The sequence below is a fragment of the Haliotis rufescens genome, unplaced genomic scaffold (genome assembly GCF_023055435.1).
Source record: "Haliotis rufescens isolate VD_foot unplaced genomic scaffold, xgHalRufe1.0.p SCAF_28, whole genome shotgun sequence".
In the NCBI taxonomy this organism is placed as follows: Eukaryota; Metazoa; Mollusca; class Gastropoda; order Lepetellida; family Haliotidae; genus Haliotis; species Haliotis rufescens.
Window position 1 is genome coordinate 3,404,683 of NW_025963979.1, and position 60,117 is coordinate 3,464,799.

Genomic DNA, 60,117 nt, shown 5'->3' on the forward strand with positions numbered 1-60,117 from the left:
TGCCACATGGGTTTGTTACAAATGGTTGTATATAATTACGTAACACAAACGAGCTTGGAATTTTCGAAAGTTCCCCGGTTATTTCGTAACCCTAAAAATTAGAAACTTCGTAATTAACCCTGTTTTCTACTTCTAACAATTCGTTTATAAGACTTAATCATAAACATCTGGGGAGAGAGAGAGCTTATATTAGTACGTGTTCTTAGTGCATGCTAGCCCACTGAGATACCAGGCCGCAATTTAACCCGGAGAGCCCACTCAGACACAGTATACTCTATATTTGATTCTGACTCGACCATGCCTTGTGTTGTCCCCGTAATGCCGAGCACCAGGCAGTGGAGTAACAACTTAACTATTAGTGCCATCTTTTAAAATCAAGAATATTATCTGATAAATTATGACGGTGACTTTTCTATGGTAACCTCCCAGTATGGCCACCGACCTGTCTACCCCTCACAGTGTCCACACAGGGACAACTGATCGCAATTAATTAAGTTGTTGAGTAAAGAGGGATTAGCAACTAATTCTGTACTGATCAACAAAAATGACCTGACCAGAGATGTCTGATGCTAGACTTTTGAAGTTAGGACTGGAGTATGTGATGTGTGATCCTTTTTGTCAGCATGCAGAACCGTTATCAAATTGAAGGCATTTGACAATTTAAGTGACCAGTGAGCAGTTACACAAGTGAAGTGAATAGTGACAATGTACAATAGAAGCACAAAACTTTTTCAATGCAAACGGTTAATAAATGTATAATATGAATACTTTGTTTTGTTTTATTTTTTTAGTTAAAGATCCCAATTAACGATGAGTGGTCACAGTGAGAATAGTAAAACGAAGAGTGGTCACAGTGGGAATTTTCACAGTAACCAATTAAAACACTGTGGTCACACTGGGAATAAACCAACGATATATGGTGCTGTTTTGTGTTTTCGCCAGTCAATCATGTTACAAACATATGGAATCGAACATGGTCTGCATGGATCAGACCGGTTATCTCGTCCGGTCGGAAAAAAAGTAACTTTTAGTCTCGTACCTGGTCATGCGTTTCCTCATTTTCAGTTTAAATCAATATATACGCACAAAGGCATTCACCGATTACTTTAGAATTTAGAATTGATGGTCTGCGTAGATAATCAAAATAGTCTGCACTCCTTCTTTACAAATTTGATGTTTATTCGTGAAACACACAGACTTCCGGGCACAGAGAGTAGTAATGTGTCGATGTTATGATTGTAAGATTTTTGTATATAAAATATGAATTTAGGTCCTTCAAACTCCTACGGCAACGGGCTTTTATATGCAGGATGGAACCAAGACCAGGGTATGGATTTCATTTATCAATAGGCTTGTGTGTTTATATCAATAACAGCACTAATATTTGGTAGGAGGAATAACAGCGAAGCGAGGGTTAACGCCAACAGCTGAACAAATGAAGACCCCTCCCCTTTTCTAAATGCGCTCGTCTTAACCATTCCAGTCATTAGTCTATTTCTGTTTTAACTGCTACTGCAAAAATAAAAGGACTCATCAGTAACCGTTTTGTTATCTTCGTGTTAACTGTCAACATTCTGAATTCTTATAGATTAATCTACGGAGAATCTAGACTCTCAGACAAACTGTCAAAAAAGTTGGAGATAGCTGTCGGTGTGACTATTGGAACACTCTTAATCAACTTCTAGCAAAACATTCTAGCTGTAGTTTAGTGAATTGCCGATTGTCATCAATCCACTGACAGTGACATGATGCTGCTTATTCAGTAGATTAGCATGTGGGTTATTATTATTATTATTATTTACAGATTAAAATAAAAAATGCAGCAAAGAGGGTTTGGGTGATCCTGGCACAGTCAGGCTGGTTAGGCTCATCATTAGCTCAGGGCCCTTGCCCCCCTCTACACGCAACCCAGACAGCGAATGGGACTTCTCCCAGGAAGCACTGCCTAGTCAAACCCATGCAGAACTTTTCGCAGAATGTGAAGACTCCCCAACACTGCAGCCTTCTGCATTACCCAGATTGTCAGAAGGGCTGTTTTCCTGGTAGCAAACCCGGGTACTCTCCCAATGTCAGTCAACAGATTGTGAGGTACCAAACCTAAGGCACCAAGAACAATGGGGAGTCGGACAGCTTGGTACTTGGGATGCAAGCGTGACATTTCGAAAGTGAGGTCTGCATATTTGCCATGTTTTTCGTCAATCTTGTCAATCACATTAGTGTCAAAGGGGACAGAAAATTCAATGTTATAAATGATTTCATTGGATTTATCAAAAAGTACAAGATCAGGTTTGCTGGCCTGGATATGTCTGAGGCTGTAAATGGGCCTATTCCAAAGAATTTTGTATTTATCATTTTCCATGACACACTCTACATATTCTGGGTCATACCAAGGGTGGACCTCTGTGTCAAAACCACAAGCATGGCGAAGACGGTAATAAAATGATCGAAGTACACCATCATGTTTTTTAAGATACTGTGTTTGTGCCAAAGTTTGGCATCCACTGACAATGTGTTGGACAGTCTCATTAAATTCATTACATAATCTACATTTCATATTTACATTTTGAAGCAAAATCACACATTGACGGTTTTGAGTGGGAAGTGACTGGTCCTGAGCAGCAAACAGAAAGCCTTCTGTTTCACTTTTCAGGCCAGACAACTTCATCCAAGCGAAGGACTCTGCAGGATTGCTGATCTTCTCAACACACTGCACATAAACTTGATGCAGTGGTCGTTCAGATAGCCTCTCCTTTAAAAACTGAGCCTGGGCCGACTTGATACGGCACTTCGCTTGGTTGACACTCATTTCTGTACCGCCCAGCAGTACAGAACCATCAACAAAATCAACACCGACATTGAGATTATGTCCCACATCCTTGGCTGATTTTAGAAAACTGTGGAATGCCTTGTTTTCATCATGAGTCTTGACATGCTTCACAAGAGGATCATCAGACAAATAAATGTGTGCAAAAGTGCACAAAACAATTCTATCATGAAGAGCCTCCACATTTATCAAACCACGTCTCCCATAATGATTGTTAAATATGAGCAATTGAGGGAAGAGCGAGGGTGGTGGGATCTATTGTCTGACATGATTCTTCATGTGAGGGTCTCAATACCCTGAATATCTTGTTTCGTCCAATCAACACCACCAAAAGAATATGAAAGGACGGGTACAGCATAAGTATTTGTGGCTTTTACTTTATGGCGAGCATTCAGATTATTATTATTATTATTATTTACAGATTAAAATAAAAAATGCAGCAAAGAGGGTTTGTGTGATCCTGGCACAGTGGGGCTGGTAAGGCTCATCATCAGCTAAGGGCCCTTGCCCCCCCCCCCTACACGCAACCCAGACAGCGAATGGGACTAAATGATTTCATTGAATTTATCAAACAGTACAAGATCAGGTTTGTTGGCCTAGATATGTTTGAAGCTTTATTATTATTATTACCCGGTATTATTATTATTATTATTATTATTATTATTATTATTATTCCTTGCTCAGGTTAAACCGTATGCAAAAGTACATCCGGATACATCCTATATTGTGATATATGTATGCATACAAATTGAAAATGGATGTAAAAAGTTTACATATGGATTCTGGGGGATGTAAAGTGTGGCTGTTTGGATGAACAACATTGCATACTAGTGGTGGGACGATACACTGATGCAAGTATTGATCACAGTCGCACACTTAGTAATAAATATTGATTCTGACCTTAAATGTTTGCTTTAATAACTGTTCCACTAAACACTAATCAGTAGTGTTGTTAATAGTGAAAACATAAATATTTTCATCCATTGTGTTGGGTTCTCAGGGAGGAACGACAAATGCGGGAGCAGGGAGACGAGCCTGCCACTTGACCGGCTGTTTATTCCGACTGTCGCATGTTACATAACAGCACGTGATTGCGCTTACCTGCAACTAATCGCATTACAAGAGCGGACATCTGTTGGCCTGTCATAATATTATACACTAGCTTGTTTAAAACTACTGCGTTTCAATTACAGATATAACATCCGCCCCTCCTAAATTTAAGTTACTTTGAAACCAAAATAATAATCTTTGATAAACAACATAGTCCACGGAACTTCATAAAGTATAAGTAACTTAACAATGTACACTGACTCTTGTAAAGTACTAATAACCCTGTGACTTGACAAGTCAGTCATAATGAAAACATTGTTAAAGTAGAAAGTGAAATTTAACTAAACTGAGCTTTTTTTCGACACATAATAATACTGATAACCTGCTGAAGTATTATAGTCCTGATACAAGTAACTGTAATTCACAGCTAAATCAAATGCCACCTTGACACATAGTTCACTGCAAATGACAGTCACAGTTCACTCAAATGTCACTTTGACACAAAGTCCCTCAGATAAGACGGTTGCTGCTTCACTCTGGTTGAACGACGAAGTATGGGTGCTACAGGCGATGTCACTACCGGCGTTTCCTCCCCCGGTTCAGACATATCTGGTACACTTGAAACATCCCCTTGGATACTTTCCTCATGGGAATCTACCTGTGATGTGTCAGGTAAGTCTGATTCATACTCCTTCCTTCGTGAAGACTGTGATTCTAGCGGAGTGTCTGAACGTTCAATCACGTCCCTTCGGGGTGAAGATGAAGACATCCTGCGTCTGACATGATCCACATGCCTTCTGACCAATCTTCCATCCGTTAACTTGATGATGTACGACAATGGACCAGTTACACTATCAACTTGTCCACTAATCCACTTTGGACCTGAAGCAAAGTTCTTAACCCACACCGAGTCATTCACTTGGAATGCCCTACATTTCGTCAGAGCTGACTGATCCACAAGTTTTCTCTGGTTCTTTTTCACCTTTGAGGCAAGGTTTGGAAACATCAAGTCCAATCGCGAACGCAATCTGCGTCCAAGAAACAACATTGAAGGTGATACACCAGTTGTAGACTGTGGTGTAATTATATAAGAAAATAGTAACCTATGTAGTTGAGTTGCAACTGTGTCACCAGTTGTCTTCTTTAATCCATCTTTTATTATTTGAACCGCCCTTTCTGCTAAGCCATTCCCAGCCGGGTGATGAGGGGATGTTGTCACATGTTCAACTCCATTTCTGGACATAAATGTAGCAAATTCTTCCCCAACAAAAGCTGTAGCATTATCAGTTACAATAATTTCTGGTATGCCATAAGCTGCAAACATCCGACGCAGCTGGTTTATGGTAGCCTTTGCATTTGACGACGACATAGGTGCACATTCGATCCATTTGGAGTAGGCGTCAATCACTATAAGAAACATGCTACCCATGAATGGACCAGCATAATCCATATGCAGTCTTTGCCAAGGTTGAGAAGGATACTCCCAAGGGTGTAGGGGAGCTACACTCGGACAATTCCTGTCTTCCTGGCAGGAATCACAACTGTTTACTGTTGTTTCTATGTCAGCATCTAGATGCGGCCACCAAACATAGCTTCGGGCCAAGCCCTTCATCCTGGGGTTTCCTGGGTGGGACTGATGCAACTCTGACAATATGACAGATCTGAGTTTCAATGGAATGATGACCCTCGAACCTCTCAATAAGCATCCATCCATCACACTGAGTTCAGAATGAACTCTGTAGTACGGCTCATAGTGGTCATCCAACTTATCACGCTGCGGCCAACCTCGGATCACAAATTCTCGAACAATAGACAATGTTCGGTCCTTGCCAGTCTGGATACTTATGTCTTTAGACTTCAGAGGGCATGTGTCCAATTCCTGAAGCATTAAGACTGTCATGTCTTCCATAGGCTTCCCTGAGTCAGGCGCTGGCAACCTGCTCAATGCGTCTGCATTGGTATGCTGTGTACCTTTCCTGTGTACAATTTTATAGTCATATGCAGTCAACAACACTGACCATCTCTGAACTCTTGGAGACACCATCTGTGGCACTGGATTATTCTCATTGAATAATGACACCAACGGCTTGTGATCTGTCACGATCTGGAAATGACGTCCATAAACATACTTATGAAACTTTCGCAGTCCAAAGATCACACTCAGTCCTTCACGATCAAGTTGAGAATAATTCTGCTCTGCCTTAGTCAGTGTCCTTGAAGCAAAACTTATAGGTCTCTCCGAACCATCAGGCAGTTGGTGAGCCAACACAACACCTACTCCGTAGGGGGATGCATCACACTGCAGTAAAAGTGGTTTGGAGCTGTCAAAATGAATCAAGACATCCGAAGACTGAAGCAAGTTCTTCGACTTCTCAAACGCTTTTTGTTGAGATGTACTCCATGACCATTTCACTTCTTTTTGTAGCAACTTGTACAAGGGGGAGAGAGTGTCAGGCAGATTTGGTAGAAACCTATGGTAGTAGTTCAGAATACCAAGATAAGCTCTCAATTCTTTCACATTTTCAAGGACCTTAGCTTCCTGAATTGCAGCAATCTTTTTCTCCACTGGATGCAAACCTTCACTGTCAAGTCTATAACCAAGATATTCAACTTCATCAGCCATAAAGACACACTTGTTTCTTCTCAAACGTAATCCTGCTTCTGACAATCGATGAAGTACTTCATCCAGAATACGAAGATGCTCACTGTCGTTGATTCCAGAGTTTATGATATCGTCGAGATAACCCGCTGAGTAATCGAGTCCCTGTAGAATACTTTCAATCATCCGTTGAAAGATAGCGGGTGCCGAAGATACTCCAAATGGCAATCTTGTGTACCTAAAGAGTCCTTTGTGGGTGTTAATCACGACATATTTTCGCGATTCTTCATCCAAGACTAACTGTTGATACGCATGACTCATGTCAAGTTTGGTGAACTTTACACCCCCAGATAGCTTCGTGCACAAATCTTCCAACGTCGGTATTGGATATTGCTCCAATTTTGAAAACTGATTCACTGTCAGTTTAAAATCTCCACAAATCCTGACAGAAGAATCAGGTTTAATGACTGGCACAATGGGACACGCCCACTCAGAATGCTTGATTGGCTCAATAATGCCTTCACTCAGCAAGCGATCAAGTTCAACTTCTATCTTCTGACGTAATGCATACGGCACAGATCTAGGTTTGAAAAACTTCGGAGTTGCATCTTTATCCACGTAGATGTGAGCTTGGAATCCCTTAAGTGTTCCAAGACCTTCCTCAAAAACAGCTGAGTGTCGTTCAAGAACATCATTAAGTGTCAAATCTGTAGATTTCATAAGGTTCACCGAAACATCCCTCAGGTCAAAGTTCAAAGGCTGTACCCATGTACGACCTAGAAGATTGGAACCATTACCCTTGGCTATGGAAATCGGTAAGGAGTAAGATCTCTCCTCGTAAGATACTTCCACAGTAGTATAACCGTTCAAATCTACTTCCTGTCCTGTATAACTTCGCAGGGGTACTTGTGACGTGTACAATGTCGATGACTGAAGGCCAATTCTTTGAGCCGTCTGCTCATTCACAATGGTCACTGGGCATCCCGTGTCAACCTCAAACGTCACTGGTGTGCCATTAACATCCACTGTAATGTAGTAGGGGTTTGGGTAGTTTGGATCACCTTTAGCCGAAGGCTGAGTACTAACATGAAATAGTGAGTTCTCAAACAAGTCTTCCACACTAGCACTGATGTTACCTGGGCCACAGGAGTTCACCTCACTCACTACAGCATTCTCTTTTTGTCTTCCCTTGAATTTAGCCTTAGAATTCTGTTTCTGCGGAATTGATTCTTCTGACCTGCAGACTCTCACAATATGGCCACGTTTTCCACACTTATGACACTTCTCATTCTTATAAAAACACATGTGTGGAGCATGAGTAGTTTTTCCACATCTAAAACAAGGTTTGTTATTTCCTCTGGTCTTTTGTAGATTGTGCTGATGGTTTACTGCGAAACTTGTGTACTGAATGTCCCACAGTTTTATCACCGTGAAGATCCTGTAGATTCTTGTCTGCCGCCTCAATTGCGTTAGCAATTTTCAATGCACTACTAAATGTTAGAGCAGTCTCTGACAACAACTTTTTCTGAATATTGTCATCACAAATACCACACACTAACCTGTCTCTCAACATGGCCTGTAAAGACGTTCGAAAATCACACCCGTCAGTCAACTTTCTCAATTCGGCGACATAAGCAGCTACACTTTCACCAGCCTTCCTATTCCGTGAATGAAATTTAAATCTCTGTACAATTTCCGATGGTTTTGGCGTGAAATGTTCTTTCAATAAAACCACCAGCTGGTCAAACGTTTTCACGCTAGGTTTCACGGGCTGAACCAATGCTCTTATCAACTGGTAAGTTTCAGTTCCACATGACGCTAACAGTATGCTTTTCTGTTTGTCTTCGTCTATGATTCCGTTTGCCACGAAAACATGTGTCAGTATCTCACACCATTCCTCCCATGTCGACTTCTTTGGATTAAATTCAAACAATCCACAAACAAAACCCGTGGTAGCCATAATCTCTGAGCTGAAGATAGTGACGGTTATAATGCCTCAAGAAGAGCGAAACAAAAGTCAATGTTCATCTATACCGCTTCTCCTACTTCACACTGACGGGTGAAACAAAGGTCAGCAGACCAACGTGCTCTTGGCTAACACACTCGTCGCAACGAACACACCTCGTCAATGTACCGTCAAACAGCCAGATAAACGTACTAAAATTCCTTTACATATACATCATAGCTACCTTGGATCCCATCCTCGTCGCCAAAATGTTGGGTTCTCAGGGAGGAACGACAAATGCGGGAGCAGGGAGACGAGCCTGCCACTTGACCGGCTGTTTATTCCGACTGTCGCATGTTACATAACAGCACGTGATTGCGCTTACCTGCAACTAATCGCATTACAAGAGCGGACATCTGTTGGCCTGTCATAATATTATACACTAGCTTGTTTAAAACTACTGCGTTTCAATTACAGATATAACACATTGCATCAAACTTGACACTGCCAACTAAATCATCAGTGTACCAAGTATATCTGGCCATCTGGTCTATGAAAAAGATGACCTACACACCACAGATAAGAGCACATGCAAGAATCATGATACACATCGGATTGTGAGTAAGGTATCGTGTTATGTATCGGATCGCACAGTTGGTGTATCGTCCCAGCCCTATTGCATACTTTGTTGAATGTGTGAAACGTCAACTTTGATCTTGGTTTTGTGAATAATTAAAATGACAATAAACAATTTGTAACTAGCATTTTGTAACTTACATCCTGTAATAAACATTGCCCAGTGACATATTATTGTGATTTGTGACAATGTCATCTTTGGTGTCAATGGTGGTTGAGCATCCTCTTTTGAAACATTTCCAGTATATGGAAGTTTGACGTCTAGTCTTAATCATGAACTTGCATTCGGATAGAACCCAATGCCGACCCCTTATAGAACTGGGAATTAATTAACTGAAATCAACAAGCGCATTTGCCACAGTTGGATACTGTTTCTTGTCTGTAAATTAGGTTCAATTTCTTTCCTTCATGCTAAATGATTATGTTCACTGACTCATTGATATCTATTTTAATAGTTTTCACTCAGTAGAGAGTATGTCAATATTGTTCACCAACCAGGTGAGTCAATACATTTTGTGAGATATCAACCAATTAGTTGTGTCATATGTGAGATGTCCCCCTTAATCCCCCTATTGTCTTACCAATCACCACTCTCAGGTGAATTTGTAACCACAACAATAGGTGCTGGACAAGTAGGAGGACCCCCATTGTTGAAATTGTGCAGCATGTCAGGAACCCATTTTAACCCCAGTAAGGGGAATCCCCTCAGTGGCGGAATTGTTTTTGGGGGGTACAATTTCGCAAGTTGTTTGTTCATCGTCTGTTTCAAGCTATTTACCTTTTTCAGGTTTGTTCTTGGTCAAGCATTTGTGATTAAGTATGCCCTAAAGGAATAAAATCTGCAAAATTGCAAATTTTGACTTTACTTGCCATTGAAAGACTTCAGATCATGTGCAGTTATTTTACTTCACCGCATCAGTAATATTCTTTCCAATCATGTGAAGAATGCCACATGTCGCCAGCCTTTGACACTATTGTTCATTCTATGGACCCAAATAAATTCTAACTGAGAGTCCTCTGGTAAATTCCTGCCTGATATTCTGTATAATTCTGCATTCTTCAACTTCAAATTGAGCCTTAAGAACATTTGCCCCAATAAATATTCTGTAGGTATGTTTCATTAAAGAAATTATGTATCATATAATTAATAATACAGTTAATTCCCGTAAACCGACATTGTTGGTTGCATATGATTATGTCAGATTAACAAGTATGTCGGATAAACAAAATAAGGTAGTATCAACGTTCGTGATCGAAAATCAGACAACTGCACGATAGAAAACGATTCAAACACGTTGTAATATAAAAAGAGGAAAAAGGCAATATTCATATTGTTATGCTACCATGTTAGTGGAATATGTTTTCTAATCATGCAACCTCTAAAGTTTAACACAATGTATGACTGATTCAAAATACTTTTTTTTAGCATAGTCTTGAATGGAAGTCGCCAATTTGAAACTAGTGCCACAATGCTTAAGAAAGCTGCTTTTTAGTGGCTAATGTTGACTTCCTGTTAGTAATTTCATTGGTCCGTCAAAGTTCACGAAAGGTCGTTCTGACGTGACCTGTAATTGGATGTGGTAGCGAGAACTTGTATCCGATTTTAGGAGATTGAGGTAATCTAGGCATGTGATTAATCCTGTTTTGTTAATTTAAAGCAGTAATTGTTAATTGTTAAGCAATTTTATCTCTGCAGCCGTTGAAATATGCAGCTACTCAACGACTCGTCTCGCCTCAAAACACGGTGCTGTGTACTAGCGGGCAGAAGACCACGGAGTACGCTGATCACTGTGTCGGCTGAACGAGACTGATTAATGAGTGATTTTGGTAAATTGTTCCAAATTAGGTGTGTCGAAGTCGAAATGCGAGACTGTCGGATTAACGGGTCTAAATAGCACTGATTTAGTCAGTAATAATTCAGCCAAGGATCGAGGCTTCTAAATTCTCGAACCAAGTGAGAGAAGCATCCAGACATGTTTGATTTCTGTATCTCGAAAATGAACTTAAACAACCTTTCCCGAATGTACAAAATGAAAGCCTCACCATAATATTGCTGTTTATATTTTATAGACCCTATCCTTCCCAAGCTCCATGGCATCTACATCCAAGAGGGACAATTTTCTAAGGAATATTTGTGTCATGCATGGGTTTCCTTTTTTAAAACTCAAATATTTTTTATCTTTTTCTGCATTACTCCGTATTGCATTTACTGCTGTCTTTGACAGAGAGACGAACTGTGTGAGATCCAGCTGCTGAAGAAAGTTGTCCCAACCAGCTCAGGAGGCAGCGCCCTCTCACAGTCGGCACGTGACCCGGAAGTCATGACGTCACACCAAAACAAGTAACTGCTTTGTCACCTCCACGGACGGACGTACTTTGTATCCCTTGTGGAAATTAAAGCTTATTGTTTGTTTTTTATATTTTGCGTGTTTCTACATTCATTATATGCTGCTACATTGTTACCTGTTATGGGCCGTGACCTTAGGGTCTTCCCATTCGTAAATTGTAACGTTTATCGCTCGTTTGTGGCTCACGTCACAGTAATTTACGGGCGCAATGTTGTTCCTGCCATTTTGTTTTCTTTCCCGCCATTTTGGCCATTCACCACGTGGCCACGTAATTTCGTGTTCTGCGTTTTGAATTCTCTCTTTGGCTTGGGTAATACATTACATTTATGTATGTTGTTTTGGTGTGCTTAAAGCCTTGCCTTTTCGCTACCCTTCAGCGTAATTGTTTCCTCTCATAAACTTCAATAAAATACAACGTTTTTGAGTTACATTATGTCTCCCGTACTCTGTGGTTTTGCCACATGGTTACTTGTTTGCTTAAGGCTATGCCTTTTCGCTACCTTTTAGCGTAATTGTTTGATCTCATAAACTTCAATAAAATATAATGTTTTTGAGTTACTTTATGCTTCCCATACTTTGTGATTCGGCCACATGGTTATGTGTTTGCTTAAAGCTATGCTTTTTCGCTACCTTTTAGCGTCATTGTTTGATCTCATACACTTCATTGAAATACAAAGTTTCTGAGTCACATTATGCTTCCCGCACTTTGTGGTTTTGCCACATAGTTATGTTTTGCTTAAATTCCAGATTTTCTGCCTCGCTGCACTTGTTGCCGCGGGAACAAATCTGGTCGGGGCCGCCCCTTTCTGCCGTGATTGTACGACGCCCTGTACTTTCACAAGGCAGTGACGAGGTTGCAGTCATTCGTCGCTGTGATCCTTTCTGCTCATGCGAGTATCCAGGACACACCTCGCTCGACGTGCTCGTCGACCACCATCTACGTTGACGGCAGCAGCACTCAGCGGAGCTGCGCAGTGCTCCCAACACCACCGGCGGCTCCGGCGCTCCCAACGTAGAGTCTGCCTACCATGGCACGACATACGACCGTTCACGGTCTCCTACACCATCTTCGTCGACAACGCTGATGTCTAAGGCGCCTCTGATGTCTCCGGCGCTCCCGGCGCCTCTGATGTCCCCGGCGCTCCTGGCGATCCCGGCGCCTCCGGCATCCTCTGTCTTCGGCGCTCCCGGGGCCTCTGATGTCTCCGGCGCCTCTGGCGCTCCCAGCGCCTCCAGCGCCTCTGATGTCTCCAGCGCCTCTGAGGTCTCTGATCTCAAGATCTTCGACGCCTCTAATGTCTTGGGCGCCTCTGACTACTCCGCGCCTCAAGAGTTACGGTGCTCCCGGCGCCTCCAGAGTTCTGGCGCCTATGATGTATCCAGCGCCTAAGATGACCTCCAGCGCCCAGATCAACAAGCTTTATCAAGCTCAGATCAACGAGCCGAGTATCTCATCTGATCTTCTGCTTTGGCTTAAGGGGCACCATCGGCAATCGCCTCCCCGGCGCCACTGCCCTCTTCTTCTCTTGCTGACGTCTCATAGCTGGTCACACGGAGAAGCATGGTGAAACAACTGTCGCCGCTCCTGTCGATACTCTCCCGTCGGTCTTTGTGATCGTGACTATCGTTCTACTTCCTGGGTGGAATCTTTTCAACCAATAGAAAGTTGGTCTGATTCAACTTGCCCACTGAGACGTTATCCTTAATCCCGTCGTTTAAAGCGCTATGGTTCCGTAGAGATGACCTGCGGGTTTCCATCGAAACAGAGCGTCTTGTGGACAGCGTCTGTATCAGATTCGACGACGACATCAACTAATAAAGAGTCTACTTCGTTGACATCGCCGACACCAACGCTGTTCTACCCTACCCTAGCGCCAGCGTTCCTGAAAGAGACTCTTCCTCGGCGCTCCCCGGGTTTTCCGCGACGCCCATGGGGGTTCCGCGTTTTATCGCAAAACTCGGGTACACCACTTGTTCGTCTCTCACACAGTTCATTGAGGATTGTCTGTGTGTGGAGTTTGCACCTCAGTTCTGACTCCAATGGGGCTCTCTCATCTACTGCGCAGAGTGATTTACATGTCACGTGTCAAGTACTCGGACTGTCAACAACTCCGACCAGAATTAGGTCAACTTACCATGGCAAGGGGTGCCATGTATTTCTACAGATTGGTTTCCATGTTTACCTGTACGCTTGGTGCATCCACTCTACCAGGCGCCTGTCGCAGTCCATCCATGCACGGATGTTGGAAACAATAGACCTCCTCTACCAACACGGCTGTCACGAGGAACCTTGTTTCATCAACCCTTCGCTATAAGAACGATAGCGTCTATAGGCGTTCAAGGGATGGAAAAGATCGCCTTCCTTCGTCTGGTTTGATCTTTTAGACTACGACACCTTCCTATCTTCCGCCTTGACTACCGGACACAGTGTCGATTTGATACTTCCCTCGGCCGTCCCACTGACCCCTGTTGCATACCTGCCTCGTATCGTGTTGTAGTCCTCCATCGTCACCTCGATATAAGAACAGGAGTACTTATACGCCGCTTCAGGGATGAAAACGATCTCATTACTTCGTGCAGTGGACATATTGCCTCGACTTCCTACTACCCGGTTACGTCGATGCCCCGGCGGTCGAATGTGAAGCTGGTTTACTTCGTCTACATGAGGTTGGTTTTCCGAATCGTACCGACAGTACGCAATCGCAGACCCCTGTTGCTGACTTCTCCATTTTGCAATCTTGTAGACGACCTCATTTACCATGACTTCCCGCTCTTCCACTGCCACCTTGCCCGTGGCTAGTGGCCCACACCAGCCCACATTGTGACCGACTGTGATCAGGAGATCAACACCATTGACACAGCAACAGCCTCGAGATAAAGGCTTATCCAGGACGTCACTTGCTGACAGTGCATTCTCGGTCACGCCCTGTTGATCGTGTTCACTGACGACGTCACCGTAGTGTGGTGTTTGAGGACCCAGGGTACTCGCCCCTCTCCCGGCGCTACAAACTCGACCGGCGCCCCCGAGAATCACCATCCCCCGTTCCAGGCGCCTCAAGCTCTCCGACGCATCACGCTCTCCGGCGCCTCTGGCCAGACTATGTCAAACGGTCGACACCCCAACCCTAGATCTGTTTGCCTCATATCTGAATGTTGCCAGCTGTCGTCTTCCATTCCACCAGTGCCGGATACAACCGCTGTGGCAGTCGAAGCCTTCCGTTGTTCCTGAGAAGGATTACGCGCGTACGCTTTTCCGACTCCCGTTCTCCCTCCCACGGTTCTTCAGAGATCCAGGCCACTCGACCCCTGCCATTGACTTTGGTCTCGCCTTATTGGTCAGCCAGAAGTTGGTTTATCGACCTCCGAAACATAGCCAGAGACAACCCCTGGAACTTCCGGTGTGGTCCAACCATCTGCTCCATCCACACGGTCTGTTGCCACACCCTAATACCCGCATGTTATCGTCTGCACGCCTGACACAACTGCAGAAAGCCAAGGGCTATTCGGCTAGAGCGACCAAGGCTATTGCTTCAGCCCACATCCATCTACAGGGGGACAGTATGCTGATAAATGATGCTCGTTCCAGGCATTTTGTTCTGACAAACACCAGGATCCGATGACAGCGTCACCGCAGATCCTGGATCAGTTCCTTCTGTACTTGCGCAGCACCCGTCGGTTGAAGGGCTTTACCACCCCCACATACCTGGTCGCCATCTACTCCGTTCTGGCCATCCCGGACGATCGGAGAAAGACGAAAATTTCCGACCTACGGGCCTGGCTGCGCTCGTTCAGTCTTGAAGACCTGAAGGCCAAGTTCAGACCACCTGCGTTGGATCTGAATGTGGTCTTCAACACCCTTCGAACCACTCCCCTCGTCTTCCTTCTATGACCTAAAGAAGAAGACGGGTGTTTATACTGGTTTTGGCTACTGCCGCTCGAGTCCATGTACAGCACGCCCTCGACGTCTGAATGGGCCGGTTTGAATGCGGTACCCAGGGCGCCGTTCATCATGGACCGTACTGGGACTTCAGCGTAAAGACTCAACTCCCAGGACAGCCTGATAGATCATTCTTTGTCCCCTCCCCCCTCGTCCATTGTGGGTGCCGAGGATGAGGAAGAGCGTCATTATGCCCAGTAAGGGCACTGAAGGTTATTCTACGACGATCTAAAGCTGCTGCAAGTCCAGGAAACACACTTTTCTGCCGGTCTCCCCTTCGTCGCAGTCGTTTGTCAGCCGGAATACTTTTCCCTGTGGCTCCGGGCGGTCATCCTTAAAGCTTATGAAGCCGCCGGATTGGACCCTCCCCCCAAAGGCTATCACCTGACACGAGATCAGGGCGATCGTATTTACACTGGTTCTTCACGGTATACTGTTCCATCCAGCCGTTCAAGGAAGCCTGTTCGTGGCGATCGGACACCGCCTTCACCAACCACTACTTCCGTGATGTAGCCTTGAAAGTTGTCGCCGGCGTTCACAGTTTTGGTCCCTGGTTGTAACCCAACAGGTCATCTATCACCGACGCCACTGATTCTCCGATACCCTGAGCGGGGCCCGTCGACCTCTCTGGTGTTTATCACCCCAGACGAGACGGCTCTCTTGCGTTCCGCATTCGCTCTTAGGTCAGTTTTAGTTTTGGGTTACCCGACTCATTCTATTTCTGTCACCTATCCGGGTTTTACTTTTTGCATCAACTCTCGTTTCCTGACGACAGGAATGGAAGTAGATGTGGACACCGGCGCCGACGCCAACGCCGCTGCTTCTCTGATACCTGAGCGGTGCCCGTCTGCCTCACCGGTGTTCCTTGCCTCCAGCCTAGGCTCTCCTGCGTTTCGCATTCGCTCTTGGGATTGGTCGTAGATTTTGCCGCTGACGCCGCTGATTCTTCGATACCCCGAGCGGGGCCCGTCGAACTCTCTGGTGTTTATCACCTCAGATTAGAGGGCTCTACTGCGTTTCGCTTTCGCTCTTCGGTAAGTTCTATATTTTGGCTACACGCCTCATTGTATTTCGGTTACCTATTCGGGCGTTTCGTTTTTGCATCGACTCTTGTTTCCTGAAGACAGGAATGGTCGTAGATGTTCCGGTCATCACTTGTATGCGGTGCGGATTCATCGGACCTTGACGAGGGTTTATTATGGTTCACATCTGCAGGTATGCCCACCGGCCATGCCGTCTGATAAAGATGCAATACGGAGTAATGCAGGATAAGTTAAAAAATTTAGTAAAATCTAAATATTTTTTTACATTTGTATACTTATCCTGCACGAAGTTTCAGATGTTATGTTTAAAGCAGTTATGTGTTTTGGTGTGACGTCATGACTTCCGGGTCACGTGCCGACTGTGAGAGGGCGCTGCCTCCTGAGCTGGTTGGGACAACTTTCTTCAGCAGCTGGATCTCACACAGTTCGTCTCTCTGTCAAAAGACAGCAGTAAATGCAATACGGAGTAATGCAGGATAAGTATACAAATGTAAAAAAATATTTAGATTTTACTAATTTTTCGAAGTCGAGGTGATGAAGTAATAAAGCCAAATTGTTTTTGGAATCTGACATCTGATTGACTCAAGCACCCTCATCCTTCATTTGAAGTGGGCAATCAAAGATTATATTTTTTAACTTATCCTGCATTACTCCTTAATTTATTTACTGCTTGTTCTTGACAGTGGGAAAGAGCTGTGTGAGGCCTTGCTGAACTAGCTGAGTGGCAACCCCTATCACACAGCTCCCATGTGCCGACTGAATCCTTTGTGTTGGCGAATTCTAATGTTTTCTTTGTGAAGTATATTGTGCATACGGTTTGAGTCTTCATATATTTCATATGATTTACGTCATAGCATGAATATTTAATGTCTGTTTGAGCCATTCACCACAGTAATTCTGGGCGTGTTGTTGTTTGAATTGAATACTGTTCGAATCATGCGTTCTGTATTCTCTGTCATGCTTGGTATTTATTGTTGTATCTTGGCAATAATATTGTTTATTAAAGTGATGGATTTTTGCATGGTTTGGGTAACCTTGTTTATCATAAACCCACATGACTGGGACAAACAATAATAGCATACCTATGCCGTCAGTGCTTCAGGCTCCCCTGGGATTCAGACACCCTGCCTTCCGCCAGGCGCCTCCTTAGACGATCCAGGATCTTGGTTCCACTACATGCAGATGCTGCAACAGGTTATGCCTAGGTTCCCAGCGCCTTCAACATCTGCGACTATCTCTGCGCCTCCGGCGATACCATCCTCAGTCCTACCCATCACATCTCTCCTAGCACCTCCCCCAGCATCTCTACAAGCGCCTATACCATTACCAGCATCTCTACAGGTGCCTCCACAAGCACCTCTACTAGCACCTATACCAGCGTCTCTGCAAGTGCCTCTACAGATGCCTTAACAGATGCCAAGCTTGGACCTTGTTGGTGCCTCTATGGTTTTGTCAACCTCATCTCATGGTTCTACCTCACCAGGCTCCTCTTCCCAACACAGTGGAAGCAAGTCTTCTCTCTCTCGACGCCGCTCTACAGTTCGGCGCTCTAGATATTATCGGTCCCTTCGTTCCGACATATGAGGGTTCTCTATCGCAGGTCAATTCCCACCTAGGTCTCAACCAGGTTGCAGATTGGCTGGCTGATCATTTAGCTTCGGTAGCACCTTACCCGGGGTAAGGCATTGACAAAAAGGACACAGTCTGGTCAGATCCTACATCCATCCAACCAGACCCCATGGTCAAAGACATGGTTGCCTTGTTAGACAAGGACTTCACTAAGCTCTCTCTTACACCTTCATTCACTTCCCGATCCACTCACTAGACCTCGTGGATCATGCCCACTATCTAGACGAGGACCTCCATTGCATGACAGGGTTAAACCGTTCAACCACCAGACACCAAGTTGGCCTATCTGGAGACGGAACTTTGGCGCTCTTTAAAACCACTCTCTGTCATGGCTTCCACCTCCAGAGCCATCATACAGGACCATTCAGAGGATAACCCTAATTGACTGGAGCATCTTACCACTGTCTTGGCATACTTTCAACAACAGATTGAACACATGAGGACCCATATGCGCGCAGCGCTCATAGAGATTACCAACACTCGCCAACTCGACTCTCTCGGAATGGGACCCTGGATTAAAGAGGGATCTGCTACATAAACCCTGGTCATCCACCGATCTCTTTAAGGGTGAAGTCACAAACACACACACTCGGTTATCCAGCTTTGGCAGAGACAAGACTGCCCTCAAGGCTCAGGCACACATTTCACACTCCACCTCCTTTAAACCCTCCAGTTCAGGCCACTATCAGCCCAGGTGGAACTCACTCAAGCTGCTAGACATGGCAACTCCACTTTTCACGGCAGAAGCCAGGGCAATTGAAGTCGTCTGGATACTACCAGCCTTGACGTGGCTGTTCCCATGGTGGGAGCAGTGACCTCAAGGCAAAGGACTGATATGACAAACATCAATGACTGGGGCCTCTGTTACTCTTAGCAGACACCCCCTACACAATAGCAGCTGCTACACCCCAACTCTGCTGGCCAAAGAGGACATAGAGATTATCCACTCCCAAGCCTTAACCCCAGGCTTCTATTTGCCAATATTCCTTGATCCCCAATTATGCACGATACACAATTTGGCCACATTCAACAAGCACTACATGGCTCGTCTACCGTACTTCTGGATGACCACTCTCGCGTTGCTCAGGTCCAAGAGACAGGCTCACGACTGATCAGCCTTGATATCCAGGATGCTTATTTACATGTGCCCATCCATCCCAGCAACAGGAAATTCCTCTGATTCATCTTCAATGGAATCTACTATCAATGGGCGGTGCTCCCATTTGGTATTTCCTCGGCCCTGTGGCCATTTGCACGCATCACCAAGCAGATAGCCATTTTCCTCCATCTGAGGAATGTCGAGTTTGAGGCGTACATAGACAACTGCCTTCTGAACCACCAGGACACGTTCATGCTCCTCCGTCTTCAGGAACTTCACACAATGTCTCCTACATCAATTTGGATGTATCGTCAACATGTGGAAATCAGAACTCGCACCTTCATTCAATCTTCAGTTCATCGGAGGCCTATTCGAAACAAACCGGGACCTCCTATGTGTACAAGGGACAGGTGGCACTGAATACAACTCCCACCTAGTCCCTGCTGTCCACCATCCCCACCAACCGCGCGCTCTGCGCCAGTGGCAGGTACTCCTAGGTCAGCGCAGGATCTGACCTCCAGAGGGAGACTTCAACTGCACCCTGTACAGATGTTCCTTGCTCCCTACATCAGACGCCAGGATCAGTCGGTGTCCATTGTCTTCCCGGACCGTCTCAAACCACACCTTAAGTGGTAGACGGGGGAATCAAACATTTTAGATGGTGTTTCTTTGACAGAGCTTACGACCTTGTTACACCTATTTGTTGACACCTCTTCAAGGCTGGGGAGCACATCTGGAGGGTCAAGTTGCCTAGGGGCTGTGGTCTGTAAATTAACAATAGTGGTACATCAACAGCCTAGAACTAGAGGCGCTCATACTGGCTCTCTTGAAGCAGACGCTCCAGCGTGCTTGGATCAGCATATCCACGGACAACATCACTGTTGTATGGTGCCTCTGCAATCAGGGCACGACCCACTCCCACTCCCACGTCAAACATTTCCAGTTTTTCCAACTAGACCATCCTCTGGAACACCAGTGTTGGGTCCAACACATCCCCCTGGTTGTCGCAACATTCTTGCAGACGCCCTCTCCAGACTGAACAAGACAGCTCCCACAGAGTGGAAATTCCATCCGCCCTTGTCTGGAATCCACCTCGGCCACCCCAACATCTACCTGTTTGCCACCAGCCAGAACTACCAGGTCCGGACCTTCAAATCACCGGTACCGGACCCTCAGGCTTGGGCAGTTGATAACTTCAGCGTAAGCTTTTCTGCCGCCAGTACTCCTTCCCAGGGTACTTCTAACCTTGATCGCGCCTTGGTGGCCGGCAAGAGGCTGGTTCATGAATCTCAAGGAGATAACTGCCACCAACCCTCTCAAACTCCCAGACTGACCCTCATAGCATGCGGCCCGATCAGAGCCTTAAAGTGCCAAAGGCTTTTCGGATAGAGTGGCGAGGGTAATTATCCTTGTGCATAGACCATCTACCAGGGGTCTGTACAACAATAAGTGGCATTCCTTTGAGAGTTTTGCAAGGAAAACACCAGGACCCCACCTCATCTCCCCAATTCTTGACTGTATTTCTACTGCTTTTGCGCCACAAACGTCTGAAGGGCAGCACCATCATGACCTACCTTGTGGCCCTCAACTCTGGTTGTTCTGGAAGATTGGAAAATGACAAAGATTTCGGAACCGCAAGCCTTACTACGCTCCTTCCGCCTGGAAGACCAAAAGGCCAAGTCTCTACCCCCAGCATGGAATATAGACATGGTCCTTACCTTAATGAGAGGCACAGCCTTTGAACCACTCCAGTAGGTGTTGTACTATAACCTCACCAAAAAGACTGGACACTAATCGTTTTTTTATTGAGCAGGAGCGCACTGATCTGTTCATCCAGGATTGTGCTGGGACTTCATAGCCAAGAATCAACCCCCTTCCTAATCCCACCCCTTTCTTTGATAGTGGGGTCAGAGGATGAACAGGAAGTGTTACTATCCGGTTAGGGCGCTGTGCTGCTTTATTTGATGCTCCAAGGACCGTCGAGGACAACATCGCCGCCTACTCATACTGGTATCAGCGACATCACAGGTTGAAGTGGGCCGCTGCACGATTGCCGTATTGCTTCGCACCATCATATTTCAGGCCATGTCACCCCAGATTAGGAGGCTACATGCAACACACATTAGGCTCTGTACATCAGTTCTAGATTTTAATTTCATTCAACTTCTCCACTGCCTTAATACCTGGACTTCACGGATACCTAACTTTCTCCCTCCCTGTCAACAGGAATGGTCACTCGATGCCGGACATCGCCTTTGCTGATTGGCCGAAGCGTTTTGAAGAATTTTATTGGATATCACTTCTGAATTTATGCCCTCAACTGTACTGTCGGATAAAGAAGCATTTAGTTGCAATGCAGGATAAGTTAAACAATCTAGTAAAATCCTAGATATTTTTTATATTTGTATACTTATCCTGCATTGCTGTGTCTAAAGTGGCCCAACCATCGCAGAGCTACCTCCCCACTATGCCTTCAGATGTTCTGGTCTAGCATTAATGTGGTGACACATGGCATCACCCCTTCTGTAGTCATTTTGGAGCTGTGTGATAGGGTTAGCCACTCAGCTAGTTGACACAACTTCTTCTTTAGCAAGACCTCACACAGCTCTTTCTCACTGTCAAGAACAAGCAGTAAATGCACTAAGGAGTAATTCAGGATAAGTATACAAATATAAAAAGTATCTAGGATTTTACTAGTTATATTGACCCGACCTTCCATGGAGGTGTCCTCAGATCTTAATGCAGAGATATGGTATTGGGGTGAACTATCTGATTTTAATGACAGAGCAATCTGATCTGTGTATTGGCTCTCGTATATGTCGACCAGCTTATCTATCCAGTGGAACTTGAATCATTTTACTATTTCATTGTCCTAAGGCTGTATTTACCTCACGTACAATCTTGGATTTAATATAATGATAATAAATGCACATCTGTTAATATGTGTCATATGTCATGATATATCCATCTTCAAAAGCCTGGTTGTGGCCCTACACAATAAGATCGGTTCTTTTAGTAACTTGGTAAATCAAAGAATATAGAGCTCTATTACATGTTAGTTTCTCACATTGTGCTACATACGACAAAGTTCGACGGAATAGACTTGAGATGGATGGTTTGACTTATGTTCTCTTCAGTGTATATACAACCTTGAGAAGAAGTCCTGGAAAGAATAAGCTCCACCTATGAGACAGCTGAGGATCATGTGCATGGTTGCACAAATACATTGGTCAACTGGATTAAATTTGTTCATGCAAAGAATCCAACTGTCCTCAATGACCATGTCCTTGGACATGTTTCTGAACATCTTCATTTTGTTTCTGATGTTGTGCAATGGCATTGATTCTTCTGTCTTGATAAACGTCATAAAGTACACTCAATACCAAAGAAGCACGAACAATAGCAACATATGGAGTAGTATCTAAGTTAAGAAGAGATGTTTCCAATGTGTACCAACTACTGACAAAACTAACAAGCAGTCAAGTGTTAAAACAGAGTGTCTTTATTGTTATCAATGTATTATTGCGTCACATTTTCACTTGAACAGTAACATCATAGCGGCTGTTCATAATGTCACTTTTGAGTTCAGCAAAGAGAAATGTCAAAGTGTGTGACCTCCATTAGCAGCGATCACAACAGCACAATGGATACTTATGCTCATGGACAGGTTCCAGGTGAACACTTGAGGGATGTTATTGTAACTGTTCACTTAGTTCAAGACAGCTTGATGCAGTTGTTGCACATTGACTGGAAAACCAGATGTTGTTGCCAAGCAAAATAAGGGGCCGCTACAGGTCTCTGCACTTCGTCTATACATCGCTGCACATTTACACCTCTACCACGTCCCTGGTTATTGTGTTGGAAGATTACAAGTGGAACTTGACGACCACAACTCATGGCACCCCTAAGCATGAGGGAAGGTTCCCCCAATGTTTATTTTTTAACACACATGGGTCATTGTAACCCTCTTTTGATATCGCCATATTCTAACATAGCTGTCCACCGCTTTGTTACAAAACCAACTTTCATCTGAAAGCACTACATTCTGTCATTATCTATTCTGCCAGTATTACCTAGTTTTGCCGAGGAAGGCGGTGGCATGGAGTCAATCAAGCCCCAACAAAGGGTCTGCGGCACCATAAATGGTTGTTGATGGGATTGCCTTGAACGGTATTGAGACTTATTGGCCTGTTGCGAGTTCCAACAGTGTTTCTTGCTGTACTGGCTGCCTGTAAGAACCAACTCCACATTTGAGAATTAAAAATATAACTATCCTGTCCGTATGACATCACCCAAGTGTGACCCCTCCGAGCTCGTTCATTGACATTGTTTTTCTGGACGTGACGTTGCAGAAATCTGTAAACAGTTGACTTGTGAACTCTATATTGATGGGCAACACGTTGAACAGTTCACCCGGCCTCAATATTGCCAATAACTCTGTGCCTGTCATCAGTGCTCAAGTGTGGCATGACAGTGGGTGCATGTAAACAAGACTAAATTTTTGCAGCGTTATTTTCACATTTAAGTACCCCTTTTCATGCTGCATGTGATTTCCAAACTTTACACACTAATCCTGCTCGATACAAATGGTGCATTTCAAGTCATGGATCTATGACGTCACATGTGCTGTGTTCATGAGCGTTGGTTCAAACAACATACCAGTGTGTTTGTGCATCAACCATCAAAATATCTCTTCAGTATGAGTAATTCTTCATATATTAATCAACATGTATGGTATCTGCGTTTCTTTTGGTTGTGAGTATATATGCGTATATATGCGTATATATGCCTTGAACTATCAAGGGTATATATCTGTTCTCTCGTGGTTTTAATCTGGGTATTCGGGCCCGCTGCTATCCACAGATATTTTTTCAGCAGTCTGTGACAAAAACCTTTGAGGCTACAAGCCTGAAGAAGGCTCTTAGCATCAGTGTTACGAGTTATGTCCCTTCTAAGCCTCTCCTATAGACCAATCAGATTCCACCTCTTGTATCACTTGCATTTGCTTCAAACAAAACAGTGGCTCCCAGTCAGGATGATCTGATCTATAATCAAGATCTATGTTGTGATAAAACAGGTCTTTCATCGTGAAATGCATCAAATCATGTGAGCACCTTGAAAAGATTTGGAAAATATCTGTTGACAACGAGTTGGCGGTGCACATGCTTTGCAAATCCTGCAATCGATCGAAATCTGCACAACAGTTTACGAAGATGGTCAAAAACACTGACACAAAGTAGAGACGTTATTTAACAATGTTTATTTTTCTCATAACAAGTACATTTGGAGCAAGTTATATGTATATGATCAAATATAACAGTTCAATGATAATTTGTTTTCACTGACTATTTCAGGATGTTTTGCCTGTGGGATGGAAACAGGGTTTCGAGTGTACAATGCAGATCCCCTGAAGGAGAAAGAAAGGCAAGGTAGGTGCTTAGTATTGGTCATTTAATCTGTTTGATAAGGGTTGGATGCTTTTTGTGCATTGGCTGCAGATTTGTAGTATCTCAACTCTTGGTTTAAGCATATTTATTTTCACAAAAGTGTGAAAATGGATTGGTAAACAAGCGAAGAGCTTATGTAATACCTCCTCATTACACATAAGACATATTACAATAAATACATCAGTGAAAGTTAGATGTAACAAATGAATTGTGCATGCTGAACAAGATGTGTATATATATTAAATCTGTTTCAACTCTTCACAATGAACAGAAACATGTCTTGATAAACATATAGTTTATTCCCCCATACATCACACATACATCATCAAGTCAGTGTTCACACACTGAGTGATGCGATCAGGCATGCATCTATATAAAGTCAAGTTCAGTTAATCTGACATGGTTGGTTGCATATGAATATGTCAGATTAACGAGTATGTCGGATAAATGAAATTAAGTGATATCAACCTTTGCGATAAAAATCAAACAACTACGATAGATAACGATACAAACATGTTACAAAAATATGAAAATGCAATATTCATATTGTTATGTTACATTGTTAGTGGAATATGTTTTCTAAACATGCAACCTCTGAAGCTTAACACAAAACAACTGTTACGGACTGTACGACTGATTCAAAATACTTTAAAAAGAATAGTGTGGAATGGAAGTCACCAGTTTGAAACTGGTGCCACAAATCTCAAGAAAGCTCCTTTCTTAGTGGCTAATGTCAACCTCCTGTTAGTCTTTTCATTGGTCGGTCATAGTTTGCGAAAGGTCGTTCTGACTTGACCTGTAATTGGATGTCCTCAGCGAGAACTTGAATATGATTTTAATGAGATTAAGGTAATCTAAGCAAGTGATTAATCCTGTTTTGTTTATTTAAAGCATTAATTATCCCCTGACTAACAAAGTTGGTGGGGATATAGAAACAGGCTCCGTCCGTCCATCACGTTTTGTTTCTTGAGCATAACTCAGAAACCGTTCAATATTTTTTCATGAAACTTTGCAGGTCTGTCAAGTACATCCTGAACTGTTGCCTTTTGCTCTTTAGAAATTTTAGAAATTTTGATTTTTTACGTTTCCATGGCAACAAGATGGACTTAGGTTCTGTGAGGGTAGGGTTCGTTTCCTGAGCATGACTCATAAACCGTTCAATATTTTTTCATGAAACTTTGCAGGTCTGTCAGGTACATGCTGAACTGGTGCCTTTTGCTATTTAGAAATGTTAGAAATTTTGATTTTTTACGTTTTCATGGCAACAAGATGGACTTAGGTTCCAACTCTTTTTTTTTTTATACAATTTCCATGACAAATTCCACCTCGGTTAAAAAAGGTTAGGGTTTGTTTAGATTTAATTATGTCATAAATTCTGCAACAGGGATGGGGGATATAGCCACGTTAGTGGCAAACTCTTGTTGTTTATTGTTAAGCAAGTTTATCTCTGCAGCCATTGAAATATGCAGCTTTCAGCCGACTCGTCTCGCATCCAAAACACGGGGCGGTGTACTCGTGGGCAAATGATCACTGAGAGCGCTGATCACTGTGATGGATTAACGAGACTGATTAATGACTGATTTTGGTAATTTGTTGCAAATAAGGTGTGTCAGAGTTGGAGTGCGAAATTGTCTGATTAACGGGTCTAGATGCACTGATTAAATCAGTTCATTAGTGTCGGATAAAGCTGATTGTTGGATTAACGAGTGTTGGATTAAAGGGACTTGACTGTATAGTAGAGAGAGCTATACTCTCAAGCCCCTGAGTCTGCACGAGATAGTCTCGTACCAATAGCTCTCACACAATAAATTATAAGATTTTTATACTTTTAGATCATGTTAACTATCGATGTTATTCCACATTCTTTTTCTGTAGATTTTGCCGATGGAGGTGTTGCTCTGATAGAGATGTTGTTTCGGTGTAATTATCTTGCTCTTGTCGGTGGAGGTAAAAATCCAAAGTATCCACCAAATAAAGGTATGTATAAGTCATCACATCAGTTTAATTTTTGTTTATACATGTATGCAAGTATTACCTTAACTAATCATCTGTTAGAGATATCCTTATGTAACTAGTAATTTCCATTTGTTCCATTATTTTGAATCAGTGAAATACATTGGAGTCTGTCTAAACCAGCAGCATTATTGATGAACAAGACAGAGTGCATCAAGGAGAAAGCGTCAAAGACTATTAAACTCCTTTTATATGACATCTATTATGATTCAGCATCGGCACACAAGTTTGGTTCAGTACAGTACAAGTCTTTCAAGTGTATCAGTCTGTAAGCTTAATGTGGGGGAAAAGCCCTAAGTGTCGCTGATCGTAGAAATTAAACATTTTGGCAAATTTGATTTAAATCAAATCTTTAATTCCAATACGATATCTATCTGAGTAGAGATTTGACAACACCCCCATAGAATGTTGCGTCTGGTGAACCCACACTGAACTTTGATGGCACAATCTAAATGATTCATAACACAATTAAAGCCACAGGAAAACCACCATCCAGCCACAAGCTAGAACCTTCAGGAGCAGTGTACCACATGTCGTGCAATTGTGGACAAGCTTATATTGGCAACACATATATAGGCCCCTAAAAACCTGAATTAAGGAACATCAAATGTTCAGTCTCCAAAAAGGACCCTAAATCAGCTCTATTAGACCATATCCATGACAACCCAATTTAAGCCACAGGATCCAGTGGGACAAAGTCAAAGCCCTCACCATCAACCTCAAAGACTTCAAAATCAGAAAACTACAAGAAGCCATCAACATAAAAAGACTCCAACCATCAATCAACCGTGACCAAGGCTACTACATACCACTGGCGTACCACCAACTCTTTAATGACCACAATCAGTCATACTCCTTTTGTTGTTTATTTACTGTCTTCACCCTTTTATATTACAGCCCTTCACCGGCCAATTTGTTTTACCCTTCTCTGTACATAAAAGGTTTCTCCACTCCAGTGTAACTGCATCTTAAACCTACTCAACTGTATAAACACTGCCTCCTATCCTGTATATACATTTGTCAACCATTCTCTGTACATCACTTGCTTGATAACGGTGTTAGAACCTACACCGAAACATCGCTCCTAATTGTAATAAAGAAGTTGTTCATCAATATATCTTATCCTTACTTAGTACTCCAACTTCTAAATACCTCTCAAAGAAGTTTTTAAATAGTTGTCGCACACTGACTCATTTACCAATTCCAGTTTTCTTAATTAACAGTAACAGTTAACTTGCTAGATCAACATTGCAATCCCGCCATGTTCAGAGGGTTGCTGACAGCTGTTGTCACAGTAGTCCTCCTATCATCTCGTCAGCAAACATTATTGGTATTAAGAGAGGACATTGGAGATTGGGACTAACACTCAGTGCCTGATGCCGGTGTACTCAAAGTTTAAATAATAGTGTCTTTAACCAAGCTTTATAAACAGTAAATAAATGCCGATTTATAGGGAGTGACGGAGTACTCAGCTGCTGGTTTAGTCCACTGTATTGTATTCTGGCAACTAGAATGTGGTAACTGTACATGTTGCTAAAGAGTATCCACCATGGAAGTTAGTTGCGCTTGACCACCCCATGTTGTTTGTCTAGTGATGGTGTGGGATGACCTAAAAAAGAAACATGTCATCGAGCTGGAGTTCTCTACTGATGTCCGAGGTGTCAAGTTACGCAGAGATAGGTCAGTCATACCTTGTATTCCATAAAACCACTCATTGAATGCAGGCAATCATATCGTTATTCAGGAAGCCCATAGGAGATATGTGTCATGTCATGTCATGCCAGTCAACTAAATTGAGGATCGAGTGGTCACAGTGTGTTACTAGGACCAGAGACCACATAATAGAGGGACGGCCCTCCCCAACAGTTTATCATAAACCATCAGCGTTACGATCGGGCATGTAACTGATACACCCTGACACCCTGCTGTTAACCTCCCTGTACCACTGCAGATGCGCGATAGATGCGCAGACATTCACGACTGACCATTCTGGTAACCACGTAAACAATATTACTTAATATCTGGGGCTAGAGTTAATTCCCTTTGTCGAGATTTCTCCGACTACGACCAGCGACAATCCAATAAAAGGACATCTCTTAGCGGATTACAAAGATTTTTTTTCATATCTCTCATTAGCACATGTCAGTTGGCTGCAAATTATTTGCTGAACATGTGTGTCTTCCGGGACATTTATTTCAATTTACATTTGCCACAGTCATGGACGACTTCATTCACTGGGATGATTTCGTCTTGGACCTAGATATGCCACTTGAAGAATTCCCACTCTACGACCAGGGGTTTGTTTCAGATGACCCTTGGTCTGAATAGAATGACCGCGACATTACCGCAACAAAGCCGTCGGTAATACCTCTCAAAAAGTTTCACTCACAGTAAAAGATAGGAAATGAAAATATGACGTCAGTCTACGAGCGTAGGTTTTCGAGGGCGTGGGAAGAAAAAGCCGTTCCGATATCAAAATTATTTTATAACGTATTCTATTTGTTTTAAAATCAGTTAATATATCTCATTTTATGCTGCAACTGTTAACTATTATAAATAGACAAATATACCAAATCTACTACGAACGACACAGAAAACTACGATCCGGTAAATTGCACAGGAACTCAGGGAGTGTAAATAAAACTCATCAAGTAGCAATGAAGACACTTGTAACATATCACCATATTCACGATGTTCACAAAATATATCTCCAGATTAACTTCATATCTTATAATAAATCCAGGCTAGATTTACTTGCAAAAATGCATGGTCACCGGCTGGTGTAAATGCTTTAATGTTAGCCAGAAAAAAATGATGCCATATTAATGTTTTTATTTCATGTAAATTCGCTACTATTTTATAATGCTAATAGTTCCAGTGAATTAAAAATACACATTAAACTACGAGCGTTGTTAAATGAATTTTCGATGTGTCCGACAATGGGCTTCGCAAGTAATCAAATGTTATTGGTTAATGCAAGTTTGGGGCTAGCAGTGATAATGGGGTTTGCTGGAACAAGATATTTTTTCAAAGGGAGGCTACTGTTAAATTCCAAAGCAAAGAGGGCGATTGTAATTTTACAGTCCTTATTTAATATTACCCGATTAGTTTGATATTTTTCAGCATTCAAATAATTAGGTATTTCAGGTATAACAATATAGCTTCAACGAGCATGGTACCAGATATATACTAGTATATCGTAAACTGTAGTAACGTTTGTAGTTTTCCAAATTGTTTCATCATGGTTTTCTGTTTACATCTGATCAAAGAAAAACAAACTTTAAACTCTAACCTGGAACGAGGCATGCAAATGTTACTATTAAAATAAAACAAAACATCACAAACTCTGACATATGTAGATGTATTTATCATAGAAAAGGACAGTAGACCATCTATTTATTTTACTGAATGACACCTTCGACCTTGTTGTCTCGAACTTCTCTCCAGGCGACTGTCGATATCATCCTTCTTCTTTCTTGGCATTTACAAAGCAAATGATAATTTTATAATACAAATATTTCATAAAACGGATCTTTATTTTTGTATGATGTTTTCATTGTTGTGTAACACAGAAGACCCGGGTTCGATTCCCGACATGGGTACAATGTGTGAAGCCCATTTCTGGTGTCCCCAGCCGTGATATTGCGTGAATATTGCTAAGAGCGGCGTTAAACCATACTCACTCACTCACTCACTCACTCACTCACTCACTCACTCACTCACTGTTGTGTAAGTAACAAAGTAAGTAGTACCTTCATCATATTTACATTATTATGATTGGGTTTAGGCCCAGATCATATGGCTCGTAATCAATTTTTACACGGCATAAAATATAAAATAGATTAAATGTAGTCATGATTAATAAAGACAAAATCTACAGAAGATAACAAATATAAATCATCGTCAAAATTACATTAAGTAATACGTTACCACTGTTATACCGAGGCTGTTGTCCCCCACAACTGCTCTTATAGCGAAATCTTCCACAGAGATCTCAATTACCTCATGCAGCACGTGCGTAGCCACCTAGCTGCCATGTGACACCCTTCACTCTTGTCTCTTCGCTTGCCTTCGCAAGACGTATCCATAGACTGCTCTGCGTTCTACCAGCCTCCTGCTATCCTTGGTGATATTTATTACTGTTTCTTAGTCCTAAGTGAACTGTAATATACGGGGCGTTCGTTATACAGCGCCTAGAAAATTTTCCCGCCTAAATTTCGCGCCTTTTTTCGCTACTAACGGGGGGGTGGCGGCGGCACTTTGTGTTTTCCGTCTACCTTTAGTGGTATATTGTGGGGGTTTTTTTTGCATCACCTATCATGATATATATATATATATCTATAATATATGTATTTTATGTATTCGCTATTATCATTTGTTTTTCTTCGGAAAATCTACGTTTGTGAATATGTTTGGTGTGTGTGTTGTAACCATGTTTTGCTTTTTGTTCAAAGAACAATTTCTGACATGGAATTGGATTTGTCCAGCACCCCGACTACTCCTGCTGCCAGGCGCTGCGGCGCTTGTCAGAAGTTTTTGTCGTCCCGGGATCCCCACGATCGATGCCCGCGGTGCCGGGTCCCTTGCGAGGACACCCGGTGCACCCTGTGCAAGGGTCTGGGGCCTGAGGATTTTGCGCGATACAGGTGCTACGTGCGTTCTGCTATCACCCCTGAGTTGGCCGGTTCGTCCGGTCGGGCGCCCATTGCGGGCACTACCTCCTCGGCGGCGGATCCCTTGGCGGCCCTTGGGCTGTCCGGGGTTTCCGTCGCGGCTTTGTTGTCGCAATTGGTGGACTCCAAACTGGTGGCATTATCTCAGGATAAGGCCCTGGTTGTTCCGTCCCCGGCCCCTTCGGTGGCTGCGGGTTCGGACACGGGGTCTACGGGTACGGCGGCGGTTGCCGTAGTCACCGGTCCTTCCCCCGAGCCGATACTCCCGTTATCTACTAAGGACCGTGTGGCCATGGTGTATGACCTCTTTGAGGACATGCCACGGCCCCAGCCGGTACCCCGGGGAATCCACGGCTCGGTGGGTTCCTCCGAGGTTTTCGACGAGTCCGCCGACAAGGCTTTTCCTGCGTCAACTTTGTTGAGCGGGATCAAGCCGTCTCTGGAGAAAGCCTTCACGGCGGCCTCCGGTCGGGGACTCCCGTTACCTCCTCCGTCGTGGAGAAAGGGTTCGTTCCCGGTGCATGACTTGGCCTTCCCAGAATCAAGGCCCACCGCGGAGGCCCATGTGCAGAGGTTGGGTGTCTGTGCCCCACCCTGCTGCTACAATCACTCAAGCGACTTTACAGCAGATGGACACCCTCTCTCGGCACTCCATGCTCGCTATGTCACATGGCGACACCTACTTGGTGGCGGCGGCCAGTCTGGTCGAAGGTTCCCCCACCAGCGCATTTACAACTGTTTGATCGGTTTGAATGCAACCCTTGAGTACCTTGCCGGGGCTTCGGCCTTTCTTTCCGGCACGTGCCATTTTTTGAGGCGGCAAGCGTACCTTGCCTCTTCTGGGTTGGACGCCGCCAACCAGGAGGTGTTACTTTCACAGCCTTGGTCTGCGCAGACCCTATTTAATAATTGGATCCCTGGTGTTCTAAAAGAACAGCAGTCTGCTTCGTCTGCCGCGGCTTCGCAACATATGTTGGATCTGGTTGGGTCTCTCCACAGACGCCTGGGTGGTGCCCCTAAATGGAGCGCCCCTCAGGATGCTGCGCCCGGGAAGTCCAAGGGGTCGGTGTCTTCTTCCTCCGGGAAGAGGTTCCGCTCTGAGGGCCCCGGTAAGGGCAACTTGCCGCCCTTTCGGGGGAAGAAGGGACACTGGGGGAAGCCTAAGCCGTCTCGTGACGGTAAGGGCTCCTCCAAATGACTCTCTCTTGCAGGGTTCGTGTGCCAACAGCGCAAGCTTCGGTTGGCCCGTAGGCGAACCCGAGTCATTCAGCCCTGGACAGTTGCATCTGGGACTTACTGGGAGAATTGGGAACAAGTGTTCGACGACCCGTGGGTGGTCAACACGATTCGGTAGGGCTATCGGCTAGATCTCAAAGCGGATGCGCCACTCACCGTCGCCCCGTTGGAAGGTTTCTATTCGGAAGCCGATCGTCCCATCCTCGCCGATGCCATCGGCAGTTTGGTGGAGAAGAGGGCGGTACGGGTATGGGAGTTAGTCCTACCAGAAATAACACCGGGGTTTTACTCCAGGATATTTCTTGTTCCCAAGAAAGACAGTGCGGAATCGTTCAACGAGTTTTACCTGCACAAGCCGCCCAAGTTCAGAATGTTGACCTTGGCGGACCTGAAAGCTCTGATCATGCCGGCTGACTGGCTCGCTTCGATCGACCTGAAGGATGCTTATCTGCATGTTCCGATTCACTCGGATCATCACAAGTATCTCAGGTTTGTCTTTCAAGGCAGGCACTACGAGTGGGTTGTACTCCCATTCAGTCTTTCGTCCGCTCCCTGGCTGTTCACCCGGTTAACCACCCCCATGGTGGGGTTCCTCCACAAGAGGGGTATCAGGTACTTCGCGTACCTGGACGACTCGCTAGTGGCCAATCGAATGACGGACGCCCTGTCACGCCATCTCGATTTCGCACGTCGGCTCTTGGAGCAATTGGGGTGGATTATCAATCTCCCCAAGAGCGAGTTAACCCCCTCACAGAACTTGCAGTTCATCGGAGGTCCATCGCCTCTTTGTCCCCCAAGACCGGTGGCACAAGATTCAGGTGATGATTGCCAAAGTCTTAGCGGTGCAACAGACTGTTCACTTTTGGGAACAGCTGTTAGGGCTACTTGTGTCAGCCCAGGACTGCACCGATTGGGGTCGTCTCCAACTCCGCCTGCTGCAATGGTTTCTAATCCAGTTGTTAGCACAGGAGGAGAACAGTGCGACCGTTGCCCTCCCGGATCGGCTCCGACCGCATCTGGAGTGGTGGACGGTCCCTTGCAACGTCTTATCAGGTGTCTCTATGCGGCCCTTCCACGCCACGTTGAACCTGTATACAGACGCTCACTAGTGGGCTGGGGCGCCCATCTAGAGGGGGAGGGGAGCTCGGGGCTGTGGTGCGTAGACGAACAAGGTCTTCACATCAATTGCCTCGAGTTCAAGGCAGTGATAAACGCAGTCAATCACTGGAAGCATCGTCTCGTCGACGCCCGGCTCATGCTGGCGACCGACAACACGACGGTAGCGTCCTATGTGAACAAACTGGGGGGAACCCACAGTCACTCCCTACTCGATCTCGCGTTCGAGTTTTACGCTCTGGTGGACAGTGTCCCGTGCCAGGTACGCGCCCGTCACATCCCAGGTGTGCCGAATGTACTGGCCGACGCTCTATCGAGGCCTTGGGATCCGAGCCCCACGGAGTGGATGCTAAACCCAGTGGTGTTTCAGTGGCTGTGCGAACGTTTGGGTCGTCCGATGGTCGACCTGTTCGCAACCAGGTTCAACAATCAACTCCCGTTGTTTGTATCACCAGTCCCGGACCCGAGGGTCATCGATCACGATGCTCTCGCGTTAGACTGGACAGGCATGGACGCTTATGCTTACCCGCCGATGGCGTTAATACCACTCATTCTAAGCCGGCTCCAAGGAGTTCGCTGTCGAATGTTACTGATCGCGCCCATGTGGCCAAACAGATCATGGTACCCCGACTTGCTGGCCCAGGCCACGCAGTCGCCACTTCCACTGCCTGTGAGACCGGATCTGCTGATCCACCCTCACACCCGTCAGCTTCATCCAAACGCAGGGCAGTTCAATCTGCATGCGTGGATGTTGTCACCGAGCGTCTGAGGAGTAAAGGTTTTTCTCGTCGGGCGTCTCAGGCATACGTTAGTATGCATCGTGATTCTACCCAGGTGTATAATGCACGTTGGGCTATTTTCACGAAGTGGTGTTGCAAACATCACATTCATTCGCCAGATAAGGTATCTGTGCAGGATATTGCTCGTTTCATGTCTCGCTTACGAGAGACCCGGAAACTCTCCGGGGGTTCCATTGCCAACTATGTCTCGTCCGTTGCTACGGTACGGGACGTTGCTATGGGTACCAGTCTCTCAAAAGAGCCGGTGATTCAGGGTTTATCAAGGGTTTCAAACAGCAAGATCTTAAAAAGGGCCGCCTTCGGGCACCGACCTGGGATCTCTCCTTAGTGTTACAATCACTTACGGAGGCTCCGTATGAACCCTTGGGTAGTGCTTCGTTCAGGCATGTGACTTGGAAAACAGCATTTCTTCTCTCCTTTGCCACGGCGGCACGAGTGTCGGAAATACACGCACTCGATGTCACCAAAGTACGATTCGATAGGGGCGACGAAGGAGCGGTCCGCTTGGGCTTGCTCATGGGCTTCGTCGCTAAGAATCAGAAATTTGGCCAAACGGAGAGAGAATTCACTGTAAGATCCTTCAAAGAAATCTTACCTCCTGCTGATACCGAGGACAGATCGCTGTGTCCGGTTAGGGCCCTTAAGTATTATCTTAAGGCTTCGAATGAACGCAGACAAGGGCGTGACCGTCTGTTCATATCGTGTAACCCTAATCGCACGGTTGACATAACTCGCAACTCGATTGCGTTATGGCTTCGTTCTGTCATCAATCTGGCGTATCGGTCTCGGGGGTTACCGGTAGCGGGGTCAAACCCGCACGAGATTAGGGCGCTAGCGGCAACATTTGCACTACACTACATATATCTGTTCACAGAATATTGCGGGGTTGTTACTGGCGTTCTGACTCGGTTTTTGCCAATCATTACCTCAGACGGGTCTCTGATGAAGAGGTGGAGGGTGTGCACCTTCTTCGGCCGCTGATCGTGGCACAAGCGGTCATTTAAGGGGTGTGCCCGGCGCAATTCCGAACTCCTCAGGCTTCAGACCTTGCACGGTGGTCAATCTGGGTCTACTCCACCGTTCCCACAGCTGTGGGTATGGGAGTGGGGGTCCCACAAGCCAGCAGGCTTATCCACAGGTGAGTGCGGCTTTCTGTGTGTTTCTTTATTTGGATTTGACAATTATTAACCTAATTGTCTGTCGTGTATTGCAACCTTGTAATGCATGCTTTCCAATATTGAATTAGGTCACGCGGCTATTACACACGCTTAAGTAGGCTTGTTCTCGGGATATACGGTCCGAATGAAATTAATTTCCCTCTTTTCGACTGTTTAACCTGATCTAAGATTTAGCTCACACGGATACTGTGTTTTCATCCGCTGCGGCGATGAAATACCTATCCAGTGGGGCCGTTTGGAGTCACCAATCGTTTTGGCAATGACGATTGAGCCTTACGGTATGCGCTTGACAGTGCTTTGGTATCCCTATAAGGTAACGCCAAGCTGGGAGCATGCGCATCGAGTGCTTCCGCCTTGTTGTTTACTTCCGCTGGCCGGAAGGAACACGAGCAGTCATGTTCGGGTTGTAGGTGCTCCCCACCGCCTACTGTGGTAGTCAGCCTCGGTATAACAGTGGTAACGTATTACTTAATGTAATTTGTAGAATTTTCCTATTCGGAATATTCTATAAGTAATACGTTACCACTGGGCTGCTGCCCGCCCGTCAGTCCCCCGAGCACTTGCTCTCGCAAGAGACAAGAGTGAAGGGTGTCACATGGCAGCTAGGTGGCTACGCACGTGCTGCATGAGGTAAATGAGATCTCTGTGGAAGATTTCGCTATAAGAGCAGTTGTGGGGGACAACAGCCTCGGTATAACAGTGGTAATGTATTACTTATAGAATATTCCGAATAGGAAAATTCTACAAATATGTAGTAATCTTCTATATGTGATAGAAGCCTAACTGAAACAAAGTTAATAGGTATGTTAAACTTTCGAAGAAATGGCGAAAACAATGGTAAAAACAAATATGTGTCCCACAAAAACAATTCTAATATCATACAATATAAGTCACTTTGTAGAATGTTTCAAAAGATATATGCGGACGATAATCACAGACAAAATGCATGTTATGTCGTCTGCTATATGGTAATTTTACTGAAAATATATGACGTAAATTATGGCTTTGCGCCAAAAATCATACAAAAAAACTACCGATCGTACCTAAATAACTTTGGTTCCACGCAAAAGGAGGAATCGTGATGAATGTAAAAATATTTATTTCAGTACCGACAATAGGAACACATTCGTCTGTAACCTAGCTACTATATCACTGTAATGTAACCTAGGATCAACATCACTGTAATGTAACCGAGCAACAACATCACTGCAATGTAACCGAGCAACAACATCACTGTAATGTAACCCGGCTACTGCTACTGATGGAAAAAAAAGGCGACAACGATGACTGCAGTGAACGCGTTTCTGCTCGCTTCCAGACAGGTTGCACAGTACAAGCCGTAGCACTGATGGTTTTGCGCATAGGCTAGAGGACCGTCCCTCTATTATATGGTCTCTGCTAGGACTTATTATGAAACCTGTGTCAAATGCTTCAACTCATGCCTTTTGTTTCTCAGTATGGCAGACATTCATGTAATAATCTCTCTCTATATTTTTTGATGCTAATGATGAGTGGTGTTATCCACTGAAGAGTGAGGAGATGTTTCATGTTACCATGGTTACAGAATTGTTGCTGTGCTGGACACAATGATCAAAGTGTACACGTTCACCCAGAATCCCCAGCAGCTGCATGTGTTTGAGACAGGACATAACCCTAAAGGTGGGTCGATACATCTTGTCACAGTTCATAACCTTACCTTTCTACTTTTACATGGAGTTTTGTTAGTCAATTACCATTATGGAATAATTTCACTGTCTTCTTCTGTTTGATCCAACCTGATCTGTCTTCTTCTTGTTCGGTTAAGGTCTGTGTGTGATGTGTCCCAACAGCAATAACTCTCTACTGTCTTTCCCCGGGAGAAAAGTTGGCCATGTGCAAATAATTGATCTTGCTGAGACTGAGAAACCTCCAGTGGATATAGCTGCCCATGAGGCGAACCTTGGCTGTATGTCCATGAACACTCAGGGTACACGACTTGCCACAGCCTCCGAGAAGGTAGGTTCATGGCAGCAAGCTGTTAATATAATGGAAGATGTGTACAGAATTGACAGGTTGAATAAATGTCAACAGTAACATCAGAGATTATTATAACTTTAGATGATGCATTGCATTTTTAGGGAACTTTAATACGGGTGTTTGACACAAATACTGGAGCTAGACTGCATGAGCTGCGACGTGGAACAAACAGCGCAAATATCTACTGGTAAGAGTTCTATGTTTGACCATCCTACTACATCACTGTCATGTAACCTACATACCACATCACTGTAGTGTAACCTAGCTACTACATCACTGTCATGTAACCTACATACTACATCACTATCATGTAGGACCGCCTCCATGGTCTAGTGGTAGAGCGTCTGCCCGGAGAGCGGAAGGTCCGGGGTTCGATCCCTGACCGCGTCATACCAAAAGACGTTAAAAGATGGTACTTGTTGTTACCCTGTCTGGCGCTTGGCATTAAGGGGCTAAAACAAGGACTGGTCGGCTCGGAGTCAGTATACTGACTCCGAGCCGACCAGTCCACTGTGTCTGAGTGGGGTATTCATGTTAAACTGCGGCATGGTATCTCAGTGAGCTAGCACTATAAATCGGCATCAGTCCAGACTAGTACAAGCAGCCACACACACACGTGCATGCACGTCGCTATTTAAGTGCAATAATCTTGGACACGACGTTGCTACATGCTACATCACTGTCATGTAACCTACATGCTACATCACTGTCATGTAACCTACATGCTACATCACTGTCATGTAACCTACATGCTACATCGCTGTCATGTAACCTACATGCTACATCACTGTCATGTAACCTACATGCTACATCACTGTCATGTAACCTACATGCTACATCGCTGTCATGTAACCTACATGCTACATCACTGTCATGTAACCTACATGCTACATCACTGTCATGTAACCTACATGCTACATCGCTGTCATGTAACCTACATGCTACATCGCTGTCATGTAACCTACATGCTACATCACTGTCATGTAACCTACATGCTACATCACTGTCATGTAACCTACATGCTACATCATTGTCATGTAACCTACATGCTACATCACTGTCATGTAACCTACATGCTACATCGCTGTCATGTAACCTACATGCTACATCACTGTCATGTAACCTACATGCTACATCACTGTCATGTAACCTACATGCTACATCACTGTCATGTAACCTACATGCTACATCACTGTCATGTAACCTACATGCTACATCACTGTAGTGTAACCTAGCTACGTCACTCTAATGTAACCTACGTACTGCATCATATCACTTAATAGCCCTACATCACTGTTGTGTCACCTAGCTACTTCATCATTGTAGTGTAACCTACATACAACATCACCTAAATATAACTGACCTACTACATCACTGCAATATAACTGACCTTCTACATCATATCACTTAATAGCCCTACATCACTGTTGTGTCACCTAGCTACTTCATCATTGTAGTGTAACCTACATACAACATCACCTAAATATAACTGACCTACAACATCACTGCAATATAACTGACCTTCTACATCATATCACTTAATAGCCCTACATCACTGTAGTGTAACCAACTTACTACATCACTGCAATGTATCCTAGCAAAAACATCTCTGTAGTGTTACCAACTTACTACATCAACGTAATATTACCTAGCTACTACATCACTGTAGTGTAACTGACCTACTACTTCACTGTAATGTAACCTTGCTACTACATCACTGTAATGTAACCTAGGAACAACATCACTGTAATGTAACCTAGCAACAACATCAATGTAATGTAACCTAGCAACAACATCAATGTAATATAACCTAGCTACTACATCACTGTAATGTAACCTAGCTACTACATCACTGTAGTGTAACTGACCTACTACGTTACTGTAATATAACCTAGCTACTACATCACTGTAATATAACCTAGCTACTACATCACTGTAGTGTAACCTAGCTACTACATCACTGAAATGTAACCCGGCTACTGCATCACTGTAATGTAAGCTAGCTACAACATCATTATAATGTAACTGACCGACTACGTCACCATAATGTAAGCTAGCTACTACATCACTGTAAAGTAAGCTAGCGACAACATCACTGAAACGTAACCTAGATACTACATCACTGTAATATAACCTAGCTACTACATCACTGAAACGTAACCTAGACACTACCTCACTGAAACGTAACCTAGCTACTACATCACTGTAATGTACCCTTGCAACTACATCACTGTAATGTAACCTAGCAACTACATCACTGTAATGTAACCTAGCTACTACATCACTGTAATGTAACCTAGCAACTACTTCACTGTAATGTAACCTAGCTACTACATCACCGAAATGTAACCTAGCTACTACATCACTGTAGTGTAACCTAGCTACTACATCACTGTAATGTAACCTAGCTACTACATCACTGTAATGTAACCTAGCAACTACATCACTGTAATGTAACCTAGCTACTACATCACTGAAACGTAACCTAGCTACTACATCACTGAAACGTAACCTAGCTACTACATCACTGTAATGTAACCTAGCTACTACATCACTGAAACGTAACCTAGCTACTACATCACTGAAACGTAACCTAGCTACTACATCACTGAAACGTAACCTAGCTACTACATCACTGAAACGTAACCTAGCTACTACATCACTGAAACGTAACCTAGCTACTACATCACTGAAACGTAACCTATCTACTGTATCACTGTTCATCAGTGTGATTATAGCTAACCTGTTACATCAGTGTGATTATAGCTAACCTGTTACATCAGTGTGATTATAGCCAACCTGCTACATCAGTGTGATTATAGCCGACCTGTTACATCAGTGTGATGATAGCCAACCTGCTACATCAGTGTGATTATAGCTGACCTGCTACATCACTGTGATTATAGCTGACCTGCTACATCACTGTGATTATAGCCTACCTGTTACATCAGTGTGATGATAGCCAACCTGCTACATCAGTGTGATTATAGCCGACCTGCTACATCAGTGTGATGATAGCTGACCTGCTACATCACTGTGATTATAGCCTACCTGCTACATCAGTGTGATAATAGCTGACCTGTTACATCACTGTGATTATAGCCAACCTGTTACATCACTGTGATTATAGCCGACCTGCTACATCACTGTGATTATAGCTGACCTGCTACATCACTGTGATTATAGCCAACCTGTTACATCACTGTGATTATAGCTGACCTGCTACATCACTGTGATTATAGCCTACCTGCTACATCACTGTGACTATAGCCTACCTGCTACATCACTGTGATTATAGCTGACCTGCTACATCAGTGTGATTATAGCTGACCTGCTACCATCACTGTGATTATAGCTGACCTGCTACCATCACTGTGATTATAGCCGACCTGCTACATCAGTGTGATTATAGCCGACCTGCTACATCACTGTGACTATAGCCTACCTGCTACATCACTGTGATTATAGCCGACCTGCTACATCAGTGTGATTATAGCCGACCTGCTACATCAGTGTGATTATAGCCAACCTGCTACCATCACTGTGATTATAGCTGACCTGCTACATCACTGTTATTATAGTCGACCTGCTACATCACTGTGATTATAGCCTACCTGCTACATCATTTTGATTATAGCTGACCTGCTACCATCACTGTGATTATAGCTGACCTGCTACATCACTGTGATTATAGCTGACCTGTTACATCACTGTGATTATAGCCTAACTGCTACATCAGTGTGATTATAGCCTAACTGCTACATCAGTGTGATTATAGCCTACCTGCTACATCAGTGTGATAATAGCTGACCTGCTACATCACTATGATTATAGCCTACCTGCTACATCAGTGTGATAATAGCTGACCTGCTACATCACTGTGATTATAGCCAACCTGTTACATCACTGTGATTATAGCCAACCTGCTACATCATTTTGATTATAGCTGACCTGCTACCATCACTGTGATTATAGCCTACCTGCTACATCACTGTGACTATAGCCTACCTGCTACATCAGTGTGATTAAAGCCTACCTGCTACATCACTGTGATTATAGTTGACCTGCTACATCACTGTGATTATAGCAGACCTGCTACATCAGTGTGATTATCGCCGACCTGGTTCATCACTGTGATTATAGCCGACCTGCTACATCACTGTGATTATAGCCGACCTGCTTCATCACTGTGATTATAGCCGACCTGCTACATCACTGTGATTATAGCCGACCTGCTACATCACTGTGATTATAGCCGACCTGCTTCATCACTGTGATTATAGCTGACCTGCTACATCACTGTGATTATAGCCGACCTGCTACCATCACTGTGATTATAGCCAACCTGCTACATCAGTGTGATTATAGCTGACCTGCTACATCACTGTGATTATAGCTGATCTGCTACAATCACTGTGATTATAGCCTACCTGCTTCATCACTGTGATTATAACTGACCTGCTACATCACTGTGATTATAGCCGACCTGCTACCATCACTGTGATTATAGCCGACCTGCTACATCAGTGTGATTATAGCTGACCTGCTACATCACTGTGATTATAGCTGATCTGCTACAATCACTGTGATTATAGCCAACCTGCTACATCAGTGTGATTATAGCTGACCTGCTACCATCACTGTGATTATAGCCGACCTGCTACATCACTGTGATTATAGCCGACCTGCTACATCACTGTGATTATAGCTGACCTGTTACATCACTGTGATTATAGCCTACCTGCTACATCAGTGTGATTATAGCTGACCTGTTACATCAGTGAGATTAAAGTCGACCTGTTACATCACTGTGATTATAGCTGAACTTCTACATCACTGTGATTATAGCTGACCTGCTACATCATTGTGATTATAGCCGATCTACTACATCAGTGTGATTAGCGACGACCTGCTACATCACTGTGATTATAGCTGACCTGCTACATCAGTGTGATTATAGCAGATCTGCTGTGAGTATGGCGGACCTACTACATCACTGTGATTATAGCCAATCTGCTGTGAGTATGGCCGACCTACTACATCAGTGTGAGTATGGCCGACCTACTACATCAGTGTGATTATAGCCGATCTGCTGTGAGTATGGCCAACCTACTACATCACTGTGATTATAGCTGACCTACTACATCAGTGTGAGTGTGGTCGACCTGCTACATCAGTGTGATTATAGCAGATCTGCTGTGAGTATGGCTGACCTACTACATCACTGTGATTATAGCCAATCTGCTGTGAGTATGGCCGACCTACTACATCAGTGTGAGTATGGCCGACCTACTACATCAGTGTGATTATAGCCGATCTGCTGTGAGTATGGCCGACCTACTACATCAGTGTGAGTATGGCCGACCTACTACATCACTGTGATTATAGCCGATCTGCTGTGAGTATGGCCGACCTACTGTGTGCATTATCATTTCAAGGAATGGCTTTCTGTATCCGGTTTTCAGGTTCCAAGTGTGCCTATGTACTGTTGATATATTGTTCAGAAGATACACATTCAAGCTAGGCTGCTATGTGTACATTACTGTTCTGTGTGTAGGTGTGTTGAAGCATGCTTGTTTGTTGCAGCATCAACTTCAATGCTGACTCTTCCCTCCTGTGTGTCTCAAGTGATCACGGAACTGTTCACATCTTCTCAACTGAAGACCCAAGGAAAAACAAACAGTCTAGGTGCAGGTTCTTTCTTTACATGGATGTTAAGTTGCTATGTCTCCTTAGTATCTCCCATCACAAAGTGGGGCATGGATATAGGTTTAGGCTCAGTCTGTTCCTCCTCAAAAGTTTGTTTGGAAGGAAATTTTGATTTTACCTTATCCTAACTCATACGTAATTGCTTATCTCAACTCATTTCCGAAGGGTAGTGGAAACTTTCTATAATTATATTTCTGATCTCTGTAATCTGAGCCATCCTATCAAAATTAACATTTTTTCATAAATTTATTGCTCGAACTACATTCTTCACATTTACTCTCATATGTAATGATTATTTTTTACCTTTGGCTTAAAGTTTTACATATCTTTTGACATTATGTAACATTTTACCCAGGGGTCCGGAAAATTTAAAATCCCAATCGGACATTTACATTTAGGCCACGCCCCTTTCAAATAGCGTAATTTAGTACAACTTTTCACACACATTACAAGTTGTTACGTATTCATAATATGATGAATTATGAATTGTTTCAATTTAAATTGTTTAATTCATCGGACAATTAATAACAAATAATATCATTTTAGATATACATGGAAACATACGTTTGTTACTGTTATAATAACGATCTCTTAACGTAGTGAACGGTCTAATTAATGTTCATGAGTTATATTCATGAGTCTGCTCAAGTGTACGCGTTGTAACATTTTGATCGAGACTATTATCCCATATTTGGTTATCACGTGACCTCACAGGAAAAGTCTTTTTTTAAACTAAAGATTATTTAAAAAGAAGACAGATAATATAATCACAAATACTAAAATATCGTTGATAGTAATAGTTATTTTAATACTTTTTTCATCTGTACTTAATTATTGACCATAAAAAAATTTGATATCGATCGTCACAGAAAGCAAAATGGCGGTCAATCAAGATTCAATATACGACTAGCTACTGAAAACAATAAAATCTGCAAATCCTCATTGTATGTCAACCAAGTGCAAGTCGTTAGCCACGACTTACAAAATGATCGTCCAGACTTTGAGGGTTTGGCAGATCCGCTCGACTGATCTGCATCAGTCGACTGGCTGTCATCAAGCTTTCGCTTCTTGTCTGAGGTTACGTATCGTAGATCTAGCATTGTGAGGATAATGATGTACATCGATGATGCAAGGTATTTATGTACAGTTGTAAACACCTTTCACTCAAAGTAAAAAGATGTTCTCAGTAATTAAGCCTCGATTAATCAGTGTCAACTCAGTTTATTCAACTTTATTGCCTATTACAGTGATTGACCGATTGGACTATCATGTAGGTACGATGTATTTACAGCAATCAAAACAAACAAAGCTTGTCAGTGTAGATAATCTTCATTGTGTTACAACTGCAGACAGAAACTGCTCAGTCCTAACTGTTGATCATGTCCGGTCAAAATTTAAGAATGTCCGGACAATACTTTTTAAAATGTCCAGGCAGAAAAATTTAAATGTCCGGTAAGCAATATTTTAAACCGGACATTTGAGATTCCCAAACAGACATGTCCGGCGCATATGACGGTTTCCGGACCCCTGATTTTACCCCTGTTTTCACTATGAAAGCATGTGCTATATGTAATGTGCGTGTTTGAGATCGAGATCCACACCCAATCTGTTTGACTGCATTCCTCAACACTGCACTACAGCGACAAGGCGTAGTTTCTGCACCCCTTAGGGGGAAGAAGATTTATCTAGCACAATATCTCTTCGTGGTGCACAGGAGGAAGATGGACCATAGGAGGAGGGAATCATCTCGTTCTGCATCCTCCTCATCGGAGACGACCTCTTTGAACAAGATGAAAGTGGACACAACACCATACACCTTCTTTAGAGGAAGAGAGGGAGTGTGACTCTACAGAGGAAGTTCTTATAGATCTTCCTCCATTGGAGACCTTATCAGTCATCCCTACATGTTCTTCCCTGGGCAGCAGAAGTGTTGACGACCTTCTCAAGGGCTCAACCAAATTGAAGATGAAGTCTCCTTCTGTTTTTGCTGAGCCAAAGAAGAATCTTCAGTCCCTGGTGAAGAAGAAGAGTTCTTCTGCTTCATCAAGAAGCATCAGTCTCCAACGAAGAAGGAACACATCTACGTGAAGTCGATCACCACCATGAAGCCAATTGCTGCATCATCAGTGAAGGGGTCCGTGAAGGGGTCCACGAGGTCTACCTCGAAGACACAGAAGAAGGATAGCTGCACGCAGCTGACTACCTCCACACAGCCGACCACCTCAAAGCAGCCTCAGACTTTGGTTCCACCAAGATAAGAACTTGGCACAACTGTATACGACTACTAGACGTTCCCTCTTCGGCCTGACAATGTCACATTTGATCAATGATCTTAGTCCCCCAAAAGACCTTGAACACATCTTCTGCCGAGGAATCTTGCGATCGAGGTGCTGTCTGTCTTATTCGGGACAAGGTTACATTTTCAGTTGCGACTTAAACGGTTGCCAATGCGACCTAAATTTCAATTTGTCTCCTGACTAAAATTTAGAGGTTGCCAAATGGCTACCTTGCCATATGGCTACTAGTTAAAAAATTAAACTTTGAGGTCTGATTTTGGATCTTCTTGCTCATAGTTACTACGTCTTCTTCTTCCAATCATACATCGATGACTGCATTCAGGCTAACAAAGATCCAGGCATTCTTCTCCTACATGACCAGCATCTCCAACGTTATGGCCGACTCCCTGTCCCAACCTGACAAACCGTCTCCCACGGAATGGTGCCTACTTCCAATGATCCTCAAATGAATTTGCCAGTTATTTACTTATGTACCAACGTCGATCTTTTTCGCAACACGCATCATCATTCAGCTATCCTGGTTCGTATCTCAGGTCCTGCAGAAGATAACATCCACCAGTCACCTCACACTGCTTTTGGTAGCGCCCTATTGGCCAATTCGGAGTTGGTTCACCACGCTCATCCAACTTGCAGACAGAAGAATTCATCATCTACCACTAAGGGTCAACCTCCTTCTTTAACCACACTCTCAGCTGCTCCATTTGTCAATCGAAACCCTCAATTTGTGCATCTGGCACATTTACAGAAATCACTTGTTCACAAGGGTTACTCCAGAAGGTTGCCAAGACCACTTCAGAGGCTCATAGATCGTCAACCAAGTCCCTGTATGACCATAAGTGGAAGGCTTTTGAGGCCTACTGTCATGTGCATCGTATTTCTACACCTGCTACTGCTTCTCCACAACAAATTGCTAAATACCTCCATCACCTCATCATGTAAGCTTAAGGGTTCTACCTGAGCTACTTGATCAATTCCGTCATCGCGACTACAAAGGCGGAAAGGTCTCTATAGTTGTGGAACTGCAATCCTTAATTCAGTTTTACTAGTTGTAGTTTACTACAATTTTTTGGTAAAATTTACAATTTCTTCGTATTTCAGGAAGCTACAGTGCCTTTTGGCTCTATTTCTATCCCCCTGTCTATCCTTCCATATGTCCATCTATCTTTGTCCTCCCATCCAGCAAATTTTCTCAAAAACTATTTCAGTTTGAGGTTACACTCTGATGTCACTGGTCACAATCTCAAATCAGTCAGAAAATTGGTGTCTTAAATTTATTTTTGAGATATTTAAGGCCCTTGCTCCATGCTTTTCAACATAGTGCATACTGCATGAAATAAGGACAAGATTGCTCAGAAACTACTGAAGTTACATGAATGACACTTTGCAGACTTATCAAAGAGATACTTGTCAAGACTGAGTTCGAAAATTGGTGCTGTAAATTATTCTTTTCCAGAGTTATGTCCCTAAATGCTACATGTTTTTAGACTTTATGTATCCTATCTTCAACATGTTCACTGGAGACAAGATTCCTGAGAAACTACAAATTTTGCATGCTTGTAAGAGACACTTGTCAAGAATAAGCTAAAAAATTGCTACAGGAAAACATAAAGTTACAGCCCTTGATCCACGTTATCTTATTTCGTGCACAGTGGCTGCAGTGGGGACAATTTTCCTCAGAAACTACTTAAGTTACGTGAATGTCACTTTGTATTGTTATCTAAAAGATGCTTGTCATGACTGAATTAAACCTTTTTGCTGTAATTTGTCTTTTGCAAGAGCTACCCTCCCTTTCACAAAGGCTTTAGATACTGTGCATCCTGTTTGCAGTGCTTGCTATTTGCAATCTCATTAAAATCAAATCTTAGTACTCGCTGGCACTACACAAATATCTGAGTACATCCCATTACCGGTCACATCAAAACGACCTTTCGCGAACTTTGACCGACCAATATGAAATGACTAACAAGAAGTCGACATTAGCCATTTGGAAAACAGCTGTCCTGAGCTTTACAGCACTAATTTCAAACTGCCAACTTCCATTCCAAGATACGCTTTGAAAAATATTTTTACTAAGTTCTCGATTCAAAATTTGAAAACTGAACAAAATTACTTTCTGGAATGTATAGTAGATGGCCAAGAGTTTTTGGAAGTACTTCCCACTGGCTACGGAAATATTCTTTTGTGCAAATATTTATCCTTTGGAAGTGTCAGATATTTGATGATTTTGACAGAATCAATCATACTCTCTGTAACTGTCATTCAGAATACCTTGTGTTGAGATTGCATGATTAGAAGACACATTCCGATTGTCAATTTTCCGATCTGGAAAGCGACTTTCTGATTGGTCGGATGAAAGGTCATTTGATGTGACCTGTAATGGGATGTCCACATGTCTTTGTTTAGTGGTAAGATCTTTTAATCGGCATTGAGGTAAACCAAAGTCCTCTTATGAAAGAAATGTGCCCTGTGGTGGGGGATAGTGAAAATACTGCTTCATTGTTCAGTTGAGATTGTTTGATTGTGTATTATGTACATGTATGCATCTTTTGTTTGATACAGTCTGGCAACCGCAAGCTTTCTTCCAAAATACTTCAGTTCCAACTGGAGTTTCTCCAAGTTCCAGGTTCCTGGCGGTGCACACTGTATCTGTGCCTTTGGGGCAGAACCAAATGCTGTGATAGGTGAGTCACAGGTTTCTCCTGAACCTAGAATCATTTCTACCATCTGCCTTCAAAATGCTGATATTAAAGAAATACTATCTCAAGTGAATAATATCTCTTTGTGTTGACTTGGTTAACTCTTAGAGAATACTGCTATTGTGAGGCTGGAAGCTTCAGTGTCAGTGTAGTTACAGATCCTACTACTGTTGTGATGCTGGACGCTTCAGTGTCAGTGTAGTTATAAACCATACTGCGGTTGTGATGCTGGACGCTTCAGTGTCAGTGTAGTTACAGACCATACTGCTGTTGTGATGCTGGATGCTTTAGTGTCAGTGTAGTTATAAACCATACTGCGGTTGTGATGCTGGACGCTTCAGTGTCAGTGTAGTAATAGACCATACTGCTGTTGTGATGCTGGATGATTTAGTGTCAGTGTAGTTATAAACCATACTGCTGTTGTGATGCTGGACGCTTCAGTGTCAGTGTAGTTATAAACCATACTGCTGTTGTGATGCTGGACGCTTCAGTGTCAGTGTAGTTATAGACCATACTGCTGTTGTGATGCTGGACGCTTCAGTGTCAGTGTAGTATAAACCATACTGCTGTTGTGATGCTGGACGCTTCAGTGTCAGTGTAGTAATAGACCATACTGCTGTTGTGATGCTGGACGCTTCAGTGTCAGTGTAGTTATAAACCATACTGCGGTTGTGATGCTGGACGCTTCAGTGTCAGTGTAGTTACAGACCATACTGCTGTTGTGAGGCTGGAAGCTTCAGTGTCAGTGTAGTTACAGACCCTACTACTGTTGTGATGCTGGACACTTCAGTGTCAGTGTAGTTATAAACCATACTGCGGTTGTGATGCTGGACGCTTCAGTGTCAGTGTAGTTACAGACCATACTACTGTTGTGATGCTGGAAGCTTCAGTGTCAGTGTAGTTATAAACCATACTGCAGTTGTGATGCTGGACACTTCAGTGTCAGTGTAGTTATAAACCATACTGCTGTTGTGATGCTGGACACTTCAGTGTCAGTGTAGTTATAGATCATACTGCTGTGTTGATGCTGGACGCTTCAGTGTCAGTGTAGTTATAGACCATACTGCAGTTGTGATGCTGGACACTTCAGTGTCAGTGTAGTTATAGACCATTCTGTTGTGATGCTGGACACTTCAGTGTCAGTTTAGTAATAGACCATACTGCTGTTGTGATGCTGGACACTTCAGTGTCAGTGTAGTCATAGACCATACTGCAGTTGTGATACTGGACACTTCAGTGTCAGTGTAGTTATAAACCATACTGTTCTTGTGATGCTGGACGCTTCAGTGTCAGTGTAGTTATAGACCATTCTGTTGTGATGCTGGATGCTTCAGTGTCAGTGTAGTTATAGACCATTCTGTTGTTGTGATGCTGGACGCTTCAGTGTCAGTGTAGTTATAAACCATACTGCTGTTGTGATGCTGGACGCTTCAGCATGTTCAGTGTCATTGTAGATCATTCTGTTGTGAGGCTTGATGCTTCAGTGTCAGTGTAGTTATAAACCATACTGCTGTTGTGATGCTGGATGCTTTAGTGTCAGTGTAGTTATAAACAATACTGCTGTTGTGATGCTGGATGCTTTAGTGTCAGTGTAGTAATAGACCATACTGCTGTTGTGATGCTGGACGCTTCAGTGTCAGTGTAGTTACAGACCCTACTACTGTTGTGATGCTGGAAGCTCCAGTGTCAGTGTAGTTATAAACCATACTGCGGTTGTGATGCTGGACGCTTCAGTGTCAGTGTAGTTACAGACCATACTACTGTTGTGATGCTGGACGCTTCAGTGTCAGTGTAGTTATAAACCATACTGCAGTTGTGATGCTGGACACTTCAGTGTCAGTGTAGTAATAGACCATACTGCTGTTGTGATGCTGAACACTTCAGTGTTAGTGTAGGTTTAGACCATTCTGTTGTGATGCTGGATGCTTCAGTGTCAGTGTAGTAATAGACCATACTGCTGTTGTCATCCTGAACACTTCAGTGTCAGTGTAGTTATAGACCATACTGCTGTTGTGATGCTGGACACTTCAGTGTCAGTGTAGGTTTAGACCATTCTGTTGTGATGCTGGATGCTTCAGTGTCAGTGTAGTTATAAACCATACTGCTGTTGTGATGCTGGATGCTTTAGTGTCAGTGTAGTTATAAACAATACTGCTGTTGTGATGCTGGATGCTTTAGTGTCAGTGTAGTAATAGACCATACTGCTGTTGTGATGCTGGACACTTCAGTGTCAGTGTAGTTATAGACCATTCTTATGTGATGCTGGACACTTCAGTGTCAGTTTAGTAATAGACCATACTGCTGTTGTGATGCTGGACACTTCAGTGTCAGTGTTGTTATAGACCATACTGCAGTTGTGATACTGGACACTTCAGTGTCAGTGTAGTTATAAACCATACTGCTGTTGTGATGCTGAACACTTCAGTGTCAGTGTAGTTATAAACCATACTGTTGTTGTGATGCTGGACACTTCAGTGTCAGTGTAGTTATAAACCATACTGTTCTTGTGATGCTGGACGCTTCAGTGTCAGTGTAGGTTTAGACCATTCTGTTGTGATGCTGGATGCTTCAGTGTCAGTGTAGTTATAGACCATTCTGCTGTTGTGATGCTGGACGCTTCAGCATGTTCAGTGTCAGTGTAGTTCATTCTGTTGTGAGGCTTGATGCTTCAGTGTCAGTGTAGCTATAAACCATACTGCTGTTGTGATGCTGGATGCTTCAGTGTCAGTGTAGTAATAGACCATACTGCTGTTGTGATGCTGGACGCTTCAGTGTCAGTGTAGTTACAGACCATACTACTGTTGTGATGCTGGACGCTTCAGTGTCAGTGTAGTTATAAACCATACTGCTGTTGTGATGCTGGACGCTTCAGTGTCAGTGTAGTTATAAACCAAACTGTTGTTGTGATGCTGGACACTTCAGTGTCAGTGTAGTTATAGACCATTCTGTTGTTGTGATGCTGGACACTTCAGTGTCAGTGTAGTATAAACCATACTGTTGTTTTGATGCTGGACGCTTCAGTGTCAGTGTAGTTATAAACCATACTGTTGTTTTGATGCTGGACACTTCAGTGTCAGTGTAGTTATAAACCATACTGCTGTTGTGATGCTGGACGCTTCAGTGTCAGTGTAGTTATAAACCATTCTGTTGTTGTGATGCTGGACGCTTTAGTGTCAGGTAGTTATACACTATACTGTTGTTGTGATGCTGGACGCTTCAGTGTCAGTGTAGTTATAGATCATACTTCTGTTGTGATGCTGGACGCTTAAGTGTCAGTGTAGTTATAAACCATACTGCTGTTGTGATGCTGGACGCTTCAGTGTCAGTGTAGTTATAGATCATACTGCTGTTGTGATGCTGGACACTTCAGCATGTTCGGTGTCAGTGTAGTTATAGATCATACTGCTTTTGTGAGGCTTGAGGCTTCAGTGTCAGTGTAGTTATAAACCATACTGTTGTTGTGATGCTGGACGCTTCAGTGTCAGTGTAGTTATAGACCATACTGCTGTTGTGATGCTGGACACTTAAGTATCAGTGTAGTTATAAATCATACTGCTGTTGTGATGCTGGAACACTTCAGTGTCAGTGTAGTTATAGACCATACTGTTGTTGTGATGCTGGATGCTTCAGTGTCAGTGTAGTTATAGATCATACTGCTGTTGTGAGGCTGGGTGTTTCAGTGTCAGTGTAGTTATAGACCATATTGCTGTTGTGAGGCTGGAACGCTTCAGTGTCAGTGTAGTTATAGACCATACTGCTGATGTGAGGCTGGGCGTTTCAGTGACAGTGTAGTTATAAACAATACTGCTGTTGTGAGGCTGGAACACTTCAGTGTCAGTGTAGTTACAGACCATACTGCTGTTGTGAGGCTGGGCGTTTCAGTGACAGTGTAGTTATAGACCATACTCCTGTTGTGAGGCTCGGGGGTTTCAGTGACAGTGTAGTTATAAACAATACGGCTGTTGTGAGGCTGGAACGCTTCAGTGTCAGTGTAGTTATAAACAATACGGCTGTTGTGAGGCTGGAACGCTTCAGTGTCAGTGTAGTTATAGACCATACTGCTGTTGTGAGGCTGGGCGTTTCAGTGACAGTGTAGTTATAGACTATACTGTTGTGAGGTTGGATGCTTCAGTGTCCATGTTGAAATCATTGTAGCCTCCTAATGATCATTATAACCCAACATGTTCACTGCACATATAGAACACCAAATAACAAGTCCCTTCTACTGTTATAATATTCTGTTTCAGTGGTGTGTGCAGATGGCAGTTACTACAAGTTCCTCTTCAGTCCAAAGGGCGAGTGCACAAGAGATGTTTATGCTCAATTCTTGGAAATGACGGATGATCGATCATAGGCTGTGAAGATTGTGCATGAGATAGGACTCTGTGATATCCAAGAAGGGCCCACTGGAAACAGTGGGATGTTCCATATGTGCTGCTACGGTGATGTGTACATAGTAATGGTTTCCTGTACAGAGGCTAGTTGCAGGCAGATCCAGTCACTGCATGATTTGTCAGGTACACTCAGTCTCTCTGTGTGATATGTCAGATACACCCAATCTCTGTGAGATGTGTCACGTACACTCAGTCTCTGTGAGATGTGTCAGATACACCCAATCTCTGTGTGATGTGTCAGATACACCCAGTCTCTGTGTGATGTGTCACATACACTCAGTCTCTGTGTGATGTCACATACACCCAGTCTCTGTGAGATGTGTCAGATACACCCACTCTCTGTGAGATGTGTCAGATACACCTAGTCTCTGTTTGATGTGTCAGATACACCCACTCTCTGTGTGATGTGTCAGATACACCCACTCTCTGTGAGATGTGTCAGATACACTCAGCCTCTGTGTGATGTGTCAGGTACACCCAGTCTCTGTGTGATGTGTCAGATACACCTAGTCTCTCTTTGATGTGTCAGATACACCCACTCTCTGTGAGATGTGTCAGATACACCCAGTCTCAGTGTGATGTGTCAGATACACCCAGTCTCTGTGTGATGTGTCAGATACACCCAGTCTCTGTGTAATGTGTCAGATACACCCAGTCTCAGTGTGATGTGTCAGATACACCCACTCTCTGTGTGATGTGTCAGATACACCTAGTCTCTCTTTGATGTGTCAGATACACCCACTCTCTGTGAGATGTGTCAGATACACCCACTCTCTGTGTGATGTGTCAGATACACACAGTCTCTGTGTGATGTGTCAGATACACCCACTCTCTGTGTGATGTGTCAGATACACCTAGTCTCTGTTTGATGTGTCAGATACACCCACTCTCTGTGTGATGTGTCAGATACACCTAGTCTCTGTTTGATGTGTCAGATACACCCACTCTCTGTGAGATGTGTCAGATACACCCAGTCTCTGTGTGATGTGTCAGATACACCCAGTCTCTGTGTGATGTGTCAGATACACCCAGTCTCTGTGTGATGTGTCAGATACACCCAGTCTCTGTGTGATGTGTCAGATACACCCAGTCTCTGTGTGATGTGTCAGATACACCCACTCTCTGTGTAATGTGTCAGATACACCTAGTCTCTCTTTGATGTGTCAGATACACCCACTCTCTGTGAGATGTGTCAGATACACCCACTCTCTGTGAGATGTGTCAGATACACCAAGTCTCTGTGTGATGTCAGATACACCCACTCTCTGTGTGATGTGTCAGATACACCCAGTCTCTGTGTGATGTGTCAGATACACCCACTCTCTATGTGATGTGTCAGATACACCTAGTCTCTGTTTGATGTGTCAGATACACCCACTCTCTGTGAGATGTGTCAGGTACACCCAGTCTCTGTGTGATGTGTCAGATAAACCCACTCTCTGTGTGATGTGTCAGATACACCCCGTCTCTGTGAGAAGTGTCAGATACACCAAGTCTCTGTGTGATGTGTCAGATACACTCAGTCTCTGTGAGATTTGTCAGATACACCCAGTCTCTGTGTGATGTGTCAGATACACCCAGTCTCTGTGTGATGTGTCACGTACACTCAGTCTCTGTGAGATGTGTCAGGTACACCCAGTCTCTGTGTGATGTGTCAGATACACCCAGTCTCTGTGTGATGTGTCAGATGCACCCAGTCTCTGTGTGATGTGTCACGTACACTCAGTCTCTGTGAGATGTGTCAGGTACACCCAGTCTCTGTGTGATGTGTCAGATACACCCAGTCTCTGTGTGATGTGTCAGATACACCCACTCTCTGTGTGATGTGTCAGATACACCCAGTCTCTGTGTGATGTGTCAGATACACCCAGTCTCTGTGTGATGTGTCAGATACACCCAGTCTCTGTGTGATGTGTCAGATACACCCAGTCTCTGTGTGATGTGTCAGATACACCCAATCTCTGTGTGATGTGTCAGATACACCCAGTCTCTGTGTGATGTGTCAGATACACCCAGTCTCTGTGTGATGTGTCAGATACACCCACTCTCTGTGTGATGTGTCAGGTACACCCAGTCTCTGTGTGATGTGTCAGATACACCCAGTCTCTGTGTGATGTGTCAGGTACACCCAGTCTCTGTGTGATGTGTCAGATACACCCACTCTCTGTGTGATGTGTCAGGTACACCCAGTCTCTGTGTGATGTGTCAGGTACACCTAGTCTCTGTGAGATGTGTCAGATACACTCAGTCTCTGTGTTATGTGTCAGATACACCCAGTCTCTGTGAGATGTGTCAGATACACCCAGTCTCTGTGTGATGTGTCAGGTACACCAAGTCTCTGTGAGAAGTGTCAGATACACTCAGTCTCTGTGTTATGTGTCAGATACACCCAGTCTCTGTGTGATGTGTCAGATACACCCAGTCTCTGTGTGATGTGTCAGGTACGACCAGTCTCTGTGTGATGTGTCAGGTACACCAAGTCTCTGTAAGAGGTGTCAGGTACACCAAGCCTCTGTGAGAAGTGTCAGATACACTCAGTCTCTGTGTGATGTGTCAGATACACACAGTCTCTGTGTGATGTGTCAGATACACCCACTCTCTGTGTGATGTGTCAGATACACCCAGTCTCTGTGAGAAGTGTCAGATACACCAAGTCTCTGTGTGATGTGTCGCGTACACTCAGTCTCTGTGAGATGTGTCAGATACACCCAGTCTCTGTGTGATGTGTCACGTACACTCAGTCTCCGTGTTATGTGTCAGATACACCCAGTCTCTGTGTGATGTGTCAGATGCACCCAGTCTCTGTGTGATGTGTCAGATACACCCAGTCTCTGTGTGATGTGTCAGATACACCCAGTCTCTGTGTGATGTGTCAGATACACCCAGTCTCTGTGTGATGTGTCAGATACACCCAGTCTCTGTGTGATGTGTCAGATACACCCAGTCTCTGTGTGATGTGTCAGATACACCCCGTCTCTGTGTGATGTGTCAGATACACCCAGTCTCTGTGTGATGTGTCAGATACACCCACTCTCTGTGTGATGTGTCAGGTACACCCAGTCTCTGTGTGATGTGTCAGATACACCCACTCTCTGTGTGATGTGTCAGGTACACCCAGTCTCTGTGTGATGTGTCAGATACACCAAGTCTCTGTGAGAAGTGTCAGATACACTCAGTCTCTGTGTGATGTGTCAGGTACACCCAGTCTCTGTGTGATGTGTCAGATACACCCAGTCTCTGTGTGATGTGTCAGGTACACCCAGTCTCTGTTTGATGTGTCAGATACACCCACTCTCTATGAGATGTGTCAGGTACACCCAGTCTCTGTGTGATGTGTCAGGTACACCCAGTCTCTGTGTGATGTGTCAGGTACACCCAGTCTCTGTGTGATGTGTCAGATACGCTCAGTCTCTGTGAGATGTGTCAGATACACCCAGTCTCTCTGAGATGTGTCAGATACACCCAGTCTCTGTGAGATGTGTCAGGTTCACCCAGTCTCTGTGAGAAGTGTCAGATACACTCAGTCTCTGTGTGATATGTCAGATACACTCAGTCTCTTTGTGATGTGTCAGGTACAATGTTTGTGACACGTGTCAGGCTATGCACAAGAAGACATATGATGTATCAAAATCTATAATCCCACCTTGATTAAGTACATATCCCATAAATCAACAAAGATTGGTGATGGCACTGTCACGTCCTTGTTAGACCAGTGTGACTGCACCTCAGTTCCACCAGGTCACTTACCTTGAGGTTCAGGAGTCTCCCTGGAGATGACCACACTGTTATTGCATTGGTTTTATCAGATGGATGCCTTACATAAAATATTTGGTTTCAGGAAGTTTTTTGTTTGTACAGAATAAAGCCCTGAAGTGTGAGTTTGTATCAGTAGTAACTGCCTGTTTGTGTGTAGATAGTCTATCTTGTCATCCACAAAGTGGCAAATCATGTTGCAAATTATTATTTTATGATGAATTGAAAAAATATTATCTGTGAATAATTTTATCATGTATTTACAATTTTCTGATGCCTGTGTTGTGTGACAGCCCTGGTTGTGTTGTGGTTAATATGGTGGTGTGCCACTAGGCCAAAATAGGAGAGAAGCAACAGATTAGTTGTTCTAATCTTAACGCTACTGAAATCTGCTTGCCATGCACAGGTCACCAGCCCCCTGCCTGTAGCCTCCTGTTTGTTGCCTCCATTAAGAACCTCTTTTTCAAGGTCCCCTGTCAGCAGTCTCCTGTCTGATGCCCCTGCCTGTTGCTCCATCTGAAGCCCCTGTCTGTTGCTCCATCTGAAGCCCCTGTCTGTTGCTCCATCTGTAGCCCCTGTCTGTGTGCTCCATCTGTAGCCCCTGTCTGTTGCTCCATCTGCAGCCCCTATCTGTTGCTCCATCTGAAGCCCCTGTCTGTTGCTCCATCTGTAGCCCCTGTCTGTTGCTCCATCTGAAGCCCCTGTCTGTTGCTCCATCTGTAGCCCCTGTCTGTTGCTCCATCTGTAGCCCCTGTCTGTTGCTCCATCTGCAGCCCCTGTCTGTTGCTCCATCTGAAGCCCCTGTCTGTTGCTCCATCTGTAGCCCCTGTCTGTTGCTCCATCTGAAGCCCCTGTTTGTTGCTCCATCTGTAGCCCCTGTCTGTTGCTCCATCTGTAGCCCCTGTCTGTTGCTCCATCTGCAGCCCCTGTCTGTTGCTCCATCTGTAGCCCCTGTCTGTTGCTCCATCTGCAGCCCCTGTCTGTTGCTCCATCTGAAGCCCCTGTCTGTTGCTCCATCTGTAGCCCCTGTCTGTTGCTCCATCTGAAGCCCCTGTCTGTTGCTCCATCTGTAGCCCCTGTCTGTTGCTCCATCTGTAGCCCCTGTCTGTTGCTCCATCTGCAGCCCCTGTCTGTTGCTCCATCTGAAGCCCCTGTCTGTTGCTCCATCTGTAGCCCCTGTCTGTTGCTCCATCTGAAGCCCCTGTTTGTTGCTCCATCTGTAGCCCCTGTCTGTTGCTCCATCTGTAGCCCCTGTCTGTTGCTCCATCTGCAGCCCCTGTCTGTTGCTCCATCTGTAGCCCCTGTCTGTTGCTCCATCTGTAGCCCCTGTCTGTTGCTCCATCTGCAGCCCCTGTCTGTTGCTCCATCTGAAGCCCCTGTTTGTTGCTCCATCTGTAGCCCCTGTCTGTTGCTCCATCTGTAGCCCCTGTCTGTTGCTCCATCTGCAGCCCCTGTCTGTTGCTCCATCTGAAGCCCCTGTCTGTTGCTCTGTCTGTTGCTCCATCTGAAGCCCCTGTCTGTTGCTCTGTCTGTTGCTCCATCTGAAGCCAGTCTGTAGTCACTGCCTGAAACTTCCAGTCTGAAGCTTCCTAACTTGTAATAATTGTCTCCTTTAAAGAAAGTATTAATCATATTCTTCCATACTTCTCACTTTTTTCTGAATTATGGGTATTGACTAACACACTAACAGTTATTCTTGCAATTTTGTATGCTCTTATATATATTGTGTTATGTGCTATTGTGTGTGATGTTAGTGCACTGAAGTGGTGTCACACTAGAGGCCCAATCCATATCACGAGGATGGAGTCATGATTCAATATGCATTTTTTGTGTGAAATTGCATGCTTTTCCATGATAGGCAGTATATTGACACTAGCCCAAATTGTTATCGGGCTTGGTTATTGCAAACATCACCTTATGTAACATGGATACAGTATTAAGACATGAATCTGTACATTAGTAGGCATATCTCGTAACATATCATCACATTTAAATTTTGATGAGAGTGCAAGATAATGGTATGCTATGTGCCATTACGTGCAAGATAGTGGTATGCTATGTGCCATTACATGCAAGATAGTGGTATGCTATGTGCCATTACGTGCAAGATAGTGATATGCTATGTGCCATTACATGCAAGATAGTGGTATGCTATGTGCCATTACGTGCAAGATAGTGGTATGCTATGTGCCATTACATGCAAGATAGTGGTATGCTATGTGCCATTACATGCAAGATAGTGGTATGCTATGTGCCATGTGAACAATGAGGATGTTGTCTCCTTTCTATTTTCATGTTTAGATATGTATCGGTATATCACGTTATGTTTTCTCTCACTATATCCTTCACTGTATGTATTATGGTATATTCTACCATGAATTTGGAAATTACTCGATTCTGATTGGCCAGTCAGAGGTTGTCAAATCACAATAAACCCCCTCTGATTGAAACAGCCAATGGCTGCATCACTGCAGAAGCAAATATTCATAGTATAGTCTTTTTTCTCAGTCATTGTCGGTAGGTGTAATTAACTGATTATATCTACAATTATGGGTTTACAAAATGCAAAGTTGCGGTCACTACAATATTCAAAGGGTGTGTTGCATGTGTGGCTAAATTTAAAATTTGAATCCTCATGCTGCGCATTCATTTCCAAATTCAATGTAGCACAGTTAAATCTACGGTCACGGTAACCTAGCTCTAGATTGAAATCACAGTATGTTTATCTCCTAATATTCCACGAAAGGGTCCAGAAATATTGCCTTAGGAGTAAATCACTTCATCAAATGAATCTATCCTTAACAGCCCTGACAGGGGTCATGGGTATAATTAACATGTTTTTGTTGATAAATTGGTTTCAAATCTGCAAGCTATGTATTCTGGTTGAATGTGTAAGAAAAACCTGTAGTAAATGACCATTGTGGGCTGATGACCACTACTCGTCAATGTCAGCTGCCTGATTCTGTGTTTCAGCTGCAGTGAGAGTCCACATTAGCAATAGGCATGCAAGTTTGTTGCCAGAAATTACAATTGGTAACTTACCACAAAGAAGCTCCTGCATCAGCAAAGTCAACCTGTTAGTTGCTGCTAGTTTTATTCTCAAATAAAATCCCAAGTTGTTTAAACAGTTACTCAGTGTTGTAATATTGTTCTTTAATTTTTATCAAATAATCTAATTCTTCTAAGTGCTCGTTCACTTCACGATAGCCTCAAATTCTGAGATTCGGCACACATCACCAACTGTGTTGGACATGATAGTAATTAATAGTCTTTTTTGTGCAACATGTGGGTGACACATTACTTACTCTATGTCTCTATGACATAACTTAGTCATGAAACACATACATTTGGTGCTTTGTAAATGTTGCTTATATTGTCAAGCAATTGCAGACTCTTGGGCAGTTTCAGTGTTGTGTAAGTTGGTTGCATTGTGGAGGGCTGGTGCATTGTTCCAGGCTAGCCTGACTGTGTACATGAGTTCAGTGTGCAAGGTATTGTGTCAATCAAATTGAGTGTACATGTGATATGCTTTTATTCAGTGTAGACCATCATGTGTATTATCAATCATCATATAAAATAAACTGTTATATGAACAACATGAATTGTGTGTGATAAATATGTCTTTTTGCTGCTCCAGGATTCACATATTCATTGGGAACATCATCAGATGCTATTTACT

The 60,117-nt window shown here is 43.8% G+C and overlaps 1 protein-coding gene across 1 annotated transcript; it reads left to right on the top strand.

Moving 5' to 3' along the window:
• Positions 1 to 1,199: 1,199 nt before the first annotated feature.
• On the top strand, positions 1,200 to 54,565 carry LOC124119380 (WD repeat domain phosphoinositide-interacting protein 3-like). Its single transcript, XM_046481868.2, has 10 exons — positions 1,200 to 1,327; positions 24,465 to 24,539; positions 26,433 to 26,534; positions 28,163 to 28,250; positions 37,138 to 37,232; positions 37,378 to 37,568; positions 37,691 to 37,776; positions 43,176 to 43,277; positions 48,155 to 48,276; positions 52,539 to 54,565. Exons 1-10 carry the CDS (start codon positions 1,261 to 1,263, stop codon positions 52,643 to 52,645), a joined length of 1,035 nt encoding a protein of 344 aa, XP_046337824.1. The 5' UTR covers positions 1,200 to 1,260; the 3' UTR covers positions 52,646 to 54,565.
• The last annotated feature ends 5,552 nt before the right edge of the window (positions 54,566 to 60,117 follow it).

Coding starts and splice junctions, on each gene's coding strand:
- LOC124119380 (XM_046481868.2), top strand. CDS start 1,261: ATGAATTTAGGTCCTTCAAACTCCTACGGCAACGGGCTTTTATATGCA. Junction 24,540..26,432: donor GAAGGAGAAAGAAAGGCAAG/GTAGGTGCTTAG, acceptor CTTTTTCTGTAG/ATTTTGCCGATGGAGGTGTT. Junction 48,277..52,538: donor AGAACCAAATGCTGTGATAG/GTGAGTCACAGG, acceptor ATTCTGTTTCAG/TGGTGTGTGCAGATGGCAGT.